This window comes from Dermacentor silvarum, chromosome 6 (assembly GCF_013339745.2).
Source record: "Dermacentor silvarum isolate Dsil-2018 chromosome 6, BIME_Dsil_1.4, whole genome shotgun sequence".
Taxonomy (NCBI): domain Eukaryota; kingdom Metazoa; phylum Arthropoda; class Arachnida; order Ixodida; family Ixodidae; genus Dermacentor; species Dermacentor silvarum.
Genome location: NC_051159.1, coordinates 53,229,561 through 53,301,649, shown reverse-complemented (window position 1 = coordinate 53,301,649; position 72,089 = coordinate 53,229,561). Strand labels below are relative to the sequence as shown.

The 72,089-nt window shown below is 44.6% G+C and overlaps 1 protein-coding gene across 1 annotated transcript; it reads left to right on the top strand.

Annotated features, from left to right (window-relative positions):
- Nucleotides 1–12,110: 12,110 nt before the first annotated feature.
- On the top strand, nucleotides 12,111–62,128 carry LOC119455506 (uncharacterized). The gene is made up of 6 exons (XM_037716916.2): nucleotides 12,111–12,521; nucleotides 53,142–53,513; nucleotides 57,595–57,945; nucleotides 58,660–58,680; nucleotides 60,443–60,535; nucleotides 61,501–62,128. The coding sequence occupies exons 1-6, from the start codon at nucleotides 12,470–12,472 to the stop codon at nucleotides 61,560–61,562; spliced, it is 951 nt and encodes a 316-aa protein (XP_037572844.1). The 5' UTR covers nucleotides 12,111–12,469; the 3' UTR covers nucleotides 61,563–62,128.
- Nucleotides 62,129–72,089: the final 9,961 nt, after the last annotated feature.

The window sequence follows — 72,089 nt, the reverse complement described above, 5'->3', positions numbered from 1 at the left end:
GAGCCCGGCCCGAGCCCGGCTCGAAACCGGCCTGAACCCGGCCCGAGACCGAAGAATACATGTTTTTCAGAGTTGAGAAGCCCGAGAATAACTCGCACAAAGCCTGAGCCCAGCCCGGGCCCGCGTCCAAAAAACCCGAGCCCGGCCCGGGCCCGGGTCAAAAAGCACACGCTGTGCCCGAGCCCGGCCCGAGCCCGTGAAAAAACTGCTCTACCCGGCCCGGCCCGGCCCACGGGCCGGGCCGGGCCCGGGCTTTCGGGTAAGCCCGAGCCCGTGCAGTGCTCTAGTTGGGCCTGAACTATAGCTTCCTCTTAAGGTCCCGGGGGAACAAAATGAGGAATGCTGGAACAAAATTTTATAATTTTTCAGCTTTGTGAAGCCATTTTTTATTATTATAACCTGCTCCCACTCCTGCTAACACGTCTTGACAGCTGGATACGTAGAAAGTGGAGCCGCAGACGTAACAGTATAGTAAACTCTGCCGAATTAAGGCACCCGACGCAACCGCTGAGGCTGCCGGTGCCTTGCGCACGTGCTCTCTTTTACGATAACTTCCCTGCATCTCATTTTACTTTCTGTTCTGGTGATTCGTTGTGTGAATCACAATTCGTTATGTAGGCAGAACGAAGCTGTGAGAGCGAGACATGTTAACCACGTGATATATCTGGTGGGGGGGGGGGGGGGGTGCGATTCAGGCTTCGGGTCATCAACAACGACGGCACACAATTGGCATACTCACATGATTCGCGCCTAAAGACAAATGGTGCTGACTTTAGGAGCCTTTTTTCAGATTAGTAAGTAAGCGGCCAGCAGTTAACGAAGACTCAATAAGCTGTATGCGGCCCAAGCCCTTACAGCATAGTACCTATTGTAAACAGCAAAGCTAACGAGGAAAGTACGATAGACAACACCAGTGTATCCCGGAACCCGCCACAACGTCCAGTGCGACAAGCCGTCCGATGCTGTGAGTGCGACAAGCTGTTCCAACGCTGTCAGAACGCTGTTGCATCTGTGACATTGCGGCAAGATATAGACTCAAGGCCAGATTGATACGGCGAATTATAGAACGCACTTTGGCTCAACTGGAAAAGGCGCGAACTTTCACAGCGTGATGAAATGGGCTAGATTGTGTACGTTCATTGTTACTGCTTTAATAGTGCAGCAAACACGAACGGGGGCATGCGAAATGCCGACACGTCCCTCTTAGTCGATGTGGCGACGAGGGCCAACTTTTAAGTGCGTGTTTTCATTTCTTGGAAAGTGTTCCGTTGGTCTCAGTTAGTGCGTGCCGTACATATCGCGAGAGTAGTGAATGTGCGAAATTTCGCCCATATGTAGCGGACGGTATGTGATTAAGTGCTACGGAGCGCACTCCGTAGCAATGTAATGCGTTCTTCCAAGGACGATCTGACGTGGGCTAGAGCGGGAGCTGTATCTCTATTCATGAAAAAGCGCAAGAAATGAATGCGTAATTTCAAAGCCCAATCAGTAGTGTAGAGAAGGTATGTCAAATCATGACGTCTGTCGCACCTGCAGCTAAATGGGAAATATGCGGCAGGATTATGATGCTGAGTCATTATCTCCTGCGCTTACAAAATGTTACCGCGTCAAAGGCAGGTAATATTTTGAAGCCCCTTAGGTCATTGCGTGCAGTAAAATCAAGAGAACGAGGAGTTGACTTTGTGAGCTCAGGGAACGAACCTCACATTAGCCGAAGAAACGCCAACATCAGCTTCCTTAATCCTTCTTGAGCTATCCCCCTTTGTCTATAAGACCCTAATAACCTTCCGGAAGAAGTCAGAATATAGACATTATTTACAGTTGCGCAGTTATTGTCTTGTAAACATCGCTGCGTTACTCCAGTGCGTATTAGGCAGCCTGCTCCGACCTATGAGATAAATCGAGTTATGACGCTGCACTTCACAACTCTATACTTACTTTGACTGATCCCCATGGAACGCATTCAAAATGGAGTGTAAAATCAACTGATCTCGCAAGCTTATTGAACTCACCGAAACTGCACATAAAATGCGAGCAGGTAGAGAACGGCCCGATCTTGTTCGTTCGTTAGCTGTGCTCGTTTGTTCGTCTCACTAGGTTCAGGCACCGCCATGATAAGGCATAGAATCTAGTAAAGCAAGAGACCGCACAAACACTACACCAGGACAACTGTGCTATGACGATAACTTACCGCAGTCGTTCGTGCCTTTTGCCACCTACAAGGGTGGCGTGATGATGAAGATCGAGGCCTGGGTGATGACAAGTAGTGGGCCCTACGACGACTCAAAATTTAATGTTATCTGTGACAGGGATCGCCCATCATATTCTGAAGCTTGTTAGGCTTGTGAATGGGGCAAATTGGTACCGATCCATCTTTTGACGCATGCCATTTAGAACACGGACTGGCGAAAGAACACAGGACAAGGCGTCTTCCTTCGCCTGCTAGTGTGAGAAAGCGGTGCTGTAAAAGATAGATATTCTCCAGCTTAGGTAGGGGTCACTACCCTGCTGTTTGCAGCCACTTTGTTAAGAGAATGAGTTCCTGCAATGTGGGAATTTTTCGTCAATCGATCATTCATATACAGTACTCATAACGGAAGTGCCTTCCTGAGGTTTCGCGGCACCTAAAGCTCTCCTAGTGAGACACGAATTCGCGGATCACAGAAAGAAATTCAAGGCGTTGCAGATTAGGAGGCCCACATACTGGCGCATACTCGAGGTTAGCTTCCACGAGCTAGCACACTCCGCTAGATGACGAAAACGAAACCCTCGAGCTACCCATGCGCATGCTCTATGGGTGAGTATGATGGACGTTTCCCAAGTGAACCCTTCTGCACTGCACGTGTACAGGTTTTCCGTAAGTGCTCAGATGGGTGAGATACCTTGCAAGCTTTTAAAGATATCCCCGTATGCCATCGCATAAGTGTCTATGAAGATTAGTACTATTGCTATGCTGGAAACCCGTAGGTAAAGCTACCTCGCTCAGGACCGAAACAATGACTTCCTGATGTTTGCAGGGCGTATCCTTGCTGCAACCGCCGGGGTTACTGATTGTGTTTTAAAACCAGGTCTACAAAGGGGAGTTGTCGTTCTTTTTATGGAAGTTTTTTGGCAGTCATAAATACACTCAGGGAAGCAAAAAAACGCGCTAAAGATGTTGCGCACTGTCGCAGCGGCGGCATGATGTGTTGAGTGAAAAATAAAAAAAAAGGTAGTATTCAACGTACCGAAAAACTTTGATGGTATCTCCCATGAGATAATCCGCCTCCAAGAGATAGGCCGAAGGAAATTAAAGGCAGGGAGGTTAACGAGAAGGGAAAATACGGTTTGCTACACTAAGCTACGAAACGGGGGAGGTCAAAAGCTAAGAAATTAGAGAGACAGGGAGCACAGACAGGTGATTCCAGCCATGACAAAATCATAGGTTGCTAGAAGCACGTTCTTGAGAACGAAAGCCAAGGAATAACTAGTGTATGCACCTTTCTTTTGAACAAATAAACTTCTGTTGTGGCGAATAACAGTGCTGTTCAGGTAGAATTGAAGAAGGTGATGAAATCCAGAAAATATAATTACCAGCATAAGAACCAACTCCGCTATCAAGACCAGGTTTCGAAACTTGAAACTCATCACTTGTGCTAAAAGTACTAAGCTCGGTCGCAAAATTACTTTTTCCACTTTTCATTGGGCATTCGAAGCTTGATATACAAACTATCGGGCGTGCTGCTTTAAATAAAGCCCTTCTTCGGTCTTGCCATGATCAAGCAGTACCCAGCTTCAATTTTCAGGTGCAGCGGCTCACGACAGCCGGTCTTCTTGAACACTTCGTAAGCAGCATTGCGGAGACGCTCTTGCACTGCTTACACCAAGGATTGGCCCGATCGTGAACGATATTCACAAGACAAAGCTTGTAGTAATCCCGATTTTCATGGCGTTTCCCGAAAACTGATTGATGTTGCAGAATGCGCCCGAGTCGTGGTGGTTTTCGCTGCCAAGAACAAACTTTGATCACTATCGCGCATTGTGAAGCATTTCACCCCGACAGGCCTGTGACAAGAGCCACTCACAGTGATTAATTCCATGCAAGACAAGTGCGTTATACGAAGTGCCGCTGTCGTGCGCTCGGCCATACATCGCACAAGCAGGACGCTCTGCAAACGACCGTCAACGGGAGCATGCGATGCGTAGTGATACAAAACAGTCTGTAATATGGCTGTCCACTGTGCTAAGTGCGGGTGTGAACCGAAGTCTGAATGTGCCTACGCACAAGGATGTATCTCGTCTTATCTCGAGAAACGAACGCGCAGAACGTTCTATGCTTTTGCTGTGCATTGCAGTGTGGCATCATGTCCCAGCGTTTCGTCTGTGGAGCTAGGGATAGAGAAATCGCTTACCTTTACGGCTCAGGTGAGCATTCTGTTTCGAATTCGTTTATCATTTTGTTTTTCTGGATGTTCTCGATCTTCTCTTTTCTTTCCCGTCATAATCCACCTCGCACAAAACGAACCTTTCAGTTGTTTGTCAGCGCACTGTCATGTCTTCCTGCATTGTCCCTTGGAGCGCTGTTTGCTTACAATGCCCATCTTGGTTAATCCCCCAGAAAGGACGTGTCACTGCATTACAAGGGGTAAGACTTCCTTAAATGTGTTTCTTCTTTGAGCATATACCTCTGTATATTGTTCCCTATACAACCATCATACGTTGCTTTTGTTCTGCTAATGAAGAGAGAAAACAGCTAGAGACAGCGACGCTGTGCTTCGTGTCATCCACTCATTCTGCTACCTCGCTAACTCAAAGAAATATTGTGTCTCTTTGATTGGAACAATGCGTCAGATCTGCGTGTTGTTATCGATGAAGCCAAACGGGTACATGCTTCGAATGTCAAATTTCTTAGTAACATTGGTTTAATGTTGGGGTCATTACGTCCTATCTCTTCATTATACCAGTCACACTACTTGTCTCCTAGTTTCTTTATATCTGTACCGAGAGCAAGGCTAGAACACTCTTCTTATAACTTTTTTTACGCTTCGGGAAAGAATCTATGCATGGTATGCCATGAAAGTGGGATAGAGGTAGCTGCAGTGGCTATAGCTCAAAGTGCTGATGATCGGGCGCTGCCTGTGGAGCTCCGATCACCCCACCGTTACTTTGTATCGGTGGAATCCTGAAATTCTGATAGAGGAAACCAATTTTGCAGCAAGAACAACTCCTTCCTGGCAAAGCCATGGCTGAACTGATGGATTCCTATAAACGATGATCTGTCTCTGTCCACAAATTTCCAACTGTTCTCAAAGATATCTGTGGTTATAGCTTTATCCCTTCCAATGGTAAGTACTACCCGCACACGAACCATTCGGGACATTGGAAATATGAAAACAGAGAAAAAAAAAACGAATAGAAAGCATGCGGAGTTTTCATGGTAGGATCTTTAAAATATCGTAATGAACAAAAGTCAACGAAGACAAGAGGGAAGGCACTCAAGTATTGCATCCACGAGTAATTGCAAATGTGTAGCAGAAGCAGTGAAAAAAAAATATTAAGCAAAATCGCATTTCGAGCGGCACAAAAGCTGTTGTTTCTAATGCCTATTCATTGATTAATTTTTTTCAGGTGCGGCTGAAGTGTAAACGCCAAGTAAACTAATCCACTCGACCAAAAAACACAGCCAAAACTGTTCCGTATACTATTTCACTATAAAGGGTACAGATGCGCAATTGTTCAATATTTATTATTATAAATTCTGTTTAAGAAGAGACGTTAACCCACTCAGCTTTCATCAACGGCGCGAACGGTCGGCAAATGAGCTAGTCTGTGTATATTGCAAGTGGAAAGCGCGGAAAAAAAGGACAGCACTGCTTACGCGAAATTGCAATGGTATATATAAATATTTAAGGCAGTTTAGTTTTCACAAAATACTTTCCATATTCAAATTATACATGTTTCTAAGGTATTTATGGAAGTGTCCTTGAATATGTATATAAATATCGCTCCCTCCACAAACGCGAAAACAGGTACTTCTTTATAGACATTCTTTGGTGCTCACTCGAAGTTTCTAAAATGGCTAGCTGATGCTTACGCTCATTTTGACTCAAGACTCATGATTGCTGCACTTCCTGCTTCGGGCCCAGAAAATGGTTACACATTTTTCACAGGTGCCTCTAAAAGTTTAGGAAGAAGAAATGAGGGGGAAGAATGTGCGATCCACCTTCAGGGCGTGACGCAACGACAAAAAAAAAGAGAGAAGGAATAAATGATACCACATTTTGGAAAGCTGCCAAGTCAATGAAAAAACTAAGCATTATTTTCCTCGCTAAATCTCTCAAAAATTGCTTCTGTCGTTCTGAACGCCACTTGGGGCACACGTTGTTAGCTGTATGAGATTTTGGTGCGTGCTTCCCGGCGCATAATTTATTGCACGAGGTCCAATCATTGGTCACGTGCAGTGGTAAATTTACAATTTTGAACATTTTAGCCATGATTTGCTTGCGCGCAAGCTTTTATTTACCACAATCTGCGGGGCAATCAACTAAGTGCGCAGAATGCGCTGCCCCTCGTTGACTTGGGACAGCTAGACAAAGAGGTCTAGGTCAAGGCGCATTGCAAGAGGATATATAGCATTTTCAGAACACAAAAACTAGCAATGTTATTCAGCCTATCGTGTATTTCTCAAACGAATATATTGAGAATGCACCCTAAGTGCGCAAGTTTATTAACGCGCAGAGCCTAAATGGTGCGAAGAACCAGGGTTTCTGCAACAGCTGAAAAATTAACCGGGTCGCTTGCTGAAGTCGCATGTAACAAAATTATGTTGTTGCATTCTCGCTTCTATCATTGCAACCGTATTACCCACGCGCCCTAGTTTGGTATCGCTGTATAGAGGCAAGAAGTCATTATTGGATATGTCGCGTGCACAGATGTCACCGCTGTCGCGCCACGCATGACGCAATCGGCGCTAAATTTATCCTCTGGTTCGGCGTTCAGAGAGGCACTGCGTGGCAGTATGATTGCCGATGCGACTGAGAGTGGCCACGTTTAAGAGCTCCCTGAACTATAGTAGGTACTCGTACAATCCATAAAACTGCAACCTCCGCTCATCAGGAGTTATAAGGCCTACAGGCCCGCAATCTTTGATGAAATTTCACGCTTCCTCGGTTATGGTGCCCCCGCGCTCGACACATAGGGCCTTTAAATGGCGTGAAAAGTCTCGGGCATCAAAACAGATGGATGCCAACTTTGGTCCACCTCCTTCGCCTGCGGCAGGCCCACTGCGAATGAAGAGCGAGCATGATAGCAATATTAGACTGCAGGACTCCCTCTAGGGGGAGGGAGTCCTGCATACTTTAAGCATGTAAGCTATCTAGTGCGCAAGCAAAACGTGATATCCTTACTTTCATATCGTTTTGTAGAGAAAATAAGCCCTTGCGCGATGACTCCTGTGTCGCGTTCGCAGCTGGCGCCACTGTAGTGCCTGGCATGACGCAATCGAAGCTGCATTTACCCTCGCGCGCGGCGTTCAGACAGCCGTACCTCGGCAGCCGGGTTGCCAGGTTGGGCGACTTCTCGCCAACTTGGCTACTTTTAGAGGCTCCTGGCGACTGGAAATCATGGTTCGCGCTATGGCGATTTTTAGACTACTTTTGACGGTGGTAATTGGTATAGGTACTGTCCAAATCGCACTCCCTGCGACGGTTCCCTCGAAGCAACAACTTAGAAAGCGAGATGTCGAAGGCCACAGATTTTTACTTTGGAAGCGCCGGAAGCAAATCCACGAGCTCAAAACATCACAGCCGCCATGTGGCCAGTGGGCCTCTACCTTAGAGTTTCATATTCTTCGACTTCTCGCCCCGGGCTGTCCAGGACTGCCCCACACGCTTCATACGCAGCACTCATTGACTGAAATTACCGCCTCGGGCAGTCCGGGTGCGTCAGGGGCCTACAGGATGGCCTCCAAGGATGGATGGCCTACAGCTGCTCTCTCTGAGTAGCAGGAATTAACTAATCCCAAAGGCTATGCTTTTTCGTGCTCCTCTGGACGCAAGTAATAGGTGGTGTCCTTATCCTACACTCAGCGGCGGTTACATCAATAGCGAATCTCGAAGGCCATGCTTGTGGCCCCCAATTAAGCGACTGTAACACCCGAACATGCGTCATGGTAGCCGTGACATTGTAGGGACCAATGTCTATTCGACTTCCTAGAGATATTTGTGACTGCATGCCAGCGAGAGTATAACGTCTGTGAAGGCACATGGAGGAAGGAAACCCCAGGAGAGGACCTGGCCAGCACGAACGTATTGTAGAAGGTGTGGCGGAAGTCACGTGCTGTTTTTCGCAAAGGAGCACTGGGAAGGGTACCCCAAATGTCAACGTTGCCATGGCAACCGCGCTCCTGAAGCGTTCGCGGCTGCTCTCGGTCTCTAAAAGTGAGATAAGATTTTTCCGCCGGTGTCTTTCCCGCAGCACCTTTTGTTCGCGAGAAAAGCTGACTTTGGGGTGTGGTGCGTAAGCTTGAAAGTTGTGTTTTGGGTCTGTGAGTTTGAGTGTCGGCCAGCAATAGATACACTCAACCAATCACGGCGCGGGTCTTCGTTGTCTTCTTCAACGGGCCACGGAAAACACAGGAGCGCGTCTGCTTCACTAAACTGCTAAAGAAGTTTTGTAGGCTTTGTTTTGACGCACGTCAGGAGCACGCACTTCCGGCGGCTCGTAACAATGCAAGTTCAAAGTTCGCGCCCATCTGCCCTGGCGAGCTGCAGAACCCCTGATTGGAGGCGCAAAGAGAGGTGGCACACCAACATGGCTGCACTTCCGGCTTCAAAAAAGTGACGTCAGGGCCTCTGCTGTTTTGTTTTCTTCCTCCATGGTGACGGCATCAGTTTGCATCGGAACGTTTGGAGAGAAGTCAGTGATGCAAGGACGGCATGCAGTGAGTTTTTATTGTAATGAAACTGGCGAAACCGTTTCGGCTATGGGAAAACACGCAATTTTGTGGCGGAAATTATCAAAGAACGTCATCCAGTAATTATGATAAATTATGATAAAGAATACGCGACAACGTTTGTTTTGTTCTGTTATTCCCCTTGCCCACAGTGCAGCCGGAAATTGCAGGTCTTTTCTGCCTTTTCTTATTTCTTTCCGCATCAAACACGGACAATTATTGGTTTTTCTAAGCATAGCTACCTTTTTGACTACCAAATGAAGCTTTTGCCACAGTTGGCGACATTTCTGGCTACTTTTGGGCATTTCTCGGCTGCTTTTTCTCCCGAACACCTGGCAACCCCGCTCGGCAGTATGTCTGTCGATCCGAGTAGGACACGTTTGAGATAGCTCATTAGGCCATAGTTGGTATAATTCACCGAACTTAAACCGATGCCTACCAGGAGTTATCCAACAGGCCTACAAGTGTGCAAACTGCTTCTAAAAATTTATTCTTGCTCAGCTATGGCGTCTCTGCGTTCGACATGTAGCCTTCCGAAGTGGCATGAAGGCACTCGGGCAGCAAGACAGAGGGCTACCAAACGCCTAACTCCGGCGGAGCATGTGTCCGTTTCCACAGGTAACGCTAGCGCAGAAGATTGGGACAAGCGCAGCAGCCCCAAGCATCTACGAATACGGCGGGCTCGAGCGGCGCACGGCAGTCTCGGAGGCCACCACTAGGGGGAGTCATTCCTTTACCCTAGTGACCAAACACAATCTGCGAAAGAAACGAGCGCAGTTGAATAGCGAGCGAGCGCGATTGCAAAACTGGCCCCTAAGACCTCCGCAAGCCGTAACTTATGTTACGCACGTATATTGTAGGCGCTTTCTAAGGGTTGAATGAACTGTAAATTGTACGTGCATTTCGTTACGTCATTTGTGTACCCTATAATGCCCATACAACCTCCGCAGCTGTACAAGACGTTTCCCGAATCGCACTGCGGCTGCGTCCCAATCTTTTTTTTATATTATGTGGGTCCTCACAAGCTGCAGATACTAAATAGCATTGAAATAGCAATATCTGCTTGGGTAACCAATGACTTTCTATATATTAAGGTAATCGAGAAAAATTCTAAACTATAATGAACGGTAGATATTTATCTTTGGAATGAACCTCTGTTATCAATAGGGGTGCGTTTTGGAGAAAATGAATTGCGCGAACTGCAAACTTTGGTGATTGATGACCTCTTTACTAAAGTTAATCATTGAAACGACCACCAAAAACCAAGTCGTGTTTAAAGTTAAAGTAAAGTGGTTGGCTATCAAAAACAAATCCCTCTTTTGTCTCGACTTTCCTTCTCAGAAAAGGCAGAGCAATACCCACATAACTACTATTTCAGCTATAGTTAAGGATACATGTCGAGCTTTGTTTGTTATTGACGTGCTTTATATTTCCTTAATTTGCATGCATCTACCAAGTCACGCAGAACTTCGTCAATCGCTTGATCACGCTGACTTTGTGTGTAAAACGGCCACCAAAGAAATAATTGTCAGAAACAATTGAAGATTATCGTCAATTTCAGCGATAAATTTCATGTGTAACTTTCTTTATATACCCATATTATCCACAAATCACGACAATTAATGAGCACGCCAGCAGAAACACGAAGTGGCAATCTCACTGTCAACCACAATGGCAAAATGATACCACGACATAGTATATTTTGTAACACAGCGTCTCAGTTGGAAATCCCTAGCGAACCTCGCTATCCTTAATATCAAAATAAGTTATTGCTTAAAAACCAAAACACACAAAAAAAACGTTGCTGTTATTGCTTTGATGATTGATGATTGTCTTGTGACAGCTACCTTAGGATAGTTTTAACGATAAGACATTTCACTAGAGCAAAGTAGAAATCACATTCTGTGCGGCCGTAGTTGAAAAAAAAAAGAAGTGGCGCACACCTTTCGTAAGACATTCGTAAGACAAGTACACGGTGGTTAACATAAAGGTGCAAGAGAGAGAAGATGCTAAATGTTTGATTTACGCAAGAATAATGCAAGTGATGAACTCTTGCGCTCACGGATTTCTTCAACAAAACATATTTACACGGATAACACTGTTTAAATAATGATCCGCTTATGTCACTCATTTCTGTACTTTCCTATATGCAAGTTACTATGCGCATATACTACAGATGTTGCGCCTTTGTCCGAAACTCCTTAATTGTTGAGCCTATACGTTCTCTAAGGTGCTGAACTCAATGTGTAATGTACCATAAGGAAGCAAAAATAAAAAAATAAAGAGTAGCAACATTCAGAATATTGTACAGCCGGTAACGTCACGGTAAGCTAGATCTCTTCCGTTACCTGAAAGCCAGCATTCTGGGTAAGTGGAGTCTGCACACAGCTTTATTGATACAAATCACATTATATACGTATTTCCCAGCTTGGCTTATGTGTACCGTCAAAAATGACTGCGTCTTCGAAATGTGCTCGCTCCATATTATAAAAAGAAGGCACAAGCGTTGCCTGCACTTCATAGCCATTTTTCGAATCATTCCTGTCTTACGAAGGCATACAATCTACCAAATGTGGCTTGCAACATTTACCGCTCATATTTCGTCATTGACTGAGGAAAAAGTTGTTCGCGCGTTCCTCCCAATATGCTTTATTTAGCTGCATAATATAAAAAGACTGTTTGAACTTTCGGTACAAATGTTAATGGTGGGACACTGCGGTCATTAAAAGTGCCTCGCTAATCACCTCCAACATCAGTTGTACACGCGAGCACGAATGTACGTAGAACCTCCACGTATTGACACAAATAAACGGCGACACTCAACCTTCTGAGTTTAATCGATCGAGCTTCGAGCGAACGGCAGTCTTCGAAGAGAGCGCCAAAATAAGTTCTTCGGACGGCGCGAACCGTCCCCTTAGAGTCGGGAATTAAGCCGCTGCGTCGACGAGAACCCCCTTATTGAGCGGCGGCAGTTTCCGCACTCCCTCCGTAGATTCGCGCCGGCAAAACTGAGAGCCCCGCGAGCGCCCGCGACGTCGCGAGACGGGAAGTCCTCCACGAGGGGGCACCTGAGCCCAAACGTCGGGCTCTGACGTCACGCGCCGCTCGGCAGACCGCGTGTCCCCACGCGGACTCTCAAAAGGAGCTGCGATCGACTCGCGTGCGCGAGTGAACGCCGGGCTGCGGTCGAAGATGCGTCACTCGGCTTAGCGCTTCCTCCTCAACGGCAATTCGTCCGCTACGACGATGAGACGACTAGCGGCACGGTCGTCCTCGGTGTCTGCGACCGGGCAGCGGCCCCGTCTGCGCTGTGCTCTGGCGGCGTCGACGTCTCAGCGAGTTCCTTGAGCGGATTGAGCTTGTACTTTTAAAAAAGTGCTTCGGAATATATCTGACAGTTGTGCACGATTCGCGGCGGATACGTCACATGGCAGACGCCAGGTGGCATGTGAGGACGTTCGGCACTTGGCCTCTGCCTTGACCCTATTTTCGCCAGCGAGGAGATATAGACACAGTGCCTGCAAACTTTGCCGGGCGATGAAGTGCCATCCGGGTGCTCTCTTCCTGTTCATGCTGCTATCACTGCTAGGTGAGTCACTCATTCCCGATGCTTATAATTGAACGTGTCAACTATTTACCCCGTCCTACAAAAGTTGACGAATACGCTCACAGGCACAGTCGCTGTCGTGTGTTCATGTGTGTCCCTCTAATTAGTAACTATAAAAAATACCAACCCCCTATAAGCGGGTCTTGTAATTATTCAACAATACTTTGCACCCAGACATCGCTACTATGTTGCAAAGCCTGCAACGTCGACCTAGCGTAACCATACTCCCGACCCTGACTTTGTAGTACGTGCAGAAACATCGCTTGCGGAGCGCAAGCTACATTCTAGCGACAACCACAGACAGTGTGTGTGGGAGGATGCATGGCTTAAGGGGCATAAATTGTAATTTAGGAGAGGGCTCTCGCTGGGAGATAGCTTATGCGACCCTGCGGCCACTTGAAATTTGGCTTTCACGTGCGTGAACTGTCACTGCGACATAGTGCGAACTTCCGTCATGTTTTTTTTTTTCTTTTGATGCCTTTAATTTGTAAGGACAGCATACTATATAGCACAATAATAAATTGTTCTAGCTCCACAGCAGTGCTCGTGAAAAGAATGTGCTCCAGGCTAATGTTGGAATTTCAGGCGTACTGAAGAGCACTTGGGGGGAACGTGACAAAATTGCAATAACATGACAAAGCATTATATTGAGACAATAATGCAGCCGATGCTTTCGACAAGAGCCCAAACTGAAAAAAATATATACTCGCCGCGAACGATAATCTTCGGAAATTGGGCACAATTGCGATAATAGCCCGTGGAAGGCACCAGAGTCCTTTGCGTATGTACCCCCTTTTCATGGCACGACTTGAAGTTACTATATCTTAGTTGTTTGAGTTTGAGGACAGGGTTGTCTTGATCGTTTTGGATATTGCAGCGCAAGCGTAGCGGTCTGTGGTAAACCTATTCAAAGTGTTGCATTTCTGAAAAACCGGACAACTGGCCTTTACTCGTCTTAGAAATTGCTGGGTGTCCGATGCTGGGGCTCGAACGGCCAACTTCCCGCATCGGAGCCGTACGCTTTACCCACTGGGTGACGACCAACAAGTGCGTCAGTGCGTTGTATGTGTGGTTTTTGTTCGTTTGTACGCTATTTCACTACTGCACTCAATATGCAGTATAATAGGTTAAGCTTCAGAATTATTAATTTACTGTGCGAAATACATTCGGAATAGAGTTGCTGTGGAACATTGTACCTAGTCAATGCGACGCAAACCTTACTGAAATGCGCCTCATGCAGCTTCTGCATGACAAATTACTATAAGCATTTATTTACTTTTACTATGTTAGATGAAAAACCACATGATAAAAAAAATTGCGTAGCTTGCACTGGAGTCGCAATGCTAAAGAGACAGCGGAGCTGATGGGCACCTAACTAGTCCTGGATTTTGTGCTAGGCTAAGCGCTACCAAGGCATCCCAGCATTTTCCGGAATTTATTAATTCTTGGTCGATTATCGATTAGCTATTGATTGGATATCGATTGGCCATCTATGACTGACTAAGCTTAAGTAGTCCAAAACGTGCTTTGCTGGAATTAGCCAGGCTCGGCTTCTCTAGTTCACAGGAGTACGAGTATGTACCATTGCGCTTGTACCCTTTCTGTGTTACCGCCAGAATCCGCCCACATTTGCTGCACGCGACCCATGGACTAACGGTCGGCTTAAAAAACTCCGCTGTTCAAAAATGAAGAATAACGATGTGCCTATAGTAACTGTGATAACACTGCGTGAATGTGACGCTCCACGCTTCCCGTCCAAGCACGAACTGCACTACTAACGCCGAGGCGCTCTTGACAGACACTGACGCAGCGCGTACTTGACATAAAAATATCACGTCGGGAATGCGCCGCGATGTCGCCGTCAGTTTCGGTTTATGCAAGAGATACGGTTATGAGTGGCTATCCAGTGAATATGGCACGTCGTGGGCGCGAAACTAGATGCTGCCGTACCAAAAGTGAATGAAAGTTTTAAAAAAATGAAAACCCCGCCATTTTTTAAGCCATACAGGGCTTGAGAAAAGTCCCTACGCCTGCGATCTGCCGTCGCACCTTGCGGTTATGTTGCGTACCGTAAGGGAAACATATTCCGGCTGTCATTAACAAAATTACCACGTGTTTTATTTTGAAAAGCGAAACAGTCATGTAGGGTGAACTGTTAAAACTGTTTCTTGCGAAAAATATACTTCAAATAGGCGAGACGGCTAGGAAGAATAATACAGTAAATGCAAGCGCTTGCGCTACTTGAACAGAGTTTGAGCATCACAGTACATTCGGCATTCGCACTTGTGTAGTGAAAAGGCCGTCAAAGATTAATTTTTTTTTCTAATGGGCACAGAAAATAGTGTTTACGTGGTTTGCAGAGTGGCGAAAACCGCGCCATTTTTCATTGAGCTAAGGATGTCGATCTCGTGCATCCTGATCTGCGTACGGGACAACTAGCAACCGAAACGACTGGCAATCATCTCAACGCAAAATATTGCAGACATGGCCAAAGTCACTGAAGCATGCACCGAACGCGAAAGGCTTGGCTTTGGCAAATGACAAAGTAACTGAACATGCAGGTCGTTTGTAAGTCAGTCTAATCACTGCCTACTGAGCAGTACATGTGCCCGCCAATGCGATGCACGGTATTATTGGAAAGAACATCGCGACTAGCACTTGCAGTCATTTGCAATAAAGCTAAATTTTCAGATGGATGTCAGAATGTACTTACTTTGTTTATTTCACAATTTGAGAATCACGGTGGATCCGTTTTGCATCGCAGTTTTAGAGGTATCTTGACGTCTTGCTACCTGACTTACATTGATTAAATCTTCGAAATGCACTCAGAAGTGCTTGCAGTTATAGTGACAACTTACAAAATTCGTTTCTCCCATGGTACCGTTTGTACGATTCTTCCAAAAAAAAAAATAAGCTGGATGGGGCGTCTAGCACGAAAGAATAAATTTCTGTCTGCAGCTTCTTTCTGTGAACGTTCTTTCCCTTGGAAATAAAAAAGCGACTTGGGGTTTATAAGAAAAAGTAAAAGATTTCTTATCAATGAGATTATTGATATTTGGGCACTTGCATGGATGCAGCCGCGCAATCTTTCTGGCGAATGATCAGTGTTGTTGAAAACTGCTTGTACAAATGATTGTTTGTTTAGGTTGGAAATTGTCAAGCTGCTAAAATTTTGTTCTTTTTTGACAACACATAACGCAGAAATACCGCGTTTCGCACGCTAAAATATCTCGTTCCGGCACAGAATCTCAGAATCGAAGTTTCACCGAATTGCAGCAGAGGTCAAGTTTAATATTTCCTGATAGGCTAGTGCCGTGTTTCGCTAGTTGATAGCTACGACACTTCCGCCACATATTAATAGCAAAAGTTAATATGTTTTCGCGGGCGGGCTTATACACGGGAAGAAATGTCACACAATTAAAACTTCACACAATTAAAACTCTTCACATTTTTTTCTCGTTATTTTGGGGAGGTGGTCCTTCTGTATAGCTTTAGTAATATGTTTCACTTGAATTACACGCGTAATAGGAGATATTCAAGGTGCAGAGTGGCCTGAAAACATCGGCCTTGTCTGCCATCTTGTGCAACGGCTTAGTCGCGAGGCGACTGTATTCTGTGAGGTTCGGCGACCTTTGCCGTGCCGCCATTCAGGTCTGCAAATTGGGACAATCGCCCTAATCGTCCGATGAATAAAGAAATACTAACCTCTCTGTTCTGATACAAAGCAACGAAGCCATGCATGCATTTGTACTGTTGGACATCCGTCCGCACGGCATTGACAAGAAGGCTACTGCTTTGAAAACAAAACCTGCGTCCAGCCTCTCTAGCAGCGACGTGCACTACGAACTTGAGCTAAGTGCCCTGAAAAATGACTGATTCATTCTCGAATTTCCACGTTAAGCCTCTAAAACCACCTTGCCTTGAATATGAATGCCCCGGTTTCGTTCCGCGGCTTGTGAAAAAAAAAACGATGCTTCATTAATACGGCTCCTTACTCGCAACTAATGAGAACTGTGGTCCCTCTGTTCGCAGTGTATTCTCGCTTCGCGTGTTGAAAATTACATTGCGCAAGTGAGGTCGCACAAGCCTGCCCCGTGAGAACGAGGGACGGACTTGTTCTGCAAGTTGGATGTCAGGACTTGGTTCCGTGAGCTGGGTTCATCCATTTGCTGCCGCACGTCATCAGTTCTCGCCCGAGGCGGCGTTGCGCGCGTTTTCTCTCACTCGCGCTCTGTGCAAGGCCTAATTATTGCGCTGATTTTGTGTCGGTAGCTTGAGGTCTCCACTGTTCACAGGCGTTCCGGCTGGACGCACAGCGTATTAAACCAATAATGGGCAACCCTGCAAGCACGCGGACCCTCAATTCAAATGCCTAAAACGCATTAACACAAAGTGATTTAATGCCCACAGAAACTACGCAAAGAAACATGCACATTACGGGGAAACAGCGCGAGTGAAGCCATGCCAAAAAGATCAAGTTCAGACCCGTTTAGGCGCGTGCGTATACGATGGAACAGCATCCTGCGTGGTAAAGCAGCGACAACTTGAGGATAGAGCGCTCGGGACCACGTATATATCTACCATTGTTGCGCTGCTGGCAATATGTGCATTATCAATGCGCATTCACGCTGACGTAGTAATTGGTGTTCAATTTTCCCGCCTTGTCATAACCTGCTGCAAAAAATTTGCTGAGGTGTTTCAAATACTGAGTCAGTAAATGTCAATAATAAAAGCTCACGACGCGTTTTTATATTTTGTGAAAGGCGCATATTTTCTTGAATAAGAATTAAAATACAATTTTTGTAAACATCTCGCTGTGGTTTTAGAGCCAATCTGGAACATATGCTATGGGAATGTCGAGCATAACAAACAATAATAGGGACGCAGCCTCTCGCGATCGCCTCCTCGTGCGCTGGGAGACTGTGTTGCTCAGCTGTGCCCTTGACGATCAACTTTGGGCTGTCCAGCGGGCCGAGGAAGCCACCAGGACTCAAGAACTCCTGGCCGTCACCTAGGCGGAACCATTCGCCCATCCCACAAACTCACAGGGCCTTTCAATAAAGTTCTTTGACTGACTGACGGATTTCGCTGTCGCCAGGAGAGTTTTTTTTTTCACTCCGACTGGTAAAAATCTACTGCAAAATGTATGCCGCAGCATTCCGCGAATTGATTTTTATTCGATTTGCGTAATGTATTGTAGCCGCTAAAATTATAGAAGTTTTCTAAGTGAATTGTTATAAAAGAGTAGTGTTTCCGCACATACACACACCCATACATTTAAAAAAATGTGCGGAAGTTAGCTTTGCTCTTGAGCAGAGAGAGAGAGAGAGAGAAATAGAACAGAGGAAAGGCAGGGAGGTTAACAAGACGCACGTCCGGTTTGCTACCCTGCACTGGGAAAAGGGGGTATAGGGATGAAAAGAGAGAGAAAGGAACTAGGGAGAGCTCAGTTTCGCGCACATTTGAAGCTTCGCACGAAGTCTACAGACGGTCGCCAAGACCTGTCGACTTGAAGTAGTGCAACAAGGCTTTCGTGGCTTTCTGTGCCATCGACGCGTACGGCCATGGTCCAAGGATCTTCATTTCCGAGAATGGTCGAGAGTCCAGCCGGTTCAATGCTGTCCGGAGAGCTTCACGCTCGACGTCGCAGAAATTTAGGCAAAGCTTGGCGTGTGAAAAATCTTACTAGAGTAATTTTTTTGTCAATTTTTCGGATGGGGTTGCGTGGGGTAGTATTTCACTAATTGTAATAAAGACACAACAAACCGAGATATAAATTAATTGCCAGTCTTACCAGCTAGCGCCCAGTCCGCAACGGCGATTGCGTCGGCGTATCACTGTTTAACTCTCGATTTAGATTTCAGGCTTGATTTTTTTGTTGCCCACTACTGAAAAAAAACAACCCCGGATTGTTGCCGGCGTTGCCATTGATCGCTTGCTTCGAATATAGCAGCGAACAGCAGTAGTAGGACACCACAAAACGAGGATGATGCAGCAGATCGGCCTTTATAGCTATGCTGTCAAGCGAGCAGTTTCGTTTTGCCGTGCCGTTGCCAAGATGGCGGACGGCGCTTAGCGGCAAGCCCATAGATGGCGCTTGACATTTTGAATATCGCCCATACAGAAATGTAAGCGTTATCCATACCCTTCTTCGTCAATAGGAGATTGCAAATACGACGACGAGCGACACATGATTCAACATGGTCTAGCTGTTCACGTCGTTGAAATTAACGACGCCAGTGCTCATTTATTATTGCTATGGTTGACACCCCTGCATGCAGCACGTACAAATGTGACGAGACAGTTTTCGCTAGACGGTAAAATTGGTAACGTCATATTCATCGTTAAATCTCTGGAGAACCTCCCGATATCTCAAACAACCGTCCTATGCAAACTACTGGCAAACATTTCATCTGCCATTGTTCAGCACTCGTAGACTAAGATTTCATTTTGGCTAGCTGACACAGCCCTAAGAAAGAATTACCTTGCGAAATATAACTCACTGAGCTGACTACCTATTTCGGAGCATGAGTAAAACAAAGCGAATAGATTGCTTAGCAATCAATTATCCGAAAACATTGGATCGAGTTGCTTGTCCTCGCCTAATTGCTATGCTGTCATCACCAAACCTGCACGCTGAGACCTAGAGGCTGCACCTTATGTCCGGACTGTAAAGTACCGGCGAACACCTCTGCCCCGCCAACCCTTAATGATCGTAGTCAAGAGGAGCGTATAATTATGCGAAAATAAATACGTTTGCACAAAACCCAAGCGATTTTCATAGACCATTAATCATCCACCTTTGGGAGCTGTCAATCGATGTGCCTAATGGCAGGGTTGTGGGCCTTTTGTTCTTGTTTGCCTAAACAATGGTGCGCATTCTCACGTATAGCATAAAATTTGGCTGGATGATGTCATTACTTATCATAAAGTACACGCACTTGCTGACCGCATTGCTGTTTAGATAAAATTTGTGCATATACGTAACGGGTTGTAATGATCACGCATAGCGATTTACAGGTTGTTACCCTTATTAGGAAGAAATGAAAGCTACTGACTTTTTTGCTGGGCCCTTTGGTTTTCCTTACCTAACGATGATCTGCATTCTAATAATGTATAGCATAACGCTTTGCTGGATGATTTTATTAGCTATCATAAGGTACACGCACTTGCTGACTGCATTGTTGTTTAGGTAAACGTTATGCATGTACGTAACAGGTTATTATCATAACGCATAACGGTTATTATTAACAGGTTTATTATTATAGAGAAATTTGACTTACTTTATGTCGCAGTTCATTCGGGTCGGTTTGTCCGTACTCGCTTAACAGCACCTATTCGGCCATACTAATGCATTCCATTCGTCAACTTTAGTGGCTTTAGCAATGGTCTTCGTGAAAATATTAAGGATAATTCGTGATCCAGAAAGCATTGGGGGCCAGAATTCACAAACATTTTCGTTTGGGAATTCTCTTTCTCGTTAGCCGACCATCTCCGCTTATTATATCTGCAGCATCAGAATTGGCTAACATTTCTTCGTACGAATTATTTCAACGTGAGCGCTTTTTACAGGGAAGCTGTTTCTGCGGACCCTATGCCGTCGTATTTTCGCTAATACCCACGTGACCTAGCGGGAGAGGAGAGGGAAAGAAGATCTCAACCCTGTGAGAATGCTGGGAGAGGGTGCAGATCAAAAGGGGAACGGGGAGGGGGGTTGACGTAAGTCGCGCCATCCAATACTCGCGTTGGATGGTGAGAGCGTGAGTCGTGCCAAGCAATGGTGGTGTACGAAAAAAGTAGGTCGACGGAGGAGTGGGGTGTGAGAGGAGTTAGCGTTAGCGTTGGTTGCATATACGGAGCTTTGGTCAAGGACTCTTGTCTGGGAACGTTGTACAATAGCGTGAAGAACGCGCTAAGAACGCCGTTGCCCATGAACGCCGACGCGTCCCATATCCCGCAACAAGCGCCGTTCACAGACTCGTTGTTCAGCCATCATCACGGAGTAGAAGGGATGGTGATTTTTTCTGAATACGGGCATAGAAACGTCTTCGACCTCTCACCATGATACGTATGAACCATGCAAAATGTATTTACTGTTATTAGCTTATAGAAAATCATGCATTTTCCCTTGTTTTGTTCCAAGCTGTGCAACATCGTAAAGCCATTGTAGCGCAAATAAGACACACGGAAAAATATAGACAACTGGTCATCCCGGGCGTCACACTGGCAACCATATGCATGCGCACGGGGGGGGGGGGGGGGGGGGAGCAGGTGGGGCAGCCGCCCCCTCTAATCATCTAGGGGGGGGGGGGAGGGGGCGCAAAGTTGGCCCCATGTTTTGCTCAGTTGCGGCGGTCCTGTTGTTAAAGGGGCACTAAATGGAAACATAAGGCTCGTGCGGACTGCTGCAAGAACCACCATTACAGAAACCTCGTAGTACTGATTTCGTACCAGGAGAATGCTTAATTTAAAGAAAAACGCGTTTTCCTAGATTGCAACTGCCCGCTACCGAGCTGGAAGGCGTCTAACGTAGCATTCGACATTCCCGCCTTTGGCCGCCAACAACGTTCCCCGGTATAACATAGCGCTAGAAAAACTCGCAGCAATACTTACTGCTACGCTTGTTTGCGTACGCTGCTGGTATTGCGATATTTTCCCCAGATAGAATAACACCAATGAGGTGACCCGGATATTATTGTGCAGTGTGCATGTCATCCATGTGTTGCCGGGGCAAAGCCGCTCCATATGTGTGTCGCAATTTGGTGAGCCTCTGTTTATCCTGCCAAAGTGCCACGCCTTCGAAATGCGACACGATCGACCCATGTATACCGTGAAATGCGCTGAACGAGCTCAACAGTTGGTAGCGCTCTAATTGGAATAGTTAAAATATAGCATAGAGAAAGATGCTGCGTTTTGCTTCTACTGTCGCGCTTTTCCGCAGCAGAGTTCAGCGTCGAAGGGTCATTCAGATCCAGCATTCGTCTCCGTTGGCTTCAACAGATGGAAGAAAGCCGTAGAGAAGTTCAGGCTTCATGGAAAGTCCGACAGTCACTTAAATAGCATCCTATGCTGGAACTCTTACAAAAAATGCAAATCTGTAGGTGAACTTCTAATGAGTATCACGAGACGCGTGTCGTTTTGAGAGAAGAAAAACGAAAAAGAAACCGAGAACTTTTACAGCGTTTTGTTGACGTCGTGATTCTACTCGCGAAGAGTGGCAGGCCCTTTAAACGCCATAAGGAAAGCGAGGAAAGCACAGAAAGAGGTTTGTTCCTAGAGATCGTTAATCTCTTGAAGCAATATGATCCTGTTTTGCAAGCTCACCTTGATTCTGGACCGAAAAATGCTTTGTATGCAGAAGAATCTCATTGAGGCACTGCATTCTGCCATGATGCAATCAATAATTCACTGCCTGGAATTCAAAACTGTGTCTCTCATATGCGATGAGACTAGTGACTGTGGACACCACGAGCAGTTGTCTGTTGTAATAAGGTACTTCAGTGAGGAGAATAACCGGCCCGTAGAAGTGTTCACCGCACTACAGCGACTTCTTAGTGTTCACAGCAGCTCAATATTCTCGGCACTGGAGCGAGTTCTAGGTGTTCCCAAAATCACATGGACATAAGTGAACTCTGTTTGCTTCGATGGCGCTGCTGCCATGCCAGGGCACATTTCAGGGGTGCAAGCCAAATGCAAAGAGAAAAACAACAGAATATTATACGTCCATCGTTACGCTCACTGTTTGAATCTGGCTCTCGTTGATGCCTGTTTGTCAAAGGTCGAGTAAAAAATGTTTTTTTTATTTCTTCGGCACCTTGCAGCTAGCATACAACTTCATAGAATCTAGCCCAGTGCGTCACGCAATGTTTGAGCATATATCTTCGGCGTTAGGCACAGGTCTAACCACGCTAAAATCTTTGTCCACAACCAGATGGGCTTGCCGGGCAGAAGCCGTCAAAGCAGTGCGGGATAACTACTGCACCTTGGTAGACGCTGTAGAGGAAATCATGGAAAACACGCAGCATTCGGAAACGCGAGCAAAAGCAAAAGGACTTCTCGCGTAACTGGAAAGCTTCGAGTTTCAATTCTGTATGGAAATGGCCCATCCTGTGCTGCAGATGGTCCTCAAGGTTAGCCGCATCCTCCGGGACCCAAAAACAAATCTTCTTACTGTGTTCCAGGGAGTGAAACATCTCCGAGAAGCTCTCAAGGAAATGAGGCTGGACGAGAGTACATTTACAAAGGTGTTTCAAGGTGCCACATAGATATGCCAGACTCGCGGGATCAGTATTCCTGCTGTGAGACAGGAAAGTGTATAGACGCGCAGACGTGAACTTCGCCAGTCAGTTTTTTTCACGAAACAAAGGAGGAAGAACTCTGAGTCAACTTTTTTACCCCATGCTTGATGCTTTCCTTGAAGAAAGTGAGGCAAGATTCACGCAGGAGACCATCGTTCTCATATCTGCGATAATGAACATTCTGCGCCTCACTGCCAATGACGAGGAGATAGACGTTGTCACTAAGTATTTTGACGTGGAGTCTGACAGCTTGCGGGCTGAGCTCCGCTTACTGAAGGCATAGGTTAGCACAGAGCACATAAAGCTCGGTGACTGTAATGAATGGCTAGACTGGTTGCAACAAAATGGCCTAGGAGCGTTAGATTATAAGGACTTTTTAAAATCCTTAAAGGCTTTGCAGTTGTCCGTGTGACTAGCTGCTCATGCGAGCGGACGTTTTCAATGCTCGACATTGTGAAAGGAAAGCTGATATCAACTATGAGTCATGACCGGCTTCGGTGGCTTCTTTTAGCGTTCGTTGGGCAACAGACTGCATTGTCAAGTTCTGAGTCAGTCATTGAACAGTTCGCGACAAAATCGCGTAGATTTTTGCTTTAGACTTTTCACGATTGGTGAAAAGTACTATATCTCCCCCGTGCTACACATTTTTAGTAATCTAGTCATAAAGTATTTTACCACCACATAACATATCCGCTAGTTTGTATAATGTTTGTTGAGCATGACAGAATGCGTGCGTGTTATCTTGTGCAAAAAAGGAATTGTATCCCTTGTTTCTATTACATGTGTCTATCAAGCGCCAGAAAGTAAGATTATCAACTGTACATTTGGATGCTCAGAAGAAAAAAAATGGCATGTCATAGCAATTATCTTCAATAATTACTAAATATTGTAACTTGTTGTTTCTCGTATTTTTAATCTGCGGTATATTCTCGTGCTTTTAAGCGTTGCCATTACGTTGTGTATTGGGTGGCGTTTTTCGTCCTCTGCACGTACGTTGCAGATGCCATATGGCAGCTTTCGCCATGGGTAGGTGCACCCAAGCGTTTGCCCTGTATGTATACTATATTTTCCATACTAGCAGAGTCACGTTGAGGCAGTATTTTTAAATATTTTGTGCTGTTAAAGATGCCATATGTGTCGTATCTTTCTTTGGTTTAGAAAGAATAAAAATTCTTTGTACGCGCGTTGTGTCACTGACTGCCTCAGCTGCGCAGGGACTGCCTTTCTTTGCGGACGTTCCACAAGAAAGTGAAACCAACCGCTTAATAATATTTTGTATATGTTACAATTCAATATTGTTGAAATAAACGTTTCATAACCATATCTCGTCTGAGCACTACAATATGAGCGGAAGGACATCAGTGGGAGTGCGTTGATAGAAAAGGGGGGAAGGGGCGCCATGGCGTTTTAATCTGTAACTTGCGGCCGTTCGGTCCTGACCAGGCCTAAAGATTGCAAGAACTTCGTGACAGAAAGGCATTGGGATAGAAAGGCTGAATATAATTTTGCACAGAGCGAGAATAAAACTTAAACTTTTGCGAAGCAGGGCTGCCGTAGGATATTTATGAAATACAAGGCATCAGGCTCCAACCAATGGCGCTTTGTCACATGACAAGTTGCATACGTCATTCACATTACGCTTCCGTCTTTGCAGGTATTCAAACTTTTTTTAGTATGGGCACCCTAAGTCGTTGCTCGTGTACTTTTGATTGCCTATCAATGATGTAGACTCGATAATTGGCAATTACACTTACCATTCGGACTCCTGTAGTAAGATCTCGGTTATAAAGTGAATGCATTTTTCTGTCCCGTTTGGTCACGCAGGGGCACTGCCAAGTTTCTATGCAGAAATGCCATGTTAAAACAGTGGGCCCTCGTTAACGTTTAGGGGTCCGCGTTTGCAAAAGTTTACTAACCTAAGACTATTCCTTCATTTGTTGGCATTAGGCCTCCCACCACTCATCGTATTGAAAAGATCGCAAGGGCAGTCGCTAATTGCGGATGGTACTCACGAAGGGTTCTTTGAAAGTTCGGGGTTATTAGCAAAACTGTTTAGTGAAAAACACGGCTGGTCGTTAAAAGCAGTAAGCCGGCCGATGTAGAATCACAGAGTGACAGAGGAAGGACGGATCATAGGACCGCAAGGATATTAGCCAGACTCAGAATGATTCGTTACCCTGCACTGAGAAATGGGAACAATCGCGTGGTACCCAATACGCAAGACCATTGCAAAGCAGAAGGCATTTCGCTGTCCACGCACAAACACAAGTGCCATCGCTGTAAACCTAAGTGACTTCACCTTGTAATGCCACCTTGCCCAAACTTAACTGTTACACAGTGCCTGTCGAGGCTCTTTTGTTGAATTTTTGATTTTCAGAAGTTGTGAAACGACTTAGGTATACGCAGCACTGAAAACGTACTTACATTTAGATGCATACACAAGAAACAAGCCGACTTTGGTGATAGCTGATCCTAGAACTGCTGTATAAGTTTTGGCGCACCTGGTCAATAACGTCGCTAACAGCCATGGGTCCTGGGACCGCCATGGCCTTCTGCCTCTTCGTTTCTTAATCCCTAATGCAGCTCCCTAAGGGGATGAAGAAAATAGCGTCTTTTCCTCTGCGCAATCGCTCGCTCTCTTTCATCGTTGTGGTGGAAATGGTGCGGCACTTGCTATGATAATGCCTGTGACTAAAATTTTTTATCATACAACAGTTAGGACCAGTCTAAGGAGGAGGCCTGCTAAAAACAGTATTGTCTGATCTGCAGCTTTCCCGAAAAAGAGCTATTAGGCTACGCTGACTATGTGAGCTTGGTATAGTGTTAACATTGTCCATGTACTTTTATGCCGACACATATCCGCCAATTCAGAACTGAAGAAAGAAATCCTATATCACGAAAGAAACAAACAAAAAATCAAACTCAACGCATCTCATATGTACCACATAGTGCTCAAACTTCTTTTTGAATAAGCTTACTGTTCGAGTGTTTTCGCTTTTCTTCCAGAAATAAAGGCACTGCTCTACAACTCAAACACGCATCGCAGAATTTTTCTTAGCCTTTACCGGTGCCTGGCCTGTGTTTGCTTGACTCCAGCTGTGTGCACAGACCTAATATCGAACTGGAGGCAACACTGTCGTGACACGGATGTGTAAACACAAGGAGCCACTGGGAAATCTTAGTTTGTTTCCGCATGCTATATCGCGTTGTTTGAACGACCTAGATTCTTTCGTTATATACATCCCACTATCATTCACAAGAACGCGGGTGAGGCAAATAGCGTGCCAGACTCATGCATACTGACTTATTTACTTGCTGCTGTTTGCTAGATATACTTCGCCTAGGTAAGAAAAGCTATATTTCACCAGTCAGCTTTGCGTTCTAAACCAAAGAGGAAAGCAAAATGAAAAGAAACGACTTAAAACACAACGAGCTATCCGCAAACATGAAGGTAAATAACCGACTAGGCAACCAGGCTACTACGTTGTCTGTTGATCGTGCGGAACGCTTCTTCCAAGAGCGCATATACGCTTGGATACATAAAAAAGTCATATGAAATGTGCAAATTAACGTACACAAAATTACCCGCCTTGGTGGCGCAGTAGCTATGTCATTGCGCGATACTAAGCCCGAGGGTGCGGGATAGAATCCCGGCCGTGACGGCCGCATTTTAATGTCGCTGAAATGCAAAAACGCCCGTGTACCTTGCATTAGAATCACGTTAAAGAACTCCCGGTAGTCAAAATTAATCTGGAGTCCCTCACTACGGCGTGCCTCATATTTTAATCGTGGTTTTGACATGTAAAACCCCAGAATTTAATTACCATGCACAAAATTAACGATATACTCATATTCTGAAGCTGACGGACCCGAGTTGCCCTTTATCATACCTACTGAAATGTACTTTCCTGCGGCTGGAAATTCCGTTATATAAGAGCTTGAGCAGCTGTTTTTTCACAATGATGACAAGTGCAACTGCATCTCTTGTAGTAAACTTGGAAAGCGCATGACCATCATCATCATCATTATTCTGTTTTTATGTCCACTGCAGCAAAAAGGCATCTCCCAGCTATGTTTGCCTACCCCTGTCTGGCGCCAGCTGACACCAACCTATGCATTTTGCTTGATCCAAAGGACAGCGTAATGTTAGGGCAGCCAGTATCAGTTACAGCTCTATTATAACACTTTTTTGTGTATGTTGCAAAGCAACTCCTTATTTAATACCCCCAAGCAAGATGTATAAGAAAATGATACGAAGTAAAACAAATGTCAGGTGAGTGACTACAAATACTGCTATGATTCGCCACTACGTTTTCTACACATCATTCTTGTAGCGATCGATTACAGAAGAAATAGCCGACGCCTTTGGAAACGCCGCCGCTTGCAGTTATTAATTTTTAAACAAAGTTATGTCACACGCACCTGTGTGAAGAAGGCAGTAAGTTAGTAGGGACTCTTCCACTGTTACTGTGATTTTTCAAGCCACAGCTCTGTGAACCAAGTCTTTACCTGCTGAGTCCATGAAGCTCGCATATTTAAGGAGAGCTGCCCTTTATTAGGAAAAAAAAATTATTTGCGACCGCAGTGATTGTGAGGGCTCACAATAAAACGAGAACCGGTGAGTCAGGTGATATACTAGATTCGTGTTGTCGGTGACGCTATGAGAATGCGTAGACGTAAGTGCGTTTCTTGCGTAAGCTGTCTTAATAGTTGCCTGTAGGGCAGTTAACCCAATACCAAGTGGTCAGCCTTTCCTTTTCACTTCTTTGGCTTTTGATTCTTACCTTTAAAAAAATTCGCTGTGAAGTACGACGCTTCGGTACCACGTGATTGACTTCACTCTTAATGTGTGCGTCCGCTGCTACGTCTTCTGCTAAGCGTCATATTTTCAAGTGGTCATCAAAAACATTTTAATATTTTAGTTCATTCATTACTATTATTAGCGGCTTCTCTAAGAATGTTCGCTGCATTCACTTCTGAGCAGTGCTTCCGAAATCACACTTTTTTTTACGCAAACTCGAAAACCAGTCGGAGTTCTTGGCTGACATAGCTGTAATGGCTATGTCAGCCAGATTCAGATTTCAAAGATTTCAAATAATGTCTTTCATCTAGATGCTAACGTCTCCTCTGCAATGGCTTCCTCGAGGTAACGTATTAATGCCTGTCTACCAAGTAATTGAAATCTGTCGGGAAGGTGTTACTCCTGTTCATCTACAGAGTTCTCGGAGAAGTCCAGGCTTTCCGAAACAAGTTACCACGCATTCTTTCTTTTTGGGTTGTTTCTGGGAAACATTGCGCCGGCGGACAGAAGCACAATAATAAGTGACATTACCGCCTACACTTTAGATACATCATTAGAATAAATAACGCTAATCAAACCTTTTTGTTTTCTCCCTGTCGATACACTATCTCTTATGTGTAATGGGCCCTATAATGTAAAATTGTTCCAATCTGTTTTTGTTCCAGTCTCCTAACGTCAAATTTATGTAACCACCGACGCAAGCTTCCGGCTGTAACCCGCAGCGTTGTTTCAAGAGCCCAATCGAAGGCTCTTCTCGTTTATAATAGGCCACTTTTGTTACCTTTCAAAGCGAACAGCACTGCCTGCATTCAGCGGTTTTTCTTATCTAATTGACTGACAAGAGGCGAGGAGCACGCTGAAATGGATAGGGTAACGGTAAGGCCTTACCAGCACAGTGCAAGTAGATAACCGAATGGGGAGGGTGGTGCCAGCACTTGCAATTGGTCCGCTCTCCATTGCGATGCAAAACCTAGCCTATTCCGGTGCCTTCCAGTGCCTACTGGTGTGAAACCAGCTGGTTTTTTGACACTGGATCGCAGTGGGGACTCAGGAGCTCGCTGGCAGTCACTGGGACACCGGTGGGATCACTGGATAAGAGCAGGGTCACACTGGACGAGAGGTTCGTTTGATTACTATGATGCTGGTGCGCATTGAAGTGCACACGCTAGCTATGCTGTACACAAGCTAGTTCTCGCTGGAGTCTGATGGCTTGTTTGTACTCAAATATACATTTTAGCATTCGCCAGGTGCCCAACTGGGATCGTTTCCTTCCACCGAAGGTTAGTCCTAGCGTAATGGCCGAGTACGTCTAGAGGCTATCAGCCAATCTGGGCTCAAAAATCAACAAGTCTAAGAAGGACAACTCACTACATTTCAGCTTTGGCATCGGTGTTTTTATATAAACATTTTGTTCCTGTCTACAGTGTCAGCAGAAGCAGCGATTAGTGCCGATGTGACGCGTTACAAGCATACGTATATGTGCATTGGATGAATGGTGCCAGCCGCAATAACCGACGCTTCTATGACGAAGACATGTGACTACACAAACGTGTTGAACTAAGAAAATGTTGCATTTCCTTTGCGCGAAGAACAAGGCACGTCTGTCAAAATCGTCAGTAACAGCCCGTACATCGTCCCGGGACGGCAGTTCATTTAGGAATCTTTTCGAAGTTGAATTACCAATCGCGAAAAAAAAGTCAGTGTTGTACGTAACACTTCCAGGAATACAAATGAATACGGACAACTTTTTCTCACTGAAATAGGTCTAACATTTAGTTGTGGGGTGACAACGCATCTACCATGTCGGTGCGAGGCATGTTTGTGAGAAACTAAAACTGCGCCTGGGTATTACTATGGAAAATAATTTATAAGATACCATTTACAGTCGTGGTGTCGTGATAAAGTACTCGGCTTATAGATCAGACGATTGAATACTGGTGGTGGTGATAGGTTTCTTTTTCTTCATTTGCTGAGTGCATTAAAACGTGCACTGTTGCTCTGTACATATATATCATAAGAAGCCAACAAACAATGGCACCAAGGACAACATAGGGGAGATTACTTGTACTTACTATTTGAATTAAAGAAATGATTAAGTACTGGAAATGAAAACGGATGAAAAAGCAACTGTCCGTATATATATATATATATATATATATATATATATATATATATATATATATATACACGTTAGCCAGGCACCGCGTATTTCGCGCTCTAGAGCTAGGATTTCTCACCAGTACCCAGCGTCTTCGAGTATGCCACGCCTGTCCAGCGCTCCAGCATCCAACGCGCGACTAAGGGCCCTATAGTTCGGCATGGCACTGGACACTGGGTACTGGGCTTTCGAATAGGGTGGCTGGCCAAAAATCGCGGCAGCGTGCAACGGTAGGCTAAACATACCTTTAAAACGGATCCTCAGAGAATAAATTTTGGTAGAGCAATGTGTCATACGCGTCAAAAGGGCTAGATGGCGTTATACTGCCACGCACCATTTTTATTATACGATAATAGATCCCTGCTTCCCGGCAGCTCCGAGTAGCCAGTGCCAGAGTGACCGGAAGGCAGTCAGCTTCTTTCCATTCATTTTGAAACGTGGAAGTCTCCGGCTATTCAGAAAAAGAACTTCCCATTTGTTCATCATATTAAAGCATCTTTAACACGTATACGTCGTGGCAAGCTTTCGCGGTTTTGTGACGTCGCATGGCAGACAGGCGAAGTGGGCACTGCCTGAAATTTTTTGTCTAATAGCAGGGCTAATGGCAAAAAACGCGTCGAATCAGTAACAATTATTTTTCTTTTGTTCGGTCTAGCCATGCATAATCAGTGTGTTCACTTCATATCAGATGACGAGCTTTCCCTGTTTTCGTCACGTCGCGTTACAGCCAGGCGAAGTGAGGGTGGCCCGAAAATTGTTTGAGCAATCGGGGAGAGCTGATTGCATATTTGGAACACAATCAGCTTGGAATAGCTTTACGTTATAGTGCCCCAGATGTCATGATTGTTGTTTGTCACTTCAGTGTAGCCGATAAAATGTAATCTATTGAGAAGCAAAATTATTATATACGTATAGTCCATTATGCAGCTCCTAGACGCAATGAGAAATAACACCTAATAAACTGACTTCGAACGTTTTATCCTTAGATAAAACAAAGCGGGAGGCTATAACCTGACTCTCTTCCTCCAGTTGTGGCGACCAAGAACCTTCCTACAATTCACCATAAATTTCGTCCTTCTTCGATTCAGTCGGGAGCCATTCGCAACTTTTTTTTTTTCGCGGTATTGATTCATGCTGCGCTGCCCCGTCCTATGTCGAGATATCTCTTGCGTATTGTCGGCAATTTATACCTTCCATCGTGTTTCGATAATGTGTGTGCTCCGAAACGCGACGAGGTCGTTTTTCTTCGCCCGCTCGCATAAATAAATCGGCTCTAAATGGCCTGCGATCCATGTTTTTGTTCCCACTGTTTTATTTGTGTTAGTCCTTTCGGAGCCTTGATCGCCATCCTGGATGCAAGAATTACGATAGTTTGCCTGTTACAAAAATAAACAGAGAACACACTTTCGCAGCCTGATGGCGATTCTCACGTGCTTTCACTTCATTGTTATTTGCTTTTGAAGGCAAGACGCCGGACTCGTTTTCACGTTGCGAATATTTAAACGAAAACGCTTATCTTCTCTTCTCATATCATGTCGAAACAAAGGCACCGAAAATTACAGTGCTTGCAGCGTTCGTTGCAAGCCTCTGGCTGTGTTAGGAACCTAGACTGAATGAGGTGAATCAGCGAAAGAATATCTTTCACATTTTATTAATATAAAGAAACCTGCTTGACCGCTTATCACGTGAGCTACAAGGAAAGTGTTAGCCCTTGCGTAATGAAACTGCACACTTAAATACTAAGACGTGCACGCGGGAATTCGAGAAATGTATTTTCGTTTATATTACTTAATGCGGTAGTGCCCCACGCACACGTAGGCTAGGCTGACACTGATACCTCCTAGTTGAGTTAAGCACGAAAAGGTTAGCGCATGTTCTATAAGAGCGCTTCTCGTATGTTGTAGGAATTTTTGATTTGTGAATGCTCAGCAAACCAGTTACTAATTAATTATTATATCGAGTAATTTTGTGTTGCCTCAACGTTTCGTTGTCTATTTTTTGTGCGAATCAATCCCTCCATGGCCTTTAATTAAGGGGAACAAGTTGTTTAATTTTCTTTAAGATGCGACTGTGCACAGGCATTACATGGCTAACGGTTTATCTTAACTGCAAAGTCTACCACTGTGGTAATCTCGTCTGTTTTCTTTTTTGATTATTAGCATATCATTATAAGAAAGGTTGGCACATTTATGTTGCACAGACCACTCCTCGTCGCAGGACAATTAAATGAGATTACAAGAAAGTACCGCCGAACATTGAATGCGGTATGTTATTTGACCTACCTAACGTGCGATGTGCTCATTGGCACTGAAGCAGAAATTTCGCTGCTGGTTCAGCACCTTCTGAGCACACGCGTTCTCTCACAAGATGTCTAGTGGTCCTTCTTCCCGTTCCCCACGTTTTCATTCCGTGCGCTTTCGTGGTTCGTCATAAAATGAAGTTATCGTTTTTTCGTTTGGCAACACAACACGCTAATCATCCACTATATGCCAAGACCTTCAGGATAGAACCGCTGCACGCATACATGATGAAATACGGCGGTGCAAAAACTTACTACCTGCTTACGAATACTGGCCTGCATGCGCAACTCATCCCTCATGGCGACTTGCAATTCCAGAAATAGTCACTTCAATTCCTGGAGTAGCCCGTAAATATGATATGCCCGTAGTTGCGATAAAGCAATTAACTTTACCACATCTTTGCACTAACTACGTAGATCGTATTCACGTATATATCGATGGATCATGCTAGAAACAAAGCTCTACATCAGCGTTTTATATACCTGCATACCAAGAGAAAAGAGCTTATAAGCTTTGCCAATTTACAACGTCCACAACGGCAGAACTTTACGCCGTACTTTCTGCTTTACGTTACATATGTCAGAATTCGGGACCTCTTCGCTGGGTAGTTCTGAGTCATTCGCAAGCCTCATTGCTGAGCTTAAATGAAATCAGCTTAAGAAAAACAAACAGCACATTGGCATACGAAATACAGAAGACATACGCCATAGCGAAAGATCTGCAACACGACATAACTTTCCAGTGGATTCCAAGTCACTGTGAAATCATAGGAAATGTAACGGCTGATCAAATGGCACGTGCAGCTCATCAAAAGAGTGAATTATCACTAGTTCTTCTAGCAACGAGTGATGCGCGTTGTTTATTGAACAAACTATGCGGTAAATTGTCCAAGGAAGCTTGGTTCATAAACGATGCGCCGAACTCTCAATTATATAATATTGATCCTGGACTAGAATTCAATATTCCGTTTAAAATTAACCGATCGGTTGCAACAACATTACATAGGCGTCGGCTATGCACTGCCTATACTAAAAGCTTCCTGTACAGGATAAGAAAAACTAATAGTGCTACATGCTCATGCGGAGAGGCTGAACAAGACATAGAACACCTTCTTCTACACTGTAAAAAACATGATGCTCCCCGTAAGAAGCTTTCAGAAAATCAACATGGCTTGGATAGACGACCACTATCCATAGAAAGAATTATGGGTCCATGGCCGACAGAAAATCTACAAAACATTGCTGCACGCGCCTTAGTACAATTTTTGGAGGACTCAAAAATATCACAAAATTACTAAGTCAGATATCAGTTATTGCTGGCATTGTTATTGTTACCATCATGTATTACATGCATCATGTATTACATGTTTATTGTGTCTTCGTGTTCATGTAGCATTTGTGTCTGCGTAAAAGACTGTTGTATTTAGAGCGCGGCATTCAAGAGCGACCTAATTTGCAAGTTGCCAACATCTTCTGTGTGAACATCTTGGTTTTTTGAGCATTTATGCTTTGTGAACTCATGTGTTGTGTGTGAACACTTCGGTTTTGTGAGTATTTATGCTATGTGAACTCTTCTGCTGCAGCGAACATTTATTTATATTGCAGTGAAGACTTAGTACGTGAATGTTCGTACATGTGTTTATTAGTCAGTTTTGTGATTTTTGACAACTTTATGAGGACAACTATCCTGTAAGAGAAGAGCAGTAGCCGGCGCCACATATAGGCACCAACATCTCCTTAATTACATTTAATTAAAAAAGTTATCGTCGTAGAAAAAGTGTGTCAATGCTTCGTTTTAACTAGCGTAGTTTGAAAAATAGACTGCTCAATGGGATTACAGAGGAAAGTGGATGGTCAGTAGAGACCACAATATCTGGACACACATAACGCTACAAGATGTCCACACCTTCAAATAAACATATGTTAAAGCAAATGAAATGCAACAGTTAACATGTTGCTTGAACTGCGATACTTTAGGAAGTGGCTGATTAAATAATTTATCCGCGAAGTGTTCCAAGAAATCCAATCATTGCATAGCCAGTGCTTTCGAGACTCAATGGTGATTTATTAAAACCTACTTTATAGATATTTGTAATGCAAAACATACAGCGTGCTTTTCCCGAAAGCGTAATTATATACCAGCTGTTATATTAGCACATACAATAGTTTATCATCGAGTTCAACGCACAGCTTTTGAAACATCCTAAAAGAGAGCACTTTGCAAAAACGCAACTGTCATCAGCGGGAACAAACAATGTGTGTGAAAGCAGCCACTATCTAAAAGGACATTGTGGCAAGGCTTACCAAATTAGCCCTCGTTAGTTGAAATATTGCGTATATTTTGTAGCTATACGCGTGCTATTTGTCAGAAAAACCTTCATATGTAGCCTGTCGACGCAAATTGGCACCGTGAAAAATTAATTTACCCTAAAGCACAATAAACAGAGCGCGCTACAACTGAACGTTATGTATATGTGTAACTATGTATACTCAAATGAGAAAATGGAACGACCGCTGGGTGTTTTATTGCGTAGCAGGAATATCGAGCATATTTATGCGGTATGATGCAACAGATCAAATTGTCCATTGCCTTCGTGCAACTTTTACGTTGCTCTGGCAAAGTTATTTGCCTATAGCGTATAGCATGAGCTGCGTTTAACGCAGATATATTTTGTATTGCTTGAGACAGCTTGCCTTTCGTGATTTTCTCTTATAGACTATTGCAGTTCGCACGCAGAAAATTCTGTTCATATTTATTATTAAAGGCCCTTTTTTCCTTAGTGTAATTTTCTTTCATGCAATATAAAGGTGCGATCAATGTTCACTTTTGCTGCATACGTAACTTCCTCGTTAAGTTTTATAGAAACAACCTGCGATGTTCTGTATGCTACTACTTGAGTTTATTTGCAGTTGTGTGCATCGCACGCGATGTCCAAACTGCAGAAATACGGTTTGTTTGTGAAGGCACCGAATGTCGTCAAGACCCCTCTCTTCGTTTTTAGCATTTATTCGCGGACACCTATTAGATTGTCTGAATATAAACTAAAGATTATAAGTGTCTTTTGCAGCTGGGTGCCGGGCCGCTTGGGAATATTATTGGGAAAAGCGTTCGTGTGTGTGTGTGTGCGTGTGCGTGTGCGTGTGTGTGTGTGTGTGTGTGTGTGTGTGTGTGTGTGTGTGTGTGTGTGTGAGAAAGAGAGAGAGAGACAACTTTAATAAATATCCTGCAAATTGATGGCCTGGGTCTAGGCCGCGCCGGGGGCAGCGCTCTTGTAATAGACGCTTTTCTGTTATGTACCGAGGTACGTAACAATGCGCTAGGCCTTGAAGTGAGCAGATTTACCGTACTATGCAATAAATATGCTAAAAAGGGACCAATACAAGCTCAAAATTCAGCACGGAGCACTCCGAAAGAATATCTTCCACTTTCAAACCGCTGTCTAGGTTGTAATAGCAGCCTGACCGAACAACTCTGGTAGCAAAACGTGTTGCCAAATGAGCGGATATAGGCGGTCCTAATGCCGAAGATGATGCATATGTTCTCTTTCCGTCGGTGATCCAGGCACACGTCGTAGAAGAAGAGAGGTGATTTATTAGAAGAATAAAGGTTACGTGGCCACACAGGCTCACTTTGCCACACAGGCGAGCACTATGCCACACAGGCGAACTCACACGAGCTTTGACACACGTCTTCTTTCACCGACCAGCCGACCAATGCTACATGGGTCCCAATTTCAATTAGGCCCACTAACGCAATAAGTAAAGAACGCTTCCCGGGGGAGGGCGCTAGCGACATGCTAACACATACAAGGCTGATATGCTCAAAACAAAGCAGCACAGCCCGCACATTTTATGCTATAAAGGCTATCCCTCTCTTCAGAGACAAAGTCATCAGAACTATTCATCTCTTCACAAGCTGCCGCTTAGTGCGGCAGAGCCCAATTAGACTGGTCCAACTAGGTCGATTTCAATTTTCCCCGTTACGTTCTTGTGGCGCTTCAGGTTGAGCTCACCGTGTAGGTTTACCAAACGAGAAATACCTACCGCTAAAAAACTAGGTGCTTATTGAACGAACTTTTGCGCGTTGTATCAAACTATCACGGTTTTAGATAAGTTCGCGTAAGTGTGGAGCATTGTGCGCTTGAATCAGCTAATTCGGCAATCGGCTCAAGAAATGGCGCAATATATTTACCCAGTTACTGTAAGAATAGCACAAACATACGTACTGCTTTGTCCTCCCTACTAATTACTGAAATTTCTGTGAAGCACAATGAAACCGTGCTGCGAAGAGTGGAGCGAGATTCGGCACCACTAATTTGGCGGACAAATTTGGCAGTGCACCGATTTGCGCTGTAGCTGTAATAGCGTGCACGTGGCATGCACTATATCCCTTGGTTTAGGTTACAAACGAATGGGAAGTATATAAAGGAGAAAACACTGCTGTCGGCACCGGCGCGTCTTACACATGCAATATTATCAATGCCAGGTCTGCCACCTTTCTGACCTTTTCAGTGACCACCGAGAGGTCCGCCTAGGATTTTTTTTTTCAATTGTGCTAAGCTGAGACGCTTTCGGGGCCTATTTCGATTCGTTGGCCATTAAAACGCAGGTACTAGGCTTCGATTTTCCGACAGGCCGTACTTTTCGTGGCCTTGGATTGAAAGTTCCTCTCCCTACCCCCACTTTCCATGCCCTGTTTTCCTTCTTTGTTGATGGCGGCCTATTATTGTTATTATTTGGTTATTGTGGGTTGCGCATAGCTGAAAGTCTTCCCCCTTCCATGGCCGGTCGGTTTTCTGAACCGATAACCATGGCGGCTGTCGCAAATGCTCGCCATTAGGATGGGGACCCCTTTACCGAGATGGCGGCGCTTCTGAGGTGCCCCTCCCCCTTACCCCCCTAAAACGAATAACTTCCTTTGGCTTATTCAGCCATTGTTATGGTCTGTCACGGGTAGTTAGGTCGGTGGCTGTAGGCCGGTGGTCGGAGTCGCCCAGGAAAACGTTCCTTCGTTCGTCTTCCCTTGCTCTGTCCTTCGCTTACTCTACCGATCAATTTCTCTCTCTCTGTCACTCTTTGGTTGGCTCCTTCGTTCGCTTGGTGGTTAGGGCTATTCGCTTACATTAACGATGTGAATCGATGGTTAGCGCAAAGTTTTTCTTTTAATTCCTAGTTACTGCCACTTGCCAAAGTTATTTGCTAAGGTATTTAACAGAGGTACGGAAAATTTTGACAGGTACACTGCGCGTGCGAGAAAAAAGCTGTGCGTTCTACACAATGGTTTCTCTGATAAGGTAACTAAGTATTCATTTCAATTGAGATTAGCGTTTTCCGCTGATGAGGTATGCAAATAGGTTATGAAGATGGTGGCATTACACACTAAAATTTGCTAAGCTAGAAGGAACACCGTTCAGCTTCAGCGGCAGTAAAAGAGCTCCGGCTATATAGATACGCATTTCCGAAGCCGTTCGCGAGTCACCATATTGGCTATACTGTTATACGAAAATATTGGCTATACATAGTAAATCTGCTTGGCAGAAGACGGAGGTTTCTCGAATATATTTTGTTATAATTCTCACTGCAAACAATAGAAACCACTAGAAAATATGTCACAGAGTTATAATTATCACTGCGAGCAATAGAAACCACTAGAAAATATGTCACAGAGTTATATCTATATAAACACGTGAAGACTAAAAATGGGGACACATGGGATGAGGTAGGTGTTATTATTCCCTATATGATAAACGGAAAAACAGCGTAATCATGAAGACGCTGTCGTGTTTCTTAAACACCGAAACAAGCAACCTAAGCAGTTTGTAACATGGAGGATTTCCTTCGTGCGAATTCAAGTAAGCGTCCTCTGTTCGGCCAATTGGGCCATGTGCAATACGTCGCAGCCCACGATGTCATGCTACTTTCAAAAGTTTGTTTGTAGGGTTTTCTCAAGTCCCTTGTACGCAGTGGTTGCGCCGTTCAAATAATATGCACTAATTTTCACACACCACTTATGATATGAACAATATTACTAGTTTTGTTTTCTCCATCTAAATCAAAGCGTTAAAAAAGCGCACGAGATGTGCAACTCGCATCGACTAAACCTCTATGGTTACCTTCAACGTAAAATAGAGCAACGGCTCTGTTCAATGAATGTTCATTTCTATTTCTATAAATGAGTACCCGACGCACAAGTTTATCGCAACTTTGAGCACCTCTTTGATTTTTGCTTGCTCGCTTAAGTTATAGTTACATCGATAAAAGGTCGTTCCGTTTGCGTGCATGTCACCTTCCCCGTTTTTACTACGGTTGGGTTTTTGATGCTCTGCCTTCTTAAGCTCCCCCATACCACCTCCATCCCTCTTGATGCGGAAAATAGGACAGACTTCAATCCTTCTGAAACCAACTTTCGTGACCTCATTTCGGCTGCAGTCGCTGCTGCATATCCTGCCGTTGTTCGAAAACTCAGCGGAATGGAAGAATATACTGCAGGACCGCAATCCTGACTAAAAAAGAAAAAGGGTAAATGAAGAAGAAGCAGAAGCAGAAGCTCACAGTTCACAGTCTCCATCTAAATTCACAATGCGACGTCTCTAACGCCGAGGACCCATTTTCTTAAGTCCATTTGCAGCTATCTCATGCCAGCAGCGCGTCTGTACGGGACATTACTCCTGCTAAAAAAAGCTATTAATGCGAGCATTTAAAAAAAAAGAAAAGCAGCGCAACAAAAAGGGCGTCACGATGAGGTGGAGGCCTTACAGCTCTTCATCTTACTGAGCAAATGGCAACAAGGCGGAGACACATAAGAAGCCGCTCGCTCAACTGGGTCTCTTATTGAATATGTGGAACTTGCAGAAACTTTTCGCGTGTCGACGTACTTTTTTCGTGAGTTTGACGGTGATGGTGCATAATGCGGAGTCTTTTCAAAAATGCTTGTTTGCCCTGCGTTAGGGTGAAGAGTGAGAAAGCGACATTTTCGGATGTTTGTTATGTGCTACAGGCGCCTATAAATGCATTTTTGTTATGCTGGAAGAGTATCAAAGACACACAAATGTGGTTCCTGTCTAAATAGGTCCATCCATTTTTCAGTCTGTTGGATATTTTTGGGAAGAATCGTTTTCTTTGCTTCGGTGGGCTGCTCGTGAACTTTGCATGGAGAGGATATCAGAAGGATCGTGGTATTTATTGGCACAAATTGTGGGGCACACTCTGCACGTTCAGGCGTTACTTTTTTTCGTAGCAAAAAACGACCTCGTCTGTTATAAAAAATCTCTCATGCAATCTCTAACCACGCACGGTTCCTTCCAATATATAGCTTACAACGAACAATGCCACTGCCTTACTCGTGAGCGAAAACAAAACACTTCATTACGAATCGTGTCCGCAAATAATACACATATTATAGCGGTAAATTCTTCTTCTTCGATCATGCGGAAGACCCCGGGCGAAAACACATATTTCTGCTAACATATTCCCAGCTGACTTTTACAGCCAGAGGGTTCCACTGGCCCGTATGGTGCCGCTGCGAGTCGTGTATAATTTGTCGCCAATGACAAATGTAGCGGCTTCGGCGAATTAATATTGTATGGTATGGAGTAATTAGCTCAAGAAAGTAGAAAAATTTGCACACCGGGATACCTGTAGCCAACTGCCGCACTTCTAAAAACACGCGGTTTATCAATTGCCATTGTTTAATTAGAATGAAGTTTGCAGCACTATATCGGGTCGCCAGCGCACGCTGAGCTCAATGAAACACCAGGATTTTAGAAATAGCAGATTTCTGAGAATTCTAAATGGGTCATGTTTAAGTACGTTGAGCATGTTATAATGACCCTGTATAATGAATGAAGATCGCGCCAATAAAAAAGCAAAGACGGCAGATGCAACGAACGCATTGGAATCTACGCTCGGCGAAACTTCATTGAAATGTATAAATTAAATGCCAAAAATGGGACCCAGGGTGCGTGCAATATTATCTGATTTCCAATGACATGAAGCGCCATGTTCGCGTTCGTCTCTCATATCGAAAGTTGTACGTCGTTTGGTCTTGTGTCGTTTGATTGGACATTATTTGCGAGATGGCTTCTACCGTAATTTTTTCTTGTGCTCAGCCTTATTATGGGTAACGTTCTCGTGGCCCATGCGCACGTCCTACCTCGAAAGCTTTTATTGAAAACAAGTTGAAATTTACTTGTATAACTTGTAACTAATTCTTGGTACGAGTTGTTCGGACGCTAACTACACTAAAGTGGCGTTTGCATAAGTGAAGTAATGTGGGGTTCAGTTCAAGGAACACTAACGGGTCGGGCCGAGCAAGCGGCGAAGCGAGTTCTGTCTTCGTACCTGCAAGGTGTGGATTGACTTGCACTCCACGCGTGGCAAGATGTATGTAAGCAAATTCGGGTCGGGCTCGTGAGCTCGAGCTGTGACTCCTCCCGCTGGCCATCAAGTTCATAAAAACAAAACTAAAGTCAATAACGCTTTGCATCCATTTCTGGATTCTTTTTCCAGAACTTGCTACGGTTGCTAGCCAACCGGTACACTCTATTAACAGCTTACATCTACAATCCATGTCTTTCCCTTCGTCAATGTTGCGGGCCCCGCACTCCCATTGCAAGTCACGAATCGCATGCGCGTTATCAGCTTGGCAGTGGATTTTCGAATGACAGCGGCGAATTTTCAGGAAAGGAAATGCAAGCAAGACAGATGGCCATTATTTTTGTTAGACAAAGATACGCGTGACAGAGTTTACACTATTTTTACAGTGCTGTCTTTCAATGACTTGCTGTAGGCTTTCTCTCTTTCGTTCCGCTAATTGTCCTCTCAGCCACATGCTTCTCACACACATGAAGTGAAGGAGGCAGCCGTGGTCTTTAGTTCTGTTCCTCGCATCCTTCATCGATCGTAAAATCTGGCGTCAGCAAGGCTCACTTTACGTTACGTATAAAATATGGCGCGTTTCTCGTTACGAACAACTTTTTGTCTAACATGACAGTGCGCACCAAATACTACACTTAAATAAAGAAGGCAACCGTTCAGATTGTCAATGTAATGTCTTTTCTGAGCTGCTCCATGAAAGACTATCCATGGTAAGTGCAGCTTGACTCACAGCTTTCTTTCATAGGTTAATTTAAGTTACAAGCCCTGTCCCTGACCAATAACAAACACAGAGCAAGGAAATCGGTATGGTATCAGTGGAGTCACCAGGTTCGCCATGAGATGCAAAATATATATTTGACCTTTGCCCATCTCTGCTTAGTCTTCATTGAGTGATACGTGCTTCAACTATTTAAAAACAATAAAACCATGTCACAGCATTATGAAATCTTCAGCAATTCTTGCTTCAGTGTACGGATACTCCTTTGCGTTCCTCATTTACACAGCGTGGCACGTAAAATATGCGCATAAGTACACCGCTGCTCCTTATCTAACGTTTTTCACGTGAGCAGTTATGCCCTTCTAAGTGCTTTCCTCGTTGAGTCACATGTTCGTTCAGTATTAAAGATTAAATATATTATGCATAACACGCACACAGGAGGGCAAACGACGAAAAGCTGTCTTGATTAAATAATGTGGGGCTTAGGTAGAAAGTCCTCCGCGCCGTTTGGATCGATGACTTCGCTTCACGTCAAGCCGAGCATGCCGAAGAGCACGAACGATCAAGCTATGGGAAGCATAATGTGCCGTTTTGCCCGCTGTAAGGAGAGCTCAAGTGTCCCTCTCCAATTGTCGTTTTGCGCGTGCGCAAGGAAGAGAACGACAAAACAGCATTTTCTTGGAAAAAAGCATTATTTGGTGTTTTTTTTTTTTACCATGAGCTCGAATGAAAGCTACTTGTACTACGTTTCCTGTATCAGGTGCAAGGGTGGGGAAGCCTACGAAAGAAGCACGGTAGCCTAAACTTATCACTCCACGCGTTACGTATATGCTTGGTTGCGCGCTGGCGGCGTTTGCTAGCGCGAGCATGCACGTGAAGCTGCCGCGACGGGTTGTGCATAAAAAACAACGAAAGGCAAATTGATTTAGAACAATGTTTTAGAAGTCGTCTGAGTACATGGCGTGTTCGTTCCTAAGCATAAATTCTTTCTTTTTTTGATAGAGAACTTAGCTTATATGAAGAACATCTCCTCAAACATCAGTCTGAAAACACCGAACTATTTCTAAGTGCGAACACAGCCACTGCAAAATGAATCTAGCCTGCACAGCGTTGCAGCTGATGTATGAATGGGAGTTTAGTGTTCACTGAACTTTTGTGCAACCCGTCTTCATAGTAAGGTAAAGCAATGTAAACGCTTTCTTGTTATGCTCGAACATTCTCTTAACGAAGTGTTTTAAGCGCTGACGCAGGCGGCGCAACATTGTGCGTGAATTTGATTATAAAATGCGAGATCTCTACGGCCTGGATTAATGGGAAAAAAGTAATCTTGTTGTGTGTACATGTACTTCTTAAGGTTATTTATAAATGCATGCATACTAGCCTGATCGATGCCGTAGATCCAGATGTTCCTTATCTATTTATTTTTGTATTTACCATAGCTCAACTAATTAAATATAAAAAACGCAGAAACTAACGTTTGCGGTATTACTGTTGATTGCCCAGCACGTGCCATCGCACATTTGCCAACAAATGTTTCTCTGTTATTTTGTCACTTCTATGCAAGGTTGCTGTAATGTGTTGCAGTCTTGTTTACACTAACTCTCGCGCAGCTGTGGTTTTTTCGAGTAGGGCTACTGCCAGCAGCGGCTCCTTACGCTGGTACTGGCTCCTTAGTTTAAGGTGAACATGCTTTGTCTCATTGGGAGCGTACAAATCTTTTAAGGCGAAAGCCTTATATGTCTCATCTTTCAGTGAAGATTCAACGTCCTTGAGTGAAAAGAGTGTCGTCGAAGTGAAATCGTACACGATGACCACTCGGTGTAGTAACTCATTTACTACACCGCCCCGGCATCGTGTGTTATCTATAAGCAAAGGCTCGCACAACAATTTTGATGGTGCGCGGGTCACCGTCGTCATCGTGTTAGTTAAAATATAGTTAATTCAGGCACTCAAACCCACGACCTTCGGTGGGAATAGAACCCTCGAGCTTATGTGGGAGTCAAACCCACCACCTTTGGCGTTAAGGCGAAGTTGATTAATACAGCGTTAATTGAAGCACTCGAACCCACCACCTTTGGTGTTAATTAGGGTGAGGTTAATTAATGCAGAGGTAATTAAGGTAGCGCGTCAACTAAAGTACTCGAACCCGCGACCTTTGGTCGGAAAAAACAAGTAATAAGAAGCAACGACGCATTCGAATGAAAATGTCAAGTAATTTAATGAATGTCTCTCGAGCGCACAGGCTTTCGCCTTCACCCTCTTTGGCGTATGCTAAAGTGACTGTCAATTTTTTTTGTAGTTTCACACCGTATGTTACAAAATTAGAAAATTTCTATGCCTTCATAACATATAAATATCCCCGTAGAGTAATAATCGAATCTACCAATAAACGAACGAAACTAGAGAAACACGAAAGCCTCAAAATCCGTACATTCCGCGAAAACGTGCTCATTTTAGGCATTCACGGTGTAAGTTAAAATAGGAAGGTCGCACGAACTGCAGTAACCAAACTTATGCGAATAATTTGAATACAGGGTCTGCGGTCCGCTAACTTTATTACGATATCGATGCTTTTGTGCGACTTTTTGTCAGCGCTGTTCACGCGTCGGCGCCGCCACTCGTCGACGCTCTGCCTCCGGCAGGTTGTTTCAGCCGACGCTCTCTTTCTACGCTTTGTCGTTGTTGAATAAAGGACAATCAGTGAGAAAATAGGCCACCTAGGAGCTGGCTATCCCAGTCATCAAAAGTATCTCCAGCTATTAAAAAATCTTTTGAATAAACAAAACAAAACAATGTTTACGCTGCGTATACGGCAGTCTATCACGCTCGGTCGGGCACTTCTCGCAAACGACTTACTCCTCCGCGATGATACGGCGGGCATGCGTGTTCCGAGAGGGGACGGCTCCTCTTGTGACCTCCTGTGGTAGTACGCAGCCAGGCAGCGCCTCACAACAGCTGTGGGAAAGCACGCTAATGTAAGCAAAAATGATTTTCGAACAGGTGAGAGACCACGAACAGCACAAATTTTGCTCCATCGCGGTAAGAGAATGACCTGTCTCACTTAGTGCTTAAGCTCAGTATTGTTCGGCACGTTGGCACGGCCACTAGGGACCGCCAAATGGTTTTATCAAACATGCTAGGTTGGAGACGGAAGGCAACAGGAAACGCTGTATACACTGCAGAGTGAAAAATGAAGAAAAAAAATAAAAACAGAATGGTGAAGGAAGTTCCTAGTAATTTCCTTGCCTTTGCCTTGGGAAGGATGAATGGGCAGAAAAGCAGTCGCACAGCCTTTGAAACATAGCTTTTGCCGACTATGCAGCGTCACTACGCTGCAATTGCTGTGCTACTGCCTAAACATACTGCTCATTCTGGTTGCAGTGCGAAATGGACGTCAGCACAGCACACAAAAGTGCACTGCACCCCTGACAATTTCGTTAAAAACAGCCAATAATGTTGTTCTGCCTCTGTTTCACAGCGATGTACAGATATATTCCGCTTTCGGAAAGCACCTGTTCTTCAATACCCGCGATGCGAGACAGGCTGAAGTAATTGTGGGGTCGCGATGTCAAAAATGCCACTTATTAATTGGGTGGCTTTCGATACTTGTGTTTCACAACTCTGGCGAGCGCAACCTCGGACCCCACCGACGTTGCGGACGGCTTGAGCATGAGTCTAGCAGAAGTAGATCTTGATGCAGTTGCTATCACTCCACTACTTAGTAAGCTCCGGTACACAGGTTACCGGATGCAACCCGGTAGCCTGTTACCGGATGGTAACAGGTTACTATCCGGTACACATACTCCGGTACACAGGTTACCGGATGGTAAGCTGTGTACCGGAGCTTACTAAGTAGTGGAGGGATAGCAAGTGCATCAATATCTATACTTCTACTAGACTCATGCACATGCTCACGCACTTTACCGGATGGTAACCTGTGTACCTTGCGCACCATGTGTACCAGGAATGGAAGACAAAACTAGAGGCGCAATGCGTTTCGTCTTTTGTTCCTTCTCCCATTCATGTAGTTTTCAAATAACCTGTATACCGCAGTGTACTAAGATATGTGTTGTCAACTAGCTCCTCTGAAGGCCTGGTTAACCATGGCTTCATTTGAGTCGTTCACAGAAGCATGCAGGGGCCCTATACGCACAGGCAGAGTATGGCATATACATATACATGTAGGCAAACATTGCTTCAGATAAAACTGTGGCAAAATCGGTGCTGTGGAGTGAACTTGTGATAACTCGTGCATTGGCCATACCAATCCCGCCAGGTGATTGCAGACATGCCCTTCTTTCTCCCACCGGAAAAGGAAAATATGACACGGTCGGAGTGCACGTAATGTAGCACTGCAGAATGTACTGTTATGCGTCCTGTCACTGATTGCCCAACACGTGACCGGTAGCAAAATATCTTGCGCAGTCGTCTCAGCACTTAAGGCAGGCGCATCTGCTCAGCGCGAAATGTGGTTACGCACTAATCAACCCCCCCCCCCCCCCCCCCCGTCCCTGTCCCATTCAGAAAAAATAAAAAAAGGAAGGAGTATAAAAGAACCAGAAATTGGCATAAAGCTGTGCAGGAGTTTTTCGTGGGCAGTTCCTTGAACAATTCTGTTTGAACGGTTGTCTGTGTGACTTAAATCCGCGACGCTGAGCGTGTTATTTTGGTTGCGCTGTTTAATACTTCAATATTCTGGTTCTAGATCGGGAAACAGCGCAAATCTCCTAGCAGCATTCCTTAGCGCTGGATTAATTTTCACATCTGTATAATGAATCAAATTTATTAATAATTACATAATTATTTCCCGCAAATTTAATGTTGCTCAAGTACCATTTACTCATATTTTGGTACTAGTATACTCTCTGTTGGTGAAAAAGAGAAAAAAGTTATAAATAGGCTTTTATGCGCACAAAATAAAGGCACAACAAAAACGCCAGGTTGTTGGCGCATTAAAATTCATGGGTTAGTTGGTGCTTGCGGACCGACATCATATTGTAGCGCAAAAATACTGGGAAAGAAGCATTAACATCGACTGGCAGATCAGAGGTTATTGGACTTTGCACGGTCAACGTTCTGTATGTTCCCATGACGTTTTCCTGCTTCCGTTGTTTTGATTATTTCAGAATGTTCTTTTCCTCCATATTTCTATTTGACTAGCCGTCTTGTACAGTGGCCAAACTCACCATATTTGTCAGCTAATAAACAAGAATGAATATAAGAATAAGAAGGCCTCGCCATGATAGACGTGACACGTACGAGCTTGCGCGAAACTCTGCGGTCGATATTCTGAGCTGTACTTCGGCTCTCTCGCCTGGAGCTTTTATCCTACGTCCTTCGGTTTCCTTTCGCCTACATATCCGTAGACGAGCCACGCGAGGCCGAAACTCTGTCCTTCCATGGAACGAACTCTCAATTTTGCATGAGGGGAAAAAAAGAAAACAAAATAAATGCACAACAGGAAATCGGGTCGCAGGAGGCGACCGCCGTACAAGTCAAACGTGCCCGCCATCAGGAAGGAGGCCGGAAGCCAGAAACGTTTTGCGTTGTTTCTTCTTATCATGCACGCGCTTCGCTTCGCTCTTGCCTACGGGTCTGTATTTGTCCTAGCCCGTGGCGTTTTACGTGACTGGCGCTGTCCGATCTAAGTGATTAATCCCGCTGCGTCACACTGCGTCGCGTGTATACGTGTCCACTTCAGGGCGTGCCCCAATTCCTGGTTTGGAACTATGATCTTTTTGGCTGTTTATAACGGAGCAAAAGTGCTCTTTCTTGCTTGTAGTATTAAACACTGTTTTTTAAAGAAACCATAGAAAAGGCACAGCGAAAACACACCATGTAAAACGCAGTGGGCTTGAATCAGGCATTATGGCCAAAGACAAATTGTACGGTGAATCCTAAACGAAGAGTGTACGTGTCAAAATGTTTATTCAACATCATACTTCACCGCACAGCACCAGGTTCCAGAAGGCGGTCTTTCTTCTGACACGAAGTCTGGATTCGCTTTTGCTATTGGTGGAAATTATCTAGTATTATTTGTAAGACTATTAGGGATAACAATATATTTTGAAAAATTCTCCGCAGAGCAAGAGAGTGAGAGGCAGAATTATAACAGAGGAAATGCAGAGAGGTTAACCAGGCGCAGGTTAGATTTGCCACCCTGCACTGTGGAAAGGGGATATAGGGACGAAAAGACAGATACTTTGCTGTGTTCAGACAAGTGAGTATGCCGGACACAAATCGGCACGCAGGAAAAGTAGGACGTAAATGAAGAACAATATAAAAATGCGCTGCGCTGCCGCGTTCAGTAGTAATGACCACGAATGCACTGAGCCTTTGAATGTCTGCAGAGCAATCGTCATCGCAAACAGCATAGCGCAACTCCTTTAGAGCACACAGACGCAGTTACAACAGTGTCAAACTATGCTCGGTCAAGAACATTTAATATACGTAGAACATGAAAGCAGAGCTTCTTCCCTAGCATCATGCAGCCTTGAGAGTACGTACTACTTAGTGATATTTCACAGCGTTTTTGAAAACCTTTCCCTGTTTTACTTTTCTCACTGTCGATTTTGTTTCTTCGTGAAGCTTTCGCGCGTCGCCTCTGTCACAAACGGTGCGGAGCGCGTTGACCCCTCCACCTGGTACCGACATTCATCAAGCTGTAAGGTTTACTAGTTTCACTCTCAGCAAACTTTGAGAACACTTCAATAACCCTGTTTAGTCTGTTGTATTTTTTTTTCTGTTCACGCTACATGTCCGTGAGAGAAGTCACAGTGACGTCGTAGGTTGGAGCATAATTTCGATAACCTGCGACTCGTTGACGAATTGACTAAGTCTATCCCACCGAAAATGTTTTACTTATCACTCTTCGTTTTGCATTTGGCACCCATTGAAGCATGCAGGTAAAACCCACGACCTCTTGCTTAGCAGCACACTGCCGTATTGACCCACGTTTCACCCCAAGGTGCCTACAGTGGAAAAATCACCAGCCCTTTCGTTGTCGAGAAAAGGGGGGTAAGCGAAGCTTGCCGTATGTGTATCAGACCTTCGTGATGATTTTCTCTTTCTTTTTCTCTCTTTCTTTCTTTCTCTCTATTTAGCTTTCTCTCTTTCTCTCTCTCTATTTCTCTTTCTTTATTTCTTTCTCTCTCTCGTTCTCTCTTTCTTTGTTTCGTTCCCTCGGCCTATCTTCGTTTCTCTCTCTCTATTTCTTTCTCTGTCTCTCTCTTTCTTGCTTTTTTCTCTATTTTTCTTTCTTTCTCTCTTTCTTCCTCTCCCTTTCTCGCTTTCTTCCATTCTCTCTCTCTCTTCTCTCTTTCTTTTTTGTCCCTGGTATGTGCCATTGAGCTTGGACCCTTTCTGCACTATCGCCAGGATCAACGCACTTTTCAGCGTGACACCACCGCCGCCACCACCACCGCCGACACTTGTGAGCCTATAAAGCTTCGCTTAAAATCTTTAACCACGACATAAAACCGCTTGTGTGCGTCCACTGGCTTCATCCGGGTCCTCTCACGAAAACATCACCACGAAGAACAAAGTTCTGCGTTTACCTACAGTTCTGTATTTACATGAGTGCAAATAACGATGCAGCCCGTGGCTAGAGTATGCGGCTTAAAGTCGCGAAATAGGAATTAAAGGTAACGTGATAGATTAACTAGACGCCGGTGACCGTAAGCCCGCATCTGTGGCCACACTAGCTGTTGCACCAAGCATTCGAATGAACATGCTCTCAAAGCTATCGAGCGGTAACATTTTTCGAAACCATGAAATAGAGGCACTACAGCTGCACGTCTATATAGTCAAGATGCCCGAGGGCTGCAGATATTGCCGCTTCTGTGGCGGAGACAGCGGACACTGAAATATTAGTTAAAGGACGACCGCGGGTTATTTTCCTAATACCGGATGAGATTGGCAGCCAGTGGTATATTACTGATCGTGCACTGCGTAATACAATAATCGTGCAGCGGCGTCTAGCCACGAGCATTCCCCAGGCGTCCACCGTTGTTAGATGCGGTGTATAGAAGCAACGGACACGCCGAGCGCGGAGGGATGGTGAAACTCAGTTCTCGTTATTTGCACTCACAAGGTCAGGCCAGAATGGGAAGGACATGAACGGAGTGGCCATCTTATAGCCAAGTGATGGCGAACTGGTACTCGCCAACTGCACCCGCGGTATTCGCGCGCCGTCTCGATCGAGACATGCGCGAAGCTTGGCAACATACGAGCGCGGAAAGCTAACGGCTGGAAGCGATGGCTGCCCGACGGAGCGCTGACGGTCGCGGCGCGCGCAGCAAACCCAACAAACGAGCCCGGCAGAGCGGATATTGAATGGCCTCCGGTGTGTCCAGGGACGCGACCGTGTCGTGCCGAGCTGTTTGTCTTTGTCGTCCCCGCTGTAGCTTCTCTTTTTTTTTTGCCTGAAGAGCATCAAATATTGGGTCACGCGAGAGGAACAGAGAAAAAAAAAAGGAAATTTATGGTTGTGCGGTTTATGTGCGCGCGCCGGAGGGCAGCCCCGGCATGTCGCCCGTCGCAATCGCTCGTAGCATCCCAAACTGTCGCACCCTGCGAGGCTAGGCGAACAGTATAACCAAAGAAAATGTTTTACGCAGGACTAAGGAAAATTTTAAAGCCTACATGGCCCCGCAATCACAGTGATTACATGCAGAGTATGTAACGAGAAAAAAAAAGAACATACGCATAGCTTATGTTTAATATTTTTCAGTCTAATGTAGCAGCGCGAGTAGTGTATTTGATGACTATTTTTGTCAAGTGCGTGTAAAAGGTAAAAAAATGAGCAACATACACGGCGTACTTACCACTTGCACGAATAGGGAGTAATTCCTGACCACTACTAGCATAATTTAGGTTAAAGTGGTTCATGTATCCTGAGTGGCGTTCTTTGCTTTTTTTTTCCGGCCGTAAACTTACAAGATAGCCTAATGTCACGCGCATGTTTATGAAAACGCCGGATGAGTCGTTGCTCCGGGCATGAAAGAATGCACTTGTGGTTAATGGCTCAGCCGGGGTCATTGCGGTAATATCTCAATGTATACTAAAAGCAGGCAACGCGTTAGCGCTCTATATAACTTGCCGTAGTGTTCATAAATTGTAAGTGGTGATTTCATGAAGACAAATTTGATATTTTTACCATAGAATAATTATGTAGACATGTAGTCTTTTCTTCGTCTGAGGACAAGAAATCTAGCTTCGTATTACTACATCGTAAAAAGGAATAGCCGTAATTATTATAAGGTGAATAAACTTCTGTTATATTTATTTAAATAAATATAGTTACGAAAAACAAATGCTATATTTTGCTGAATTATTGAGGAGCTGATTGCTACATGTTTATATTTATGTTTATATATTTATGTTTCTATTTCCCCTTTCCCTTACCCGTAGTGCAGGGTAGCAAACCGGATGCTCTTCTGGTTGACCTCCCTGCCTTTCCTCTCCTTGCTCTCTCTCTCTCTCTTATGTTTATATCAAGCACAATAAATTGAGAGATAAAGTATAGCCGGCTCTGTATATTAACTAATGTTCGCGGACTATGTACTCTATCTGTGATAAGGGAACTTCGGATTTCAACGACTGTGTCAGAAAATTTTTTACAGCAGTGAGCAAGTCTTCTTATTTTTTTATTTTTCTTTGTTCTTTAAGTGCTCTCTTGAACCATAAAAGAAGAAACTGAGTGTCTTATTGCAATCTCTCTGTTTGAGAAACTACGCTAGCCATTCATCCATTGTTAGGCAGTGTACCACTGTGTGATTATCATGGCACAGTGATTAAAGTATTATATTGATGAGCTTGACTAAAATCACGTGTGCTTTCATTCGACGTTTCCTTCTATTTCACTTATTGTTTTACGTGATGCAGATAACGTTTACAGTAAGTGAACTATCCAAAATGATCTAATGCACCTAAAAGCACAAATGATTCGCCAATCTTTCTACATTATCTCTGTCGTTCCCCTGGAACCCCATCTAGGCTAGAGCCACAGCACTCACGACGAGATTTACATTTTATCTTAATAACATTCCTGTATATCTCTGTTGCATACCAAAAGAATATGGTGCGTATTGACTCAACGTCGTCACGATGTTCGTCGCTATGGAGATATTGTCACGTAGTAGTGACGCTTAACAGTCGTAAAACTGGGTATGACGAAACTGATTCTTTATTGGGCGAACCTGTGCCCACAAAAGCAAGCTACACTCGAAGCACAATAATAGAGGCGAACACAGTCGGCGATCGTCGAAATCTGATCAGCGGCGAAACGCGTCGGCTTTTATACCTGAGTCATCGAAGGTTTCAGATTAATCCCTGATGCCCGCGTGTCTTCCAGAAAGTTCTACCATCAGATTACATGAGCGTCGGTGACCACAGACGAAGGATAGAAGCATCGATAACGTTCGAGAAGCTTCCGATGCAGGCGATAACGTTTAACACTTGTTAGCCGGTGCAAAGCGGCCACCCGTGAAAAACATGTATACGTCTCAATATTGTGCTTTGAACATCGCGGCGAATCTGCCTTTTACACCAATTTTAGTCTCTCAGAATCTGCTATTAGTGACGAACCACTTACTTTGGAAAACGGAGTCTGCGCTTGAGTAAACTTCAAGAAATGATTCTTTGCAGCGCTTCAAAGTCCGCGGACTAATGAGGCAACTGTGGCCTCAAACGTTACTCCACACGATGCACTACACCGACTCATCACAGCAGAGCTTTGCGCAGTTAATTCCACCAGAACATTATAGATGTTCCGCAGGCAAGCTGCTGCATGGGAAATTAATGTAAAACAAGAATCTGCGGAAAATCCTGCCGCTTCTTCAACACGCTCTTGTCAATAATTTAGCTACGGTATAAGCTAAAGTTCTGGAAACGCTGAGCACTGTGAAGTATCGTCACTGTTGCACTGTGCATCATCACAACGCGCGATCAAGCCGGACGCGCGCGCTTGTCAATGGTGATGACTGGACGGCGCGCACTATACCTTCAGTTATGCTTCGGCCACGCGCTCCGCTGTTCGCATTTCTTTTCATCGCGATAGTAAATCAGCTACGCGTAACAATATTCTCAATTCACTGTACCTTTGAATTATGTATGAAAAATGTTAATCGGGAACCGTATAGCGCATGGATTCTTTGATTTTAATTTATCTTTTTTCGTCTTCTCGCACAGTTTGTCTTCCTCAATGCCGCTCAGGTGCAAACTGGTCGCGCAGATTCGATGACCCTGGCTTTAACTATTCTTGCGTCATCGGTTGAGAAAAGCCAAATAAAGTTAATGGGGGAAAGAAGTCGCTAGAAGACGCATATTTTCAATCACATCAAATATGCACTCTTCAACTGTTTGTAACCTCTCCTGAATTACATGTATGCTATTTTCATTCAAATTTCTGGTTTGCAAAGTGTGCTAGTTTCAAAAGACTATGACATGACAAACTTTGCACGCTTGTTCAATGAACGTTCTGCTTCAATTAAAAAAAGCCGTGCAAAAGTGACGTGCCTCTGAAAGGCAAGCAGAATATATTTTTCTAGTCAGCATCTATGAACAGGCAGTCTTTCAGTGCGTGTTGTCAGTTCATAGCATTGACAAACCAAATTGTGACGTGAAGAATTCTTATGGTTGTGCGCACGCTGACGTTTCTAATCGCAAATTATAAGCAGCAACATAAACGTTCTTTTTTCCAGGCGGTTGCGTTTTGCGCATGACCTGTGTTCCGAGGGTCCCGTATGCACTAATGCGTTGAAATAAAGTACGGCATTGCATGACCCTGCTAACTTCCGTCAACTATAAACAAACATTAAGTGACGGAATTTCTTTACAATATTTCAATCGCGCGGAAAATGTATGTGGGGTCACGGTTGGGCTTGTGTTGTATCTTAAATACTATGACACATCTCACAAGCCGCATTGTTTGCTATGCCTAACGATGCGCAGGTTTCTGCCGTGCTGTGACCATCCGACGCCTCATCGTACCGCGTTGGGTGCGGAACGGTACCGACACGCCTGCCGTGCTGGACTGCGAATACGTCTACAACGAGAACGACTTGAAGCTGGTGGTGAAGTGGTTTTTCAATGATGGACCCGAGCCGGTGTACCAGTGGATACCCGAGATGCGTGTCCGTGAGGCATTCGGTGTTTTGCAAGGACGCCTGGACGACACATTTTCCGTCAGCTCGCGCGACGTGTACTCACAGTACCGAGCCATACGCATCTTGAGGCCCACCTGGGAGCTGAGCGGCAAGTACACCTGCGTGGTGACTTCGCTCGCTGGCCAGGACGCCCGGCACCAGGACATGACCATCTTCGGTGAGCAGACGCTATCTCAAGTCTGTAATGCGACTGAATAAAAATCGTCTAACCAATATTGAGGGTTGACGGAGTCGTCACCATAGTTCATCCAACACCTTCAAGAGTCAAGGTTGCACGAGAGGACCGCTAGGGAAGCCACAGCGTAATTAAAGGACGCATATTTCTTTCTTTTCGACTTTTCAGTGGCGAACATGCAGGATACTTTATTCTGTCTCACGTACTGATGTCTTCACTTTGCCGAGCTATTACGTGCTCCTTGTTTAAAAAAATACCCATCAAGCAATATAAAAAGAAGTCGTACTTCATAATAGATGAGGAGAACACTATATAGTTTGGATCTGAGCAGCCTATATTTGTCTAAAATTGTTTCCAGGCCTGATTCTAGCAAAAAATATCGATATTTTGTGGACAATAGAAAAGCTCTTTGGCGGTCTAGAACCAAAAGTTACTGCAGTAGTTGTGAGTACAATCAGATATTTTCACTCGCAAAGCATCCGCCGGAACCAATACAGCATGAACGTACTAGGTGAGTAGGAAAGGGACTAAGTTTTCCTTTCTCCGCCTAGATTTTGAACAGCTGGTGCTGTTGCTTTAATGTGTGCGGAAATGAGGAATGAAGCAACTGTAATGTGAGTATGTTGGTGCGATCAGCTGGCAACTGAAAACTTATTACCGTACTATAACACCAAGTGTACAAGTCAATCCGTGTGGAAGCCATGAAGTTCATGCTCGAAAGATAAAAACACTCAAACACTCACGGCGAATATTTATCACGCCCCTTCCAATGCCCTTTCAGCCTTCGCTAGGTGGTGTGTTCTGGTGCTACTGTCACCATTATACCCACCACACCGTTTCAAAGGGGACGCTCACAGCATCCATCCATCCATCGTCAACTCTAGAAAGCTTTAGAACAAGCTCTGCCTATTCCTGCGCAACAGTGCCGCGTATCGTAATTTTACCGCTCCGTTTACGCTGACTTGTGCTAATGTTTTACCAATGCCCCTGTAAGACCCTATTCCTTTATGGCACGTGATAAAGAGCAACAAAGCTTTACATGATGCCGTGGTGCCCTGCAGGCTTTTGTTTTCGTGGCTCCCACAATAACGCTGTCACCGAGGCCACCCCTGTGCGAGCCTTTCCCGGAGGTCAATTACCTCTACGCACGCAGCAGCTATCGCACCATATCGACATTGCGTGCTTCGCTATACTTTAGGGAGAACTATACGAAGCGGAGCGGGTCGCGTTTGTTCAACGTGTGTGATTGCTGGAACGATGCGCGTGTTTCTTTTCGTCTGTTCATAGAAGCCACATTCTGCTTTATTTAGGCTCAGCTCTTACTTCAGAGGCTTAGAGAGATTCGTTTGGCCCCTGTGCAAAAAGGGAACGTCACGCAACACCATTGCTGCTCAGATGAAAAGAAGGTGAGCTTAAAAACAGTGCATATTAGATTCACGTTTTTCTCAAAGTTATTTTCGATCATGCTAACTCTGACACACGCGCCAAGCAAAGATGGATTAAGAAATGTAGCTCGTAGTCGTACAAGTTAAACTTTTTTTATAACTAGGGAAAAAGAAACGGATCACCGATTATTCTGCGTCCCTTCCAGTAAACTGTATCTCATTTTGCTGTCGAGTTCTCATGTCATATGCTTTAGTAACATAAAGGCGCATGGAAAAGGTATATGTAAGGCAAGAACTATTACCGCATTAAGAAGCCAAGCAGGTCGCTACGTTATCAATACTTTTCCCTGAGCATATCCTATTGCATAAGAGTTCTACGGAAAAGCCATGCTTCCTACGATATTCGCCATAATTTAATTCCTTCTCATGCGTTACCTCACTAAAGCAATCACTGAAAGTTGGGCTTTCTAGATTATGGGAACCTCAAGAATCACGTTATTCTTGGAACGCAGATATTTTCCACATTGCGGTTTCGGTAAGAGCAATTAGTGCACCTAAGCACGTTTCAAACGTCTAGCACCTCTTTCTTTGACGGTGACTCATAACAAAATAGTTTTGCTCAAGTTTTCTTAGGAGCAGCCATTGCTGAATATCGTTTTATTCAACCTACCCTTAGGAACTAAACGTAGAACGGGACATACATCAGCTAATCTCGCCATAGGAAATTCCTTCTTTGTTTGCGTAGCTTTATACGTATTATAGCTAGGTACGTTTTAGTCACCTTGTTAAGACTAACTAGGACTGTCCTAATGCTGGTATTTTTTGTTTCTTTTGTATGGCACAATACCCCTGCGACAGTGAAGGCAAACGTGAGCTTGAATATGTTAAAGAAAGTGCCGATTCCTTATCCTATGTAGCGTGTGCTTCTGAAGTCTGAAACGCACAGGGGTACTCTCCTTAGCGCTTTGAATTTGCAGTCTTGGTATCTGGTGAACAGTGGTACTGTTTTACATTGCAAAAAAGGATAAAGCACAAGAAGCCTTGTTACACTGAATTTGGAGCACAAATTAGAGGGTTCCTGCTTCTTCCCAAACGTGTTACCGCTAGCGGTTTACCGGGTTACCGAGAGATATAAGGCCGCAACAAGGCTAGCAGCGAATTTTTTTGAGATTTTGTCTAACCAGAATTCCTTGGACACAATTTTCTTGTTTCATAGGGTTCTTGTCGAAGAAGCATTAAAAAAGACAACGTGTTCGAGACTATGCCGCTGTGAAAAAATTACATCAGTAGCGAAGTAAAATACTATTGTTTACTGCAATATTAGCTCTGTATTTGTCTGTTTGAAGTCTGCACCACCGCATGGCGCCAACAACCGGACCACTAACCTCAAAAAATAAAGCAGGCTAGGTGCTTGTTTGTCACCAATCCGTTTCAGAGGGGGTGCTCATCATCATGCTCATCCTCATAATCATCACATTTACGCTACCGGCAATCCGCAAACGATCTGAAAACGGTAAGACGTTTGCGGATAAACTAAAACTCTATTATTGAAACTACTAGCCGTTTGGGTTCCATCGCCACTGTGCACCTATCGTATTTCACTTTCGTGCTAAATTATTCCGAAACTTTATACACCTTGAACCTATGGAAGCACAAACTGCGTGTTCTAGAGAGTGACACCACCTGCTCTTGTTCAGCTGGTAGAGCATTTCGTATGTGATGAGGAAGTGGCGAAGTCAACCCGACCAACCGCCTCTTTCAATCCTGTCACTCTGATTACCATTTTTCGTGGGAAATATACAATCCGATGACACGTTGCTGTACCAGACAGTAGGATTAGCGCATTCTTTTGGAGATTCAATAGCTTATCGTACTTTTACCTATATGCACAAATTCTATTGTTTACAATGAGCACCCCAGTCAATTACCGCACAGAAGGTTTTGAGTACGCGCATATCGCTTGCTGGCAGCTCGATGTTCATTCATCATTACGACGAACCATAATTTTCAACAGACTGCCCATAAATATTTCTTAGGCAGTGCCAAGGTAACAATAGCTAATACGTCGCTCAAGGCAACACTATTTCTCAATGAAGAAAGTGCTTTTGAGAAGGTAAGAAAAGAACATTACCTTTAGAATTCATGCCAGCAAGATATTCTTCAGATTAATAAATACACAAGTACACTATTCTTTCGTAGAGTTGTATAGAGATGTTATGAGTGCCCATGTTGTTTTTTCTCCTATTAGAATGCGGTGAAAGCAAAAAACCAAACCCGGACGAAAGATGGTTTTACAAATGCAGCATCGTCCTACAGATGCCATTGCGTTGGCTCATCATTAACGTTAGTAAAGCTTACTCTCAAAGTTATTGCCAGTGAATCTTATAGTCAGTTTTCTTTTATGGTCTCTGAGACCGCCAAGTACTTTCGCGCATTACAATGGTAACATGTCACGTTGCATGTAAATGCTTACCTTAGCAATCAACCTCATTTGTCAAACATTCACTCTATTTTACTTTTGCCGACAACCTGAAATACGGCTTGCAGGTTGTGAAGAGTACACCTATTCAGTACATTTTCCTTAGTTTCGACGATTCCTATGAAGCAACGTGTGTGGAAAAAGTATTTTTCCCTCCTCATTTCTATTTCACGTTCATCTTCTGTGCCAAACTTTGCAGTGCCTGCCAAGTCATTCTCCTTCAACTACAGCAGCTCGACGGCGTCATCGGATGAACAGTTCCGGTCCCGTTCTACGGAAAGTGCCGTGAGACTGCTGTGCATGGCTCGGGGCACGTACCCTAGGCCAGAACTCAAGCTTTTCCTGATCAAGGGAGGAGCTAGGAGGGCAGCTGGTGACGCGGGCCTCCGAACTTACACTACGGCCACAATAGAAGAAGGGCTCTTCGACGTAGCCCTTCATGCCGACATGAACGAAGGCCAGCTATCCACGTTGGCCGATCTCTTCGAGTGCGTGTTGGAAATCCCATACAGCAATTATGTGATGACGCGGAGAATGAGCCTCGCGCGTGGTAAGCTGGCACTCCACGTTTTCTTGATTCATTGCTCGTTTAGGTTGAAAGTCTCAATGTCTCACAGTGATTATGAGAGATGCTTTAATATTAGGACTGAGCAGAATCACAAGCTCACGTAACCCCGCACTGTGCATTGCATTCGTATTGAAATTCGCTGCCATGTGACACATTTGCCGAATTCGCAGTGCTTAAATGACCATGCTCTACTTTAAAATTACATTATCCCAGCGCAAGTCTATCACCGGGTTGTTTCCCTTCAGGAACGAAGGGCAGCTCCTCTAGATTCAGCATTGGTTTAAGCATTACCACATTTTCCCTTTAAAAAGAAATTGTGTCATTAAACTTTTATGAAAGTGTGGTTACAATCGGATGACACAAGTACCGAGGTGACATCGGCCCTAAATGTTAGTTAGGTTGCGTAACAACCACGTTTATTGAGTGATCGTGTCCACTACCAACTGGGCAGCATATTTCCATAAACTAAAGGTTTTGCAACAAGTGAATTCGTTTTGCGGGAGAGTGTTCCAGCTAAAAAACCATACTGATTGCGTTTGGCACCGAACTCGCCACACAGGTTTACTCTGATTTTCATCTAAACTAATAAAGTGTCGAATTCGACGCAAGTTATGCGTTGAACGGCCACTATATTTTGTTATTCTGCAAGCTGAAATTGCAGAGTCCTTACTGCACTGTACTTTTTGCCTCTTACAGAACTCACCTGGGGAGCTTATGGTAAGTTACTTCTTGGCAATGATACAATGGCGCATGCTCACCTGAACCAGACTGCCTAGGCAAAGTTGGTCATCCATTGTGTTTTAGATGAGTATTATCCACGCTCAGACGTGTGCCATGTCGCAATGCACAGTCACAATATTCAGATCCTTATTTTAATTATCTCATTGCAAAACTTGGCCCCCCAATGCCATTCCCAGCATTAGAGAGCTCCAGCAAGCAATGTGAGGTGAAAACCTGGTACTATTATGCCCAAGATCAAGAACGGCACTTCAAATGATATTGAATGTGTTCAGGAACACCATCGAACGTACGCTGATGAAAACCGAGATTAATCCTCTCAGTTTTTTTCTCTTCACTTCATGTCCTACTGCTATATTTTTATTTGCTTTGCGACGTTCTTGCGTCCATGCTGTTCATCTTATATAAAGGATATCATAAATGTGAGACTGGCGATAACGGCAAATTAAGCGAACAGAACTTATTAAAAACACGAAAAATCCAATGGACCATGGTCGACCGGTTTGAGCCAGACGTCGTACAGAGGCACCTGGAACCGACAGGGCCTCGCGAACTCCTGTGTGGCTGGCCGAAGTGTACGGAGCGCGTGCATAGCACGACATGCTTTAGTTGTCGCAGCTGCCGAACCTATGTTTTCGTTTCAATTGGAAACTTGATTAAACTCACCATGTGCGAATCCTTGCTGCAGCATTTTTAACAAGAAAGTGTGCTCTGCCTAGATCCAGCGAAAACTTGTCCGATGTACGAACGTCTCGAAACACACAAAAGAAACCTCCGCTTTCGTACTCTGAAGCCTAATTATTAATGAATGTAGCATAACTTTACCTTACGTGCACCTCACACAGACAGACAAGGGCTTCTTTGAGCAGTTATAAGGCAATATTTTGGAATTTATTTTTTGCGGGTCGTGTGTTACTGGCTCTACATTGGCGGCCAACTAGAAATTTATACGGCTGCGGCACTGAAAGCTGATGATGTCATCCAGCAAAGCCACCTGCGTTGAAACCCCGAAGCGGTCGTATGACCATGGTGTGGGTGAGAACGCGCATACAGTGTCAGTGATGAATCTTCTTCATGAACAGCCACTAAAGGGAGGCAGTTTGGCCACATACCAATTCACCGTTACTTCGGTTATGTCTATTACACAGTGTATCCTTCGTGGTGCTGCTTACGCAGTGCAGCAGCTCAGGCCCCGCGAATTTGCTATCGCTGTGATTGTTTCACCCAAAGCGAAACGAATTGTTAAAAGACTGTACATTTATGGTAATATATTTGTGAATGTGCAGCAAAGTTGCCACTGCTTCTTAGAATACATATTTCCCTTTCGTGCTAAGACCAGCTCCTCTGAAATGAGGAACCAAACAATATCTTTAGAAATCCTGGGTGATCTTATTTGCGAACAGAGAAACGTCACGTCTTTAACTGAGTCTCCTTTTAAGCACAACTTCGCGGTTGTCTTTGGTTTATTTATTTACACAACAATATCGGTCGGTGGACCGACCTCAGGTACATAAACCTAAGCTAACCGCGAGGTTCAATTGGCATCTCACTTTTATCTCTCTTTCTCTCTCTCTCTCTCTCTCTCTCTATATATATATATATATATATATATAGAGAGAGAGAGAGAGAGAGAGAGAGAGAGACTCACGTACCGTAACCTCGGGAACCTCATTGCCGCTGACAGTTTCTGGTGCGCTACTCGTTTGAGTGTTACGTAATAAATGTGTTGCTGTTCTTGCAGGCTCTTCTGCCGCGTCCTCCGTGACGGTCCTGTCGTTTTATTGCATTGCCCTGAGCTTAAGCATCTATATTGTTACTACGTTACAGAGCAATGGTGAGTCATGCGATCCCCAATTGACTCGCACTTAAATTTTCTACAGCCATGATTATTTTCTGTATAAAAACGGGACGGCTATAGTTTCCGACGCCCAGGTTAGCTGTAATTTCTACACATTGTAAGATACCTGCCATTGAAGGTACCTTAGGGCACTCCTTTTTTATAAAGACAAGAAAGCGTAAATGTTTCGTATACTGAATATGATTGAAGTATCTGGATCTAATGTGTATTCCGGTTTTACACACACGTAAAACACGAGCCAGAATGTGTATAAGACCTGGCTTACACCAAGAGACTTCGACTTCTTTTATGAGCGGTAGTAGCATAAGATTGTTTTACAAGGTCTTATTGAAAATCAGATGTTCGAGCAAATTACTTGGTCATTTTTACTGCAAGAAAAAAAATGGTGCTTTATCTATAGTGGTTTACTTTGCGCAAACACACCCATGACGCGGTGTTGTTCCTTTGCTACCGAATAAAGGTGACGCTTTCGCTCTTACTCGTTCTTTTCCCACCACTTGTAGGTACCGAAAAGCAAATAAGCTTAAGAAAAAGGAGTTTTCAAGTAGAGTAGAAAAGTACATCCTCCACTGTAAAGCGCACTAACGTGCTGTTTATTTCTCTAATAATCATCAAACACACCAAGCAGGGGCATATTTTCACACTCTACACTTCTCTCAGCATAACGGTCACTCTTACACCGTAATTATGCAAACTTTCTGCTGAACAATAAATGCGACAGAGGCATCCAAAACTGCTTCTTAATAGATTCTGCTCAGGCAACCCAATCCCAACGAAGACTTTAACAGTACAATTTTACAGTCTTCATGGTAATTTATGTGCCAATGTTTCCTGAAGAACAAACTAACACACGAATTGTGCGGCTTTCCCTTGCGAGTCTGTATGGCGAAATTGATTGTCTGGAGCATTTTGATTGATTCTTATTTCGTGCATTCACGCAGGTTGCTATGATGGAAGGCATCACATATTCAAAGGCTTCCCGAACAAACAAGAGGGCACGTAGCGCTGTTACGATCTGACGGTCCGTGATTGTGTGGCTGTTTTAGGAAACTCAACTGCGGGATTCGTGAACATGGTGCCTCTTTCATCAGAACCAAATCGTTGCCAGAATGGTGTGACAACGCGTATAGGTGTCTGTGCAAACAACGCAAGTGAACGCCATTGTACGCCTGGAATGCTGCGACAACAACCTGTCAACGCTACCAGTGGATGAAGCACCTCTATCACCAAACTTCACCATCGTCCAATGCCATTTGCGCATTTATGGCACAACGTCTACGATACAGATGGAGCCATGTGCCCGAAATGGGTCTTACTTTCTTTTGTGAAAGTATATTGATCGCTTTAAAACGTAGGAGTTGATTCGCTGCGTTTGTTACATTACGGCATTTGCTCTAACCCTTACACGTGGCCTCGATTTGGTTTCAAGGCTCACAGAATGCACACCGTGGCACTCCTAGAAGTTGTCATCGAAATATATAAAATTGATCAAAGGCAAACTTTATTGGACAATGTGTGCTTCGCGCCGTGCAAATAAAAGAAAGTGCTGTTGTACAGAGCAGTTTCACTGGCAGACTGTTAGTGAATAATGTTTTGCGTTGCGCTAACCTAGTGAAGTGTACCAACAATCACGTGCAAGCTGATGCAACCGTAGACGCAGTTGACGGAATGATTCCTGCACTGACATTTAACGGTTTACTGAACTTTCCAAAAGGTGAGTTTGGCTTTCACTGCACTAAGTTTCAAACGACTCCTGCATTCAAAAACCACTTTAAAATGAGTGGAGGTCTTTGAATTCAAGTACCAGACTTAAGGATTCTCAAACAGTAAAATAATTCGAAAATTTAGCTGCACGTAATTTGTTTCCGCACTTTGTTCTGCGCTTAGCTCAGAATCGAAGTGATGTCATTTGTATGAAACATGAAATTACATATTGCAGCCAAAGGAAGCAGTACAGTTTAGCGGTCACATGGGCTCTGAGCTCATTTACTACGATAATAACAGAATCTCTCAATGGAAACCGCGATCTTCTCAAGAAGGTCTTTGCCGAACGCGCAACAATGGCGTTGTTCGATGCAGCGACGCCATCGTGATCTCCGAAACGCACGCGTAAACCACCCTCACAGTCTATGTAAAACATGAAAGTCCACAAAAATTAACATAACGCTCTGGATAGCGCATATATGCAGCCTTCAAATTCAAGGCGTCAGTTTATTCCTCAGTGTTGTTGGTGAACAAAGCTTCTGGTTCCTTCGCGCTCTGGCGAGGGTAAAGTGGTGAGCGAGGAGGTGGCCTGATGATATTGATGGCGAGTCGTTGTCGGCGTAACCGACAGAATAGTACAGTAAACACATTTCAAAACTGCATTTGCTCCGCCAGTACATTGCTGTGCCAATATATATATATATATATATATATATATATATATAAGAGACTGCTCGTGAGTATTTATTCCGACTCTTTCCTCGCGCCAACCATTGACGTGACTAATAATACTAACACACTTTTGTCCCAGCTAAACGGAATCGAAACACATCTTACAGTGCATAATCAGACCCGACAATGCGCCCATGTTAATGTGTCGCAGAACGAACTCTTCGCTAATTACTCAGCTACAGCATAAATTATGGACTAGAGTGGTTGTGCTTTTTATGGCTCACAAATAGGTAGGACAAACCCGAAGTCCGGGAAGACATAAGGCAGCATTACAATCAAGGCTTTTATCATAAATTTTGAAGTTTCCACCACAAACCCGTGATACACAAGTTCCACATCGTGCTACATGCGCATTAACAGCTATTGAACAATTGATTATGTGTCAAGTTGTAATCGTGGGTACATAGAGCAGGGACGTGTCGTACGAGTGCATGATATGGCTATATGGTTAATACCGCGGCTGACATCATTACATATAGCACTCGCTCAGCATGCATGCATGGAAATTGCTGCACACATGCCAATTTTTTTTTTACTGTTAGATCAGCCTCTAATGAAATGCCATCCGAGGCACGGCATAGCAACGCAAGAAAAGAACAGAAAAAAAACGCGATATCGAGATTATAAGGTTGTCAATCAAAAAACAAGTGGGTGCATGGGAAGCTTAAAGGAAGGAGTCGAATTGTTGTAAGATATACTGAATGCGTGTCAGTTCAGTTTATTTACAACATGCATTACTGTGAGATTTAGACAAACATTTGCAGATGTTTGACTTCTGAAACAGGTTGGTAACCGCATGAAATAATGCTGGAGATCACTGCAGAAAGAATGAAAGTAATTCCCCAAAAATTTACAAGTAGCACGCCGTTGTTGGATAGTCAAAGTCGACGCCGCCAACGTAACTCAGAGTGTTTATTTCTATTTTCGAAGTCTATCCCTCTGACACTTTTTCTGGTGGTATTACCGAAATAAGCCCACTGAACTCACTAGCGTTGACGAAGTGCTTCTTCCTCATGAAGTTCCATGGAGTGATAAAGTGAAACACCACTTAACCAGGTGGCTTCCTGCGGTTAAAAATCGGAAATTGAAACTAAACCTCTAAGGTTTCTCTAGCGTCCACGTGATCAGGGCCGATCGCCAAGGGTGCGTTTAGGAGTCGGGAAAGATGTGCAGAAGCATCCTGACGAGTCCTTTCGCTAATTAGTGCACATGATTGATGCAAACAATGCATCGGCTTCTTTAAGCGTTCTTGAATATTTTTGAGGCCTGTGTTGGTTCGTGCATGCCTGTAACATATGCAATGGCGCGTCAATGTTTTTTAATAATTGCGTGTGGTATAGCTAAGCGTTCTGACATCTTTGTGCATTTATGTGTGTCATTGAGCGTTTCAACCACTTCAAGGTACAAGGTACCACGAACGAAGAGGAGCTTACGCCGCATGAAGCCACGCCAATCTAATCCAGTGGTTCAGCCAGCCGCTTATTCGTTACCATAATCTAGTCCTTCATTCCCCTACATTGGGAGAAAATTTTAATAAAACCGTTGAGAAAACGCCCGTAGTTTTCTGCCGGGATCAGATGAAAGGTAGCGAAAATCAATACCATCATCCACTTCCCCTGATGAAGAGATGAAGTTGGTCAGAAACGATTACCGGCTGCGCTTGAAGCGGGTAGGCTTGACAGCGCCATTTCGGCGGATGAAATGGTTTTCAATCCGTTTTAGTGGCATTCTTATCCTTCCGTTGCACGCCGCCGCGATTTTCGACCACCCACCGCAAGTTAAGTAAGGCTAAGCGGACCAATCGGAGAAGCCGGCACCACCCTCTTCATGCGGCTGTCTATTTTCACTGTGCTGGCTCGGCCCCATCGAAACCCTCTCCACTAGAGCGTGCTCCTCGCCTCTTGTGAGCCAATTAGATAAGAAAAACCGCTGAGTGTAGAAAATGTTATTGGTTTTGAAAGCGAACAAAGGTGACCAACTATAAGCGAGGAGAGTGTTTGATTGGGTTGTTCAGACAACGCTGCGGGTCACCGCCCGATGCTTGCGTCAGTGGTTACGTAAATTTGACGTAAGGAGTTTTGAATCAAAATAGTTCGGAATCATTTTACGTTATTGCGCCAAAGGGTTGCATAATACCAAAACGACACCCCCAACTGAAAGAGAGCTGAGGAGAGGCGCATTCTGCTCGAATAGCACCAAAAAAGGGGCGCATTTAAAGGGTCACTAAAGGGAAAAGTGATTTCTTTTGTATCAGTACATTACCATTTCACAAATCTGAAAACACCACTCTTATCGTGAGAAGCCGCTTGATAAGCCAGAGAGAAACGATAAACGTAGAAGGCGTCACCCGAGCAGCCACGCGCGCGCAGGCCGGGCCGCAAGGCTCCGGTGGGAGGCCGCGTTCGACGGCGCGCGCTCGCGCCCGGGCGCTGTACCTTGAAAGCCGTCTGCGGCGGGGCACAGTCCATCCTCTCTGCGCTGCTCTCGCGGCGCGTTAATGCGAGCAGCGGGACGATGGTCAATTCGTTCGCTGCTTTTGCCACGTTTACTTGCCACAGCGTTGTGACAGCGAGTTTCCGCGGTCATCGAGTGAGATGCGTTCATGTTTGCTTGTGTGCGCGTGACACTATGCCTGTTAAATGAGTATGCCTTTGTTTACAAGTTTATACGGCCGATACACTTACTATTCTTACTTCGTATAGCTGTCCCAGTTTGCTATCGCAATTGATATTTCGCCTTTCGAAGGAAATTGCCACTTTTTGTTTTTGTTTACGGGGAAGTAAAACAGTGCAGTTCATTCATCAGGCAGCTTTATTTAGATGTCGTCTTACTGCTCGGTATCAGGGCAGCTGCATGTGTGGCTTGTACACGATATTACTAACAAGATTTAGAGATGTATCTTATTATTCTTTTTCCTGAATCTGAGAGCTTTCACAAATAACGCATTCGGTCTGTCGCAGTAAGCTAACGCAAGATAATGAACTCAGCGTTCCGTCACGAGGTCAGAAAACTAGGTACTGCTGAAATGAGCGATGCAGAAATAAAGCAAAAGAAAAGAATTGACCACCCCTCCACTACGGTGAAGAGGGGTGCAAGCAAAGCTTCTGTTCACTCGTTTGTGGCACGAGCGCGTGCCGAGCACGAGCCGAAACCGAAGTGCGCCAACGAGCTAGCTGCGGAAGACTTCCATTCCGTAAAAATGGCTAACCAGCGAAGCTGAAACGTGCGCCCCCGGTGTTTATCACTGGGTTAATCCCAAGGGTTCATTAGAGTATTTCTCAATTATGAGGTTACACACTCGTTCGGCGGCGACGTAGAGAACGACGTCACTGACGGCATGCGTGGTTATTACCATGCGCCCGCCATTGCCGCTTGCGATTCTTTGTAATTAAATTGCTTCATAATTAAATCTGTCCGTTAGGTGAGACAATGCATGGCTCATACCCCCGTAAACACGGCCTCCCCATTACGACGACAAAAGTGAAGAGAGAGAGAAAAAACATTTATTTGGACCATCGAGGTCGTTGCTGTTGAGGTCGAGTGGGTGGCATCCTCAATCCAGGACTCCACTGGCCATGACTGCTCGACGAACTTGCTGGACGAGAGCTTCTTGTCTCACCAGAGTATCGCCGGTCAGCTGTACCTCCCACCGCTCAAATGACGTGCTAGGCGTCTTTAAGTGTTGAGGTTTGCCCCCGCACCCCCTCGAGATGTGAAAGAGTGTAGGGCATGTGCCGCCGCACCAGGGGCAGATGCCGCGATATGCTTGTGGGTAAATTTTGCTGTATCTGAGTAGGCTTAGGAAATCATTAGTGAAATTCTACGCTGGAATGATGAGCGGCAAAGAAGCCAGCCGTGGAAGCAGACGACGACGACGAACGCGGGAGCAGTGCCACGAGCACGAGCACGAGCCAACGAGCCAGCTGCGGAAGAAGACGACGCTCGAGCAGCTCTGAGAGCAGCTGGGTTTTTTAGCGTTAAATGGCCGCCGCAGGCTAGCGTATACAAGCTCCGCTTGAAAAAGAAAGGAGACACATTTCGCTGGCGTATAATCCACTCAAGCATAAGACAAGTACGTGAGGTCATAGACCCATATGAATGAAGTCATGTATTTACAAGAGGAGCACAAAACACGCAATAAGTTACTGGTCGACGCCGGATGTATAGCCACTAAACATGCTCGCGACACCTTCAACAGGCTCTGAAGATGTCCCTTAAGTCATATAAAAGCGCCAGATACCGTCCTTTAGGCAGGTATAGGCTCAATATAACCTTTTCATTTATAGATAATTATCATGTTCTAAGGAGCACAGTCCACTTGTGTAGTGAAAATCAATACTTTTTTTCTGTAAAACGTACTGAGGCAAGTTGCGTGATTACACGATTTGTATGTAAACTATAGTGTGACTAGACAAAATAAGAAAAGTTGTGAAAGCAGTGGGAAAAAAGCGCCATCTCATGATTTCCGAGTTTTATATTCTGCGCCTTTTTTGACCAAGTACTAGCAGATATTTTTCTTCGTAATAAAAGAGTCTGGTCTTTGTTTTTTGTGCTGAAAATAAACGCTCATCGTCATCATCAGCCTATATTTATGTCCCCTGCAGGACGAAGGCCTCTCCCTGCGATCTCCAATTGCCCCTGTCTTGCGCTAGCGTACTCCAACTTGCACCCGCGACTTTCCTAACTTCAACATCCCACATGGTTTTCTGCCGTCCTCGACTGCGCTTCCCTTCTCTTTGTTTTTCGTGCTGAAAATAAACGCTCAACATCTACTAAAGTTAGCTGAATATACTTGCAACCTCGAAACGTTCGATGATACCGATCATGAGGGCGCCGTAGTGGGGGTTTGCGGCATAATTTTGACCACCTGGGATTTTTAAGGTAGACCTAAATCTGCGTAAGCAAGCGCTTCTTCATTTCACTCCCATTAAAATGCGGCCGCCGCGAATCGGTTCAAACCCACGACCACAAGCTCAAACAGCGCAATGCAGCTAAAACAGCCACAGGGACACCGCAACGGGTCGATCTTTTAAATCTTTAGCACTTCTTTCACTAACGTATCTTCCCGACTGTTGTCCGCGATATGTCATTTGCATGCAAGGGCGAATTTGGGTTGTACAATTTTTCTTTCTTAGATAGTCCGCGCCCGCAGGACAGTCGGCAAGGCCGAACATCGACATAAATTAGGCGCTCTATTCTGTCTGCAACCGGAAAACAGTTGGTATGCAAAAATTTTATTGTCATCCAGTAAAAGCCTAGGTACTTTATTAGGCTGTATATAGGGTGTTACAGCGAACAATTTCAAAAATGTTTATAAGTTGCCTGTGGCAGATAGCACAATTGTAATTAGTGAGCTGGTCTACTCGAAGAGGTGGACATTACTTATACATAAAACATAATTGGCTTATCGACTAATTAAAAATCACTAATTAGGTTTTTAACTAATTACCTTATGACCCATATGGCAATTTACAAATTCTAGCCGTGTAGTTCGCAAGGTGATGGATCCACTTGGAACGAATTGTCAGGGTGACCCCAGTATCTAAATATTAATTCCCGAACTTTCCGGCGAAATTTACTGGCGTTTCCATGCATTTGCGTCGTTTGAAAGCGAAAAGGCGGCAAGCAAGTAGCGAAGAGTACTTGCGAACGAAAAGCTTTGAGAATTCGGTGGCTCAATTGTACTGAAATAAAGTTCTATTGCGATAGCAATTATATGGGCACTTCAACTGGATTTCTGCCATCGGCGTCGTCGTCGCCGTGAGGTTCCGTATAAAGTCCAAGGGCGATAAAATCGCCGCCGCGCGCCGTATGCGCGAGCGAAAGTGCGTGGGGGACGCGCGCTATCACGGAGAGGGAACACACGGCGGAAAGCAAAAGCGACCGTCGCGCGAAAGGCCGTGGGGGTATGGGAGGGAGGGAAGCGGGGCGACGCTGTGCTCCGGTACCAAAGGCGTATCTTGAAACCGGGCGTAAGGCAAACTTGCCACTCAATCTCCCACGCGAAAGCAAGAAAGCGGGAAGGCAGCGCGGGAGGGAGGGGGGGGGGCGCAGCTTCTACTCTGCCAACAACTGCGCTCGTACTTTGCCCGCGGCTGTGGTGGTCGCCCGCACCGTCTGTTATCTCCACACGGCTCTGACTTTTGTATGCGCTGTGCATTCGCCGCTCAGTTTCCGTTGAAGCGATAGACGGCACGAACCTTCGCCCGCTGCGGCGGCTGCGCTTGCTGCCAGCGTTTTGACAGTCATTGTCTGCGTTCATTCAGTGTGATCTATTCATGTTTGCTTGTGCGCGCTGACACCACGCTTGTTAATTCCGTTAGTAAGCGAATGTGTCCAAGTTTATGCAGCCGATGAATCTACTATCCCTACTCCGAATAGCTCTCTACTAATTATCTATCGCAATTGATGCTTCGCCTTTCGGGCGAAACTGCGACATTTTTTATATATTTTTTCTACCATGTTTCTTGTCCTGCAGTTAGTGATGTCATTTTTGGCCTAAGTAACTTCAAGAAGTTTGCTGCCATTGGCACGAGCAAATGTTTTTTTTTTTTTTCGTCGTAGCTTATGCTGTGCGATCTACTGCATTGGGCTTACAATTACTAGGTTCTTGAACTGAGACGCCGCCGAAGGCACAGGGAATGAAATGCAAGTAGCAAAGTTCTTGGTCGCAGTTTGTCATACCAAACGTCTTGGGTGGCTTTATTTGGGTTCAGATTCAAGACTTTCGGTTCAGTAACGGAAGAAACGTTCTCGCGGTTGAAGCGGTTCGTAACATTTTTAAGCAGTTCATTCGGGTTCACATGTGTTAGAAGTAAAAAAAATATATTATCGTTCCTCTGGTTTTTCAGAAGGAGCCTTATTATTGCAGAGACAATTGCCCAGTATTGCGCACATCTACCGCGGATCGTTTTCTGTTGTCCGGGCATCAAAGGAATGTAAACATCACAAAAATAAGGCGACGTCAACTGTGCGATATTGGCATGTAGCGATTTATTCAGTAAGACACATCTCTTAATGTTCTCTTTCTCATCCATTTAAACGAGCATTGACGTAACATCGTTATGCCACATACTATTTTGTTCTCCTAAAGCGAAGCTTTCTTAGGCCCCCTTTGGTTAATATTTCGAACCGCTATCAACTTGGTGCAAGTGCATTCCACATACGCCAATAGACGTCAACGGAAGCTCTCGCTCAATAAAAAAGAAATGTGTCTGATGGTTAGTTTCGAACCCACTTTTCCCGCACAGAACGTCCATGCTCTAACGATTAGGTCCTGGTGTCATCTTTTTATTTATTTCCTGCAGCGCTGCAAGTGATACTGTACAGAATATATACACACACAGTAGAGACGTGATTGCATTATGGGCAATCCTAAATCGTCACCCCTATATGGCTCATAAAGCCTAAGTAACATTCAGGCATACGCACCAGTACTTCCACTCTAGGTACTATTCAGACTAGTTTGTTTGATTGTATTTTGTGCACTTGAAGGCAGCATGACAAGGATTCACCGAAGGACTCCGGCGCAAGCCGTGTGTCAGCACCATGAAGTCTTGCAGCCATTCGAGATAGCCAGATGCAGATCCAGCAAGATTGTAGCGTCGAATGGCACACTAGGCTCGTTTTCTACTAGAAGTTGCCGAATATCGTGTACGGTAAGGCATCCCAGAAAATTCGAATGGTATTCGGAAAGCTGCATTGTATTTGCTCTTAGGCATTAAACCTTTAACGGGTAGCTCAACAATATTGTTGACCTAACAAAAGCATCTGCAAAAAATAGACAAATCCAAATATTAGTCTTTGCTTTACAATTTAGTTTCATTTGTGTACCGGGTCAACAGTGGTGTTAAAAAAAATGTCGAGCGTGAGCAGCCGCAGATGTATTGGTCACAAAACCTGAAGGCTTCGGCGTTATCGTTTTAGTGCACATGGGGGTCATATTCTGGTTAATGCGATCTTTTTTTTTTTATTGCGATAGCAACTATATGGACAGTCTAAAGCGGATTTCTGCCATCGGCGTCGCTGTCGCTGTGAGGTTCCGTATGACGTCAACGGCAATTAAATCGTCACCATGTGCCGTATGCTGTATGTGCGAGTGAAAGGGCGCGAGGTACGCGCGCTTTCACGGGGAGCGAACGCACGGCGGCGAGCAATCACAATAAGAATCAGTTCATTCAATTCAAAAACGGGGATAATTACATAAGTATATACAGAAGGAGGTCCCGTAGTTAGAAACTGAAATGGGACTTCCTATGCATGATGACAAGAATTATTAATACAAACAATGGCAACATGTAAAGTTTATGGTAAGAGAGGTTTTTAATAGACAAGACATAAATGAAAAAATGCAGCAGTTTACTGCATTAAACAAGAACAAGGCTGCAGATTAGTCAATAATCGGGAAAACTACAAAGGGTGCTTTTCCAAGGAGATGAAAATAATGCAGGAAATAAATAGAGAAACACAGTTAAAGTTTTAAAAAAAGTTAAAAAAGAAAAAAAAACATACTACACTGAAAAATGGGAGTCGGATAAAGCTAAAAGAAAGCGCTTAAAGGGCAACTCCGGCGATTTTTCGATGTCAACGGATGTCGATGAAATTCGCTGGGTCTGTTCCTCTGAATACCTCCGCCATGTCCTAAAAAAAGCAGGCTTGTGAGTTGCACAGACTTTTTACAAATGAATTTAATTTATTACCTATACACCCCATTGTGTATGACGTCAGGAATAGTCCACGCAGAGCATGCCGAGATCATGCAGACGACGGCGACGAGAGCGTGCATGCAGGAGTCGACGATCGTGAGCTAGTGCTTGGCGTGAGATGTTGCTGTCGCGAGAAGTTGCATTACCTGTGGATGGGCAAATGATTCGGGGTGGCAAGCGGTGTTGCGTTGTTGGCTGCACGAACTTCAGCCGTCGCCATCCGCAAACACAGTTTGAGCCGATGCCGATCGCGTTCAGTCGAGGTTAAGCCTATCACAGTGGCCGAGTTCGTGCGTCTGCTGCTGGCGGACCAGACCCACTGATATGAAGCTAATTAAGCTATTAGGATGAGGAAAGCTGCTTCTGTACAGTTTTGACCATACGGATTT

What these genes read in the sequence shown, in the direction of transcription:
- LOC119455506 (XM_037716916.2), top strand. Translation starts at nt 12,470, where the DNA reads ATGAAGTGCCATCCGGGTGCTCTCTTCCTGTTCATGCTGCTATCACTG. An exon ending in CATGCTGCTATCACTGCTAG is followed by an intron (nt 12,522 to 53,141) that starts GTGAGTCACTCA and finishes AACGATGCGCAG; the next exon opens with GTTTCTGCCGTGCTGTGACC. An exon ending in ACTCACCTGGGGAGCTTATG is followed by an intron (nt 58,681 to 60,442) that starts GTAAGTTACTTC and finishes CTGTTCTTGCAG; the next exon opens with GCTCTTCTGCCGCGTCCTCC.